The sequence below is a fragment of the Mytilus trossulus genome, chromosome 10 (genome assembly GCF_036588685.1).
Source record: "Mytilus trossulus isolate FHL-02 chromosome 10, PNRI_Mtr1.1.1.hap1, whole genome shotgun sequence".
NCBI classification, from domain to species: domain Eukaryota; kingdom Metazoa; phylum Mollusca; class Bivalvia; order Mytilida; family Mytilidae; genus Mytilus; species Mytilus trossulus.
Genome location: NC_086382.1, coordinates 17,792,338 through 17,864,426, shown reverse-complemented (window position 1 = coordinate 17,864,426; position 72,089 = coordinate 17,792,338). Strand labels below are relative to the sequence as shown.

Here is a 72,089-nt window from a genome sequence, read left to right as displayed (position 1 = left end):
TAGAAGTAAATATTTGTGGTATTTTATTCTATTGTCAACTGTCATCCACCCAAGTTTTTTAAATAAAGGGGCTGAGGGGGATAAAGGATCTGCATCTAGAATTAATCTTGCTGCTCTTTTTTGGAGTTTCAAAATTCTTGTTTTCCCTTCATTTTTACATTCACCCCAAATAATACAGCAGTAGTCAATTAAGGGAAGAATATACCCATTGTAATATGTTTTCCTTGCATTTATATCTAAAAATTTCTTTATTTTAGAAAGAAGGTATATTCTGGATGATATATAAGCACAAACTTGGTCAATTTGATTTTTCCAGTTAAGTGTGTTGTCAATTTTAACACCTAATAATTTTTCACATGAAGAATTTTGTAAAACTTTTGAATTTATTATCAAGTTTGGTTGATAAGTCTGAATTGATAGTTTCTGTTTTGTTCCAGTAACCAAACATTTTGTTTTATTTGCATTAATGAACATGTTGTTCATTTTACACCACTCTTCAACCCTGTATAAATCTTCTTGAACATCATCATGTATGTTTTCTATGTTTTTCCCAGATTTATGAAGAGTGGTGTCATCAGCATACAGGTCTGTTTCACAATTTTCAATGCATAAGGGAAGGTCGTTTATAAATATTACAAACAATAGGGGACCAAGTATAGAACCTTGGGGGACACCAAATTTTACATGTTGTTGTTCAGAATAAACATTACAAATGTTAACCTGCTGTTTTCTGTTATTGAGGTATGACTTGAAAAAACTAACAGTAGCCTGGCTAAATCCATAAATTTCAAGCTTTAAACAAAGAATATATCATGATCTACCAAATCAAAAGCTTTTTTAAAATCTAATAAAATTGCTAGATTTAAATTGCCATCATTCATTTCTTGCAACCATTTGTCAATGATATTGATAACTGCAGTTTGGCAAGAATGCTGCGGCCTGAAACCAGATTGTGTAGGGTGTAATAGTTGAAGTTTAGATAAATATATGTGTACATTTTATTAGAAACATGTCTTTCTATTAATTTTGATAAAGTTTGTAATAAGTTTCAAGAAAGAAAATAAGAAATGAGCAAAAATTTTCCAATTCATACTCAGAATTTACTGTCTTAAACAAATTCTACTGAAATCTGAAGGAGGCAGTACAAGTTCTTCAAGTCTTTAAACATGTCAAATATATACACATGTTTGCCACAGCCAATTATTTGCCTTGTAAGTCTTCATATGAAAAATACCACATTTGGGTCATACAAATGCTAGTCCAGATAAAATCCATGTAGTCTTTGAATTATTTGATAAATGTCTCATTTCTGTTTAGGCTTGACTTCTAATACAACTGACTTTATTCAAAGATGACGTACTGACAACTCCTCTTCAAACATAATAGCTTGTTCTGAACTTCTCTCATCATACTGAAAAGTAAAAATAACATTTATTATTCCTAAAGTATGCTTGACCTAAAATGGTTTACTTTTATAAATTGTTATTTGGATGGAGAGTTGTCTCATTGGCACTCATACCACACCTTCCTATACCTTTTGTTTGAGTTTAATCAGCCATTCATATGAAAAGTTTAATTTGATAAATTTTGAATTGGTAATTTTTTATAAAAAAAAGATGTGGTATGATTGCCAATGAGACAACTCTCAACAAGAGACCAAATGACCAGAAATTAAAAACTGCAGTATTAGTCACTGTGAGTATGGCCTTCAACAATAAGCAAAGCCCATACGACATGGTCAGCTATAAAAGGATCACAAATTTCCATTGTAAAATAATTAAAACAAGAAAAACTAATGCCCTAATAAAAGTACAAAATAAGGAACAATGACTGAAGGTACACGGCTAATAAAAGTACAAAATAAGGAACAATGACTGAAGGTACACGGCTAAACAATCTCCATGGAATGAGATGTGCCACTGCTAATACAACTGCATACCAATTAGCATTGACTCATTATAAGTCCTCCCTTTAAACAAACCTAAACACAAACATTAACTTGTAAACTATGTTAAAGTTTCAAAGTCAATGAACCATGATCAGGGGGGGGGGGGGGGCTATATATCTCCATGGAAATGATACTTTCAAATGCTAATACATTTGCATACCAAATATCATTGACTTAACATTAGCAGTTCATCTTAAACTAATCTAATCACAAACTAATACATGTAAACTAAGCAAAAGTTTCAAAGTCAATAGACCATGACTGAGGGGGCGGGCCAAATATTCTCCATGGAAATGAGATGTGCTAATGCTTATACAACTGAACACCAATTAACATTGGCCTACCACTAATGGTTCCCCTTGAACTAACCTAATCACAAACAAATACATGTTAATTTTCAAAGTCTATAGACCATGACTGAGGGGGCAGAGTAAAAAAATCTCCATGAAAATGAAATATGCCAATTGCCTATACAACTGCATACCAAATATCATTGACCTACCACTAGTGGTTCCCCATAAATTGACCTAATCACAACCTAATACAAGCCGGAAACAGCATACCTATGTCTCGCTTTTTGACTCAGTCAAGGCGAGACAAAAAAACAAATATGTGAGACAGCCAAAAATAACTACCACTGAATTACAGTCTCCTGACTTGGGACAGACACATTCATACATATTGTGGTGGGGTTAGACATGTTAGTGAGAAGCACCTAACAGTCCCCAATCTGGGAAAGTTGGGTCAATGTCAGATAAATCCAAAAGGGGATTAAGAGGAGGGGGAAGGGGGACCAAAAGGTAAAAATGTGTGTACACAGAGGTGGATTAAAAGGGGCCCTCTTTTCTGGGGAGATTTTTGTTGATTATATAGAGAATCACTGAAGCTTGACAGGAGCGGGTCCCCTCTTAGGCATTCAATGGGCCCCCACTGATGAAAATTTCTGGATCTACCACTCGTACATAGGAACTAGACAAAATGAAAAAGTAATAATAAAATACAGTGTCTTGCCTACTTTTGCTGTTAGTCCCAGGTTCAACAAAGTACGTTAGGTAAAAATCCAAGCTCAGTTATGTTAAAAACTTGAACTGCAGACTATATGTAATGTTATCTAGAAGAACAAGAGTGCACACGCTGAAATGTCTCGCCTTTACTTATCATTGATATTATGTTGATAGTCCTAAGTATAAAGCTTTATTAAAAGCTGTCACATAAACTTAACATTAACCAAGATAACTAAACAAAGACCAATGAACCATGAAAATGAGGTCAATGTCAGATGAACCATGCCAGGCAGACATGAACAGCTAACAATGCTTCCATACAACAAATATAGTTGACCTATTCCCTATCATATTTTAAGAAAAATATGCCTAATTACATAACCTTAACATTGAGCAATGAACCATGAAAATGAGGTTGAGGTCAAATAAAACCTGTGCGACTGACACATAGATCATAAAATATTTCCATACACCAAATATAGTTGACCTATGGCATATAGTATTAGATAACAAGACCAAAACTCAAAAACTTAACTTTGACCACAACCATGAAAATGAGGTCAAGGTCAGATGCCCGCTAGACATGTAAACCTTACAATCATTCCATACAACAAATATAGTAGATCTATTGCATAAAGTATGAGAAAAACAGACCAAAACACAAAAACTTAACAATAACCACTGAACCATGAAAATGAGGTCAAGGTCAGATGACACCTGCCAGTTGGACATGTACACCTTACAGTCCTTCCACACACGGAAGCCCTATTGCTTATAGTATCTGAGATATGAACTTGACCACCAAAACTTAACCTTGTTCACTGATCCATGAAATGAGGTCGAGGTCAAGTGAAAACTCTCTGACCAGCATGAGGATCTTGCAAGGTATGCACATACCAAATATGATTATCCTATTACTTATCATAAGAGAGAATTCAACATTACAAAATATCTGAACTTTTTTTTCAAGTGGTCACTGAACCATGAAAGTGAGGACAAGGACATTGGACATGTGACTGACAGAAAGTTCGTAACATGAGGCATATATAGACAAAGCATGAAGCATCCAGGTCTTCCACATTCTAAACTATAAAGCTTTTAAAAATTTAGCTAACATCGCCACCCTTAGGCGGATCCAGGGGGGAGGGGGGTCTGGGCCCCCCTTTTCGTGGGAAAAATTTGGTTGAATAATGATTATATAGGGAATCACTGAAGCATGACTGGAGTGGCCCCCCCCCTTAGGTCAGTCAGCAGGCCCCCCCCTTAATAGGAAAAGTTCTGGATCCGCCACTGCTTCCCCCATAGCCGCTGGATCACTATCCCTAAGTCAGACTTTCTGCTCAACAAAAACTAAGTCTATTTATAAATAATGTTTGGAAAAACACAAAATTTCCTTCTAGATACTAGTCTTTGATTATAAACAAGCTTCTGTCCAAGTTTGGTAGACATCCAGGATATTTTAAGAAAGTTATTTAAATTTTAAAAACTTTAACCACAGAGTTAATGTCCATAATGTTAACTGGCAGAAAAAACTAAGACCATTTATAAGTATAAATTACATGAATTACGGTTACACAGATTTTTTTTTTTAACAAAATTTAAGTTGTCAAAATTTCATTAGCTTTGACCACAGAGTGAATATTTGTGGAAGAAGCTGATGACACAATGTAGGAACACTATGTCTACCTATTGCGTCAAAAGTCACAGGCCTGGACAAAAGTTTATTACATTGCAATCAGAATAGTAGGTATGTGATGTGCCAGATAAATGAAGACAGGTTAATATCCCTGTCCTGTGCATTGGAAGTCATTTTCATATCGTTCAATTTTTAAGATATCCTATCAATTTAAAATATATGTTGTATTTTCAATGAGATATCTTATTTAATTTGAAATTAATAACATATTAGATATATCATACATTTAAATATATTTTTTAAAGTAAATATTTGCATACTTTGTAAACCTCAAATTAAAATAAGATATGACATAACATAACAAGAATGTGTGTCAAAAACTACCTAGACCAAAAACTTTAACCTGAAATTTGCACTATCATTTTCTATTTTCAGTGGACTGTGAAATTAAGGTAAAAGCTTTAATTTGGTAATAAAACTAGAAAGATCATACCATGGGGAACATGTGTACTAAGTTTCAAGTAGATTAGACTTCAACTTCATCAAAAATTTGTAAGGGATCCGCAGAACCCAGTGTCTCGCCTACTTTCGCTGTAAATGGCAGGCTCAACAAAATTGAGGGAAAAAATCAATAAAAATGTTCCTCTTGATACTATCTTTTGAATGTTTTAAAGAAGCTTCTGTCCAAGTTTGGTAAAAATTTGTAAGGTTTCCACGGAACCCAGTGTCTCGCCTACTTTTGCTGTAAATCGCAGGCTCAACAAAAATGAGGAAAACAATCAATAAAAATATTCCTCTTGATACTATCTTATGATTGTAAAAAGCTTCTGTCCAAGTTGGTAAAAATCAAGGATAGTTAATGAATCTAATAAATGTTTTGCAAACTTTAACTGCTGACTGCATGTAATGTTAACTGGAAGAAAATCAAAGTCCATTTAAAAGTAAAATACAGAAAAAATGGAGTTATCTTTTTACAAAATTTACTTCTGGATACTATCTTATGATCAGAAATAAGCTTCTGTCCACGTTTGGTAGAAATCCAGTATAGTTTAAGAAAGTTATTAAAATTTCAAAAACTTTAACCACAGAGTGAATATTTGTGGACGCCGCCGTCGACGACGACACCGACGGAATGTAGGATCAATTAGTCTCCCTTTTTCAACTAAAGTCGAAGGCTCGAAAAAAATCAAGGATAGTTAATGAATCTAATAAACGTTTTGAAAACTTAAACTGCAGACTGTATGTAATGTTAACTGGAAGAAAATCTAAGTCCATTTAAAAGTAAAATACAGAAAAATGGAGTTATCTTTTTACAAAATTTACTTCTGGATACTATCTTATGATTATAAATAAGCTTCTGTCCAAGTTTGGTACAAACCCAGGATACTTAAAGAAAGTTATTAAAATTTTAAAAACTTTAACCACAGAGTGAATGTAATGTTTCCCCGCAGAAAAATTAAGTCCATTTAAAAGTCAAAATGAAAGTAAAATACGGAAAAAATGGATTTATTTTTTTACAAAATTTACTTCTGGATACTATCTTATGATCATAAACAAGTTTCTGTCCAAAGTTTGATTCAAACCAAGGATATTTTAAGAAAGTTATTAAAATTCCAAAAGCTTTAACCACAGAGTCAGAGTGAATGTAATGTTTCCCTGCAGAAAAAAACTCAGTTCATTAAATAAAATACGGAAAAAATGGAATTTTATTTTTACAAAATTAACTTCTGGATACTATCTTATGATCATAAACAAGATTCTGTCCAAGTTTGGTAGAAATCCAGTATAGTTTAAGAAAGTTATTAAAATTTCAAAAACTTTAACCACAGAGTGAATATTTGTGGACGCCACCGACAACGACGGAATGTAGGATGCTTAGTCTCGCTTTTTCGATTAAAGTCAAAGGCTCGACAAAAAGTACCTCGACCAAAAACTTAAGTAACCTGTCAGAAAGCGGGACGGACGGACGAATGAACAGTCGAATGGACGGATAAACAAATGGATACACAGACCAGAAAACATAATGCCCCTCTACTATCCTATGTGGGGCATAAAAAACATAATGCTCCTCTACTAGCATGGGTGGGGCATAAAAAAAATACATTTTTTTATTTAAATTGCAAGTCACAATTTATAAAAGTAAACCAGTCATAGGCGAATCAAGGGGGGAGTGTTCCGTGTTTTGGGAAAAATTTGGTTGATTATATAGGGAACCACTGAAGCATTCTATGTTATGTGTGGCGTCATATCATTTTCATATTGACCATCAATATATGAATTAAAAGAAACATAGCGTGACGTCAGTACTATTGATTTATATTATTTTCAAGTCGAGACAATAAACAGAATGAAAACCTACCTTGTATGAGGTACAAATGTCCTGTATAAACAAAACTCTGGAACCCTTGTGGTACTACATGTACATCATGTATAATCTTAGTCTGGTTCAATATCTGCAATAAAAACATAATCATGACTGTTGCTGCTAAAAGTTAAATTTGTTTATACACTTTTAAACCGAGATATATTATGTAATTTGTCTAACAAAATGATTGTTTTTACTGTGCTAATATTTTTTTTAATGATTACGATGTTTAAAGTTTTTATCCCCCTACCCCCCCCCCCCCCCCCAAAAAAAAAAAATGGGCGAACGAACTCAGGGTGAATGGACCCGATACCAGAAATATTTGAACATGACTTTAAACATTTCTCCACAATTAATGTAATTGATTCACAAAACTTGGCAAATTGATAATTATTCCTGACATGTTTAACCTTCAAAATATCTAGAATCTTTCATTTTGACCATTTTATGCAATAAAATCATATAAGTTATAAATGTTGAAATATGACATATTACAAATGTATAACATGTTATAGAAAACTTACCTTTTTTATTTATAAAATCAAAGATGTCCATTAAATATGAGTACAAACTATATCAGCACCCCTCAGTTCAAGATATAAGCAAATTCTAACCAAGACAATAGAATTTCCCTCCAAAAATGACATGTGACTTAATGAACCAATCATTATAAAGAAGAGAGAGTTGTCATACCCAAAAACTTGTAAAACCTAAACGGTTATAACAAACCTAACTCATTGGTCCATGAAGACAATCACTAGTGCATGACTTGAAACTACTCACTAAGCAACTTAGAATTAAAAATATTAACTCATCAGATATACTATTTAGCATGTTTAGAATGATGTTATTAAAAGAATTAATAATTAATTAAGTCTATAAGTTTATTCACTGGAAGTTTTGCCAGTTTCATGTAATATAATAATCATTATCTGTTCAATTTTTTTTTATCTGTATCTGTATCTGCAGAAATATTGCATACAAGTGTTATGTAATACCAAAAGATTACATCCCAGCTCCTTTGTTCTAACAGGGGTGATCTGAGACGGATCACCCCTACCAGATCACCCCAGTTTGAGTTTCTTTGTTGTGCATGCTTTCCTTTGTTCTGTAACATTTTGGCAGGAATGTCAAATCCACTATAAAACTTAATTAATTATACGGAGAAGAATATCTATCAAATTCATGTAGAAAAAATCCAGTGTATATGCTGGGATTCGAACTCATGCAAGACCTTTGGCATATCAAGCCACGACACATATACCACTACACGGTACCAGGACGACTGGATATGAACTAATAGTTATTAAACATACTTAGGACACATGTAGGAGGCTCGCGGGTATAAGATTTTCAGAAAAAAAATAAACATTAATTTTTCAATACAAATTTTATTTACAACCTTTAATAGTTGTAACTTTATCATTTGGTACAAAAATCGTTCCAAAAAATCAATTTGTGTTGACCCCAGGTGACTTTTAAAATGTAGATATCATGTAATAAGCTCCAAATTATCCCCCTTTGGTGCAAAAATGCCATTTTTTGGCATTAAAATTGAAATATCTTTTTTAACTTATCAGTGACCTATATTTTTTATTGTTGTTTTCAAATAAGCTGTACATAAACTAAATAATTGTAAAATTTGAGCGATTTCTGTAATTTAGTTCTTTTTTTATTTCGATATTACCGTTTTTTCTCCTATTAGTTCAACAGAAAAAAAGGACATCAACAAAAATGTATGCTTCTTTCGAAGGCAGATTGTGAGCGTAAATGAACGGTGACTCCATTTTTTTATTTCATTTTTCTATTAAGTATAAGATAAAGTTCATTTATAGAAAAATAAAGAGAAATCCTATATTAAATAAAAAAAATCATTTAGACCCGCGAGCCCCCTTAAGGGTACCCAAATTGCACCGAGTACCCAAATTGCACCTATTTAGAAAAAAATAGTTCCAGAAATCTTACAAGATTTCCTAGAGACTTAACAATTTGTATTTTTATGATTTGATACTATGCACGTCTTTTAACATAGGTAAACATATTTAGATATACACAAAACGTTCACAGTATTTATCAACAGTTTAATGAAAAAACAAAATGTACGAAAACGTCATCATGCGACGTAATCAAAACGTCATCATGCGACGTAATCAAAACGTCATCTTTTTAAAATTAGCAAATACAATATATTATAAGTATCCATTTCGTAAAATATGATGAGTAAGCATGGACTAGCTAATTTCCAATTGTTCAAAATATTTGAAGAAATTAAACAAAAGCTCTGTTATTAGACTTTTGACGATGTGAATTTAAGCATGGATGCAATTTGGGTCCTCCTCATTACAGAATCGTGGACAGTTTGGAGGTTGATTCAAACCCATTTTTTTATGACTCAAAATGGGATTAAAAACTAAATTGGTGTACCTATACAACAAAGAAGGATAGGGCTACAAAATAGACTCATTAATGACATTTATTTCTTAATCATAAAAAAAATCGTAGGTGAAAAAACTGTCAAAATAGGTGCAATTTGGATACTGTTACGTTAGGAAAAAATATTAAAATTTGCTCTCATAAATTTTACCATCCCCTTTTTATACACCTTATCGCTATTTGTCCGCCATTACTAGATATCACATAGGTTCCCTTAAAATTTTGACGTCATAAAACAAAATATCTGACGCCACAATGGAAAAGTGATTGTTGTATGCGTCAAAAGTTCAAGCGCCCGGGTCAGATGGGATTAGGTGCAGTGCTTTCTTGCAATACTAATCTTACTGATTGTGTCATATATGTGCATATATCTGCTAATTGATATTTTATCGTATGTTTTTATATGTTGTGATGTTATGCTATTGTTTCAGAAAAAGGGAGAAGGTTTGGGCCCATTAAAACGTTTAATCCCGCTGCAAATGTTTGCACCTGTCCTAAGTCAGGAATCTGATGTACAGTAGTTGTCGTTTGTCTATGTAATATATACGTGTTTCTCGTTTCTCGTTTTGTTTATATAGATTAGACCGTTGGTTTTCCCGTTTGAATGGTTTTACACTAGTAATTTTGGGGCCCTTTATAGCTTGTTGTTCGGTGTGAGCCAAGGCTCCGTGTTGAAGGCCGTACTTTAACCTATAATGGTTTAATTTTTAAATTGTTATTTGGATGGAGAGTTGTCTCATTGGCACTCACACCACATCTTCCTATATCTATATATGTATGTAATCAGAACCTCCCATAGATTTTATATCCAGTATATAAAATGGTAAAATATAATTTCTTGTGGGTGTATCCATGGCAACAATCTGCACTTATTTGCTATAAAATATTGCAAAAAGGGGGGAAAAGATGTCACATATTTCCACAGGTACTTGTTTCTGTCAATGTGGGGTTTAGGCACTTGTTTCTGTCAATGTGGGGTTTAGGCACTTGTTTCTGTCAATGTGGGGTTTATAGTAAACCCCACATTGACAGAAACAAGTGCTTGTGCATATTTCCCCAAAATATGGCTAAAAGTAGAATACACCTTATTGCTATTCCCGCTTGACCCGAGAATCTGTCCCGCATGAACTTTTGACGTCATACAACAATCTCTTTTCCATTGTGGCGTCAGATATTTTCTTTTATGACGTCAAAATTTTACGGGAACTTGTGTGATGTCCAGTAATGGCGGACAAATAGCGATAAGGTGTATTTCAATCGCTTGAAGTTATACCTTTTATGAAACTGTGTACATATATCATTCAGTAGATCCAATGAAAATCGTATGTCTTTCATCTCAGTTTTTTTGTAAAATTGCGTCAAAAACTTCGTGTAGAAAAAAAGTGTTTGTAAACATTACATTAATTTCTGGTCCAATGACCGGTCAAGCTATGAAAATACGGATTGTCAAACAGGAAATAGCCCATAAAACATGTTAAAAACAATCTTGATGCTCTTATAAACCATCTTGAAGGCTAAATTAGTACTCAGCTGTCTAAAAATAAATTTTATTACACAATAACTTTCCTATTTGAAAAATCCAAACGGTAGTATTTAATTTTCCCAGCATTAGGTTGGCCTTTTGTGTACCCACCCAAGACAGGTGAAGGAAGTCAAATTAGGAGCGCTGTGATTGGATGTAAGGGTACACTATTTTTTTTATGTATCCATGAATAACTGCAGTGTGTCAATTTATAATATAAATTTAAAAACCTGTTGAAATATTTTCTAGAGAATTATTCGAAAAGGCTTCCAAAATTTCGTAAATTTGGTGCAAAATGACGGTGGGCATGGATAACATAAACAAGCTCCGTTGGAAATTGGTCATGACTCATGATACTATTCAAGTATTTGGCTTCAATTTTTAGAATACACTAATAAAGTTCTAACAACACACATAACTGTTTTATCCAGGTTTTAATTATAAAAACTGGTAAATTTAGAAAATGTTAGTATGGTCGCCTATGGCAGAATAAATAGTACCGTTTTCCCTCTAAGCGTGACGCAGGATTGCCGATTTTTTGTAAGCGTGACACATGAAAGTCAAATTATTGTTGCGTGAAAACGGGAAATGAGTTCTTGCAGGACCCGGGAAATGACAAAAAAAATGAGAATTGCTTACGTTCATAGTCAATCTCCGGCGCAGAGATCACATATCCGTTCCGTTCAATACTTTGTAAGGGTCTCACTAATTAGCGACAACAAGCGTCAACAAGCGACAACAAGAATTATTTTAGCGACAACAAGCGACAAGAAGACTATTTAGCGACAAGAAAATATTTTTTTTATTAGATATAAAGAAATTTGTATGTAATGGGTTTTTTTAAATTTACGAGCAGATATGTCTAATTAAAATGTGTTATTATAAACTCAAGATTGTCATTAATTTCCTTTCATCTTCAATCAATATGCATAAACATGACAAATATCGTTTTTTAATAAGGCAATAAACAAATAAAAATATAAAAAAACATTCACATTTCAATTTTCTATTCCTCTTGTTTGATTTCAGTTCTTTGTATTTCACAATTTGTGTCAATATTTTCAGGACAATGATACACAATAATTCATTTTGCGAGCTAAGTATATATTGCACGAAAAGAGTTTTAAAAAAAAAATTATAAGATAAATAATATGTTCTAAAACACAAGGAAAAGTAATCTCATAATACATTAATTAAACGTAATACTGGCTGTTATACATAATGGATGATAAAATAAATTAATGTTTCATTTTTTTCTGTCAATTTTAACTTTCTTGTCGCTAAAATTGTTTTCTTTTGCATATTCTTTTAATATTTATTGCAATAGTTAATCTTAATTAAAAAAAAAATGTTGTCTTGTCGCTGAATAGTTTCTTGTCGCTTGTGGTCGCTAAAGTAATTCTTGTTGTCGCTTGTTGACGCTTGTTGTCGCTAAAATTCTTGTTGTCGCTAATTAGTGAGACTGCTTTGTAACACTCAATATAAGCAACAGTGGTCAACAGCCTAATGATGAATGAATACTTTATTGCAAAAAGCATATATATGCTATAGCAACGAAAAACATATTTACAACATGACAAATGATAAACAGCAGAGAACAATACATATAAATCATTACAAGAAAGCAAATAACATTAAGTAACAATATGTGATCTGATTGACCACGCAGATTTTATGTAGTTACACAATTTTTTAATATGTAAAATAGACTTTGATTTAAATAGATACTGTAATTTAGTAAGGTTTGGCCAAGAACAATAGAATTTTGGCAAATATATAGGCCTAATTGATCTATAGGCAGGGCATACTAGTAAAAAGTGGTATTCGTTTTCAACACACTGCATATTACAACATTTACATAAACGTAATTCTCTAGCCATGCCAGTATATCTTCCTGTTTCAATATTCAGTTTAAATGTACCACTTCGCAATTTAGTTAAAAAGTGTGAATTATAACAAAAATCTAAGTAATCCTCAAACCTAAATTCTAACTTTATATCCTTATAAATACTAAGTTTTTCGCTCTTTTCTACATATGATAACCAGCTTTGTATATACTGATCTATAATTCTATTTTTAATTACATAAAAAATTTCAGTAGTATGTAGTTCAGATTGTTGATACCATATATAATTGAGACCACTATCAAATAGTAAGTCACGTACATTAGAAGCCCAGTTTGTTTTGCCATTATTGGCATCATCAAGTAACAATTTATAAACATCATAAACAATAGGTGTTTTGTTACATAAGATATTCAACCAATATTTCAAAATTCTAAATTTTCTCATAATGTACATAGGAAAATGGCCCAATTCTCCATATAAAAAACAATTTGGGACAGATTTGCCAACTTTTAAAATATATCGACAGAAACGATTGTGAATAATCTCAACATCTTTACCTCGATTGAAACCCCATATTTCCGAAGCGTAATTAAGAACAGAGGCCACCATACTGTCAAATAGATCAAGTTGTTTCTTCTTTGACAAGAACAAATCTTTCACTGAGTTTAACAATGACGATAGAGCTCGTGATCCCTGTTGAGACACACGTTTCTGAGTCTGTAAGAATTTTCCATTAAAATAAAACATCATGCCAAGATATATACAGGAATTTACAATTTCTAGCTCTTTATTGTCGTAGAAGAATCTGGCACTTACTGGTTGCCATCCATTTCTAAATACTATAACTTTTGTTTTTTCAGTATTAACTTCAATGTTCCACTTATGACAGTATTTCAATAATTTATCTAAAAGTTCTTGCAATAATTCTGGTGATTTTCCAAACAACACAGTGTCATCCGCAAAAAGAATAAGATATATAAGAATATTATTCACAGTAACGGCATCATCCCGCATATCAATATGAATGTCCTCAATCAAGTCATTGATGAAGAATAAAAACAAAAGAGGCGACAAGGGCTCCCCTTGTTTTACTCCCATTAAATTATCGAACGAATCCGATAAAATACCACCAGATCTAACACGCATTTTAACAGAAGAATAGACAGATTTTACAATAGTAACAAATTTGGAGCTTATTCCACTTTTAATGAGTTTATACATTAGTATTCTTCGGTCCAGCTTGTCAAACGCTTTACGGAAATCTACGAATGAACAGTACAGTTTTTGCTTTTGTTGAAGAGTATTAGTTATAATTCCATGTAATACAAATATTGCATCTATAGTAGATCGTCCGGGTCTGAAGCCAAATTGATTGTTGATTAGTTTTTCTTCTTCCTCTGACCACGACAATAAACGATTGGTTAAAATAGTAGTGAATAGTTTGGATAAAACACTAACTAAAACTATTGGTCTATAGTTGTTTGGATCTGATAAATCACCAGTTTTAGGAACCGCTATGACTAAACATTCTGTCCAGTGATCAGGATATATTCCAGATGAAAAAATAAAGTTAAACAAAATTTTCAAAATTGGTGCAAATAAGATTGGACAACAAGATACCATTTCGCTAATTATGCCATCATTTCCCGCACTCTTTCTTGACTTCATTTTATGTATCGCGGCTTTAATTTCATCCTCAGATATTTCAGTGTCTAGATCATTTATATTCAAAATTTCAAAAACAGAGTTGTTCATAAGGTTTAAAACTTCGTCACATAAATCCGGTGGGTTATCTCCAAGGATAGATTCAAAGTGTTTTAACATTAATGCATTATCTATTTTGCAACCAGAGTTTCTTTTATTTTTACGAACCTCGGTCCAGAATTTCCTAGGGTCTGTTTTCGCCATATTACACAAAATTTCGCCTTTTCGCCGCTTGTAATTGAATTTTGCCTTTCGTTTAACCTTATTAAAATTGTTCCTTTCAGTTACATACAATTGTCTATTTGTTTCTGTGGGGTGTCTAAAGAAGAAATTGCGAGCACGATGGAACTGATCACGGGCAGTTGTACACTTTACATCAAACCATACATTATCCGGTCTATCTGTAGTTGCTTTATCTCGTATAAGAATCGAACGACCAAAGACTTTAAAAGCATTGTTATACAAAATGTTTGATAGATCCCTAACTGCACTATTCATATTATCCGCGTTCGAAATATTACTCACTAATGATGTTAAATTTTCTGTTTGTTGATGCATACTTTCAACAAAATCGTTTGTTTTACTATCGTTCCATTTCAAAATATTATGAGTCTTAGGGTATACGTTTTTTGGGCTTGCATCTTCTAAAACGAGTTCAAAAAATAACGGTGCATGGTCGGAATGTTCGTTGAATTCTAAAACATTAAAATCCGACAATAGTTTGTAATCGTCTGGTGATAAGAGAAGATAGTCATTTACACTTCTACCTTTCGATGTGCAAAATGTAAATTTCCCGTCCTGGTCTTTTCCTAATCTTCCGTTCGCCGCCGTTAGACCTGTATTGAAGCACAATTGTAGTAGCTTTCGACCGTACGCATTGGTTGTACTATCTAGCGAATGGCGTTTCGGAATTATGGGGTTTTCAATGTGTTCGAAACTAGAAACATATCTATCTAAATTATCATTTTCTAAAATGTCATCAATAATGCCTATGCGGCTATTTAAATCACCACAAACAAAAACTGAACTATTGTGATTGTACTCTAAAATAACATTTTCAATAATCTCATGAAAATCAATATCATTAATTACATAAAAATTTGACCTCTCATGAGGTATATAAGAGAAACATACAATAATATCATACAGCATATTGAAAAAATCATGTTTAAATTTTAAAACAACAATTCCACAACTCAGTTCTTTTTCTATTGAAATACCATCTATTAAATAACTTCTACAAAAAATAGCTAAACCTCCCTCATTCCTTGTACCAATGTTATTATCTCTATTTAGACTCAATAATTTAACGAAGCCATCGATTTCTATAGAATTGTCATCTTTCAACCAAGTTTCACATAAAAACAAAATGTCATATTTGTTCACTAGGTTCAAAAAAGTGTTATCTTCAAATACCGAATTCAGTCCATGAATGTTCCATGAAAGACATTTTAAGTTCTTAAACTTTTCCCTGCTTTGTTCCTATAGTGTATACTCTTTGCCCCCGACATAGATCTGATCTCTAACAAAATACGCTTTGATGTTTTTCTGTCTTAGCTCTTTTAGTAGTGGAAGTTTTTCTCGACGACGGTTTTGTATTTCAACAGGAAGTTGTTCAGAAATTCCAAAATTTGTGTCTTTCAGTTGTTTGGCATTCTTTTTTACTAGATCACGCATATACGTTGTCTGAAATTTAACGAGAATTGGTCTTACTTTTTCACTCTTTTTCCCTATACGATATGCTTCGGTTAATCTTAAGTTCGTTTCGGGTTCAGCGATTTTCAAAAATTCTGCGCAAAATCGTAAAGCAACATCTGAGCAATTTTCGCCATCAACTTCATGAATGTTATAAAATATCAGATTGTTTCTCATCGAATTCAAATGCACATCAACGAGTTTCTCTTTTAATTGTTCATCGACAGTACCGCTGATTTTTTTTTCGATCGAATCCATACTGACTTTGTTCAAATTTAGTTGTTTTGTCAGTTTATCAACTTCGCGTTTAAATTCAGAAAGAGATTTTTTCTGGGAATCGAATTCGTCACTCATCAACTGTGTGCTTTTTTCAACTTGATCAAAATGATGGTGATTCGCGTTTGAAGTATTCGTACAGATCTCAGCTCAACACAACTCACTCACTTTTTGGACAATCATTATGGACATAAAATGAGGAGATAGATATACAAATTGAGGTGATAGATATATAGAGTGAGGTGATAGATACATAAAGTGCAGTGATACATGTTTAAAGTGAGGTGATACATGTTTAAAGTGAGGTGATAGATGAATAAAGTGATGTGATTGATATGTATGTACATGTATATAGTGAAGTGATAAATATATAAAGTGAGATGATAAATGTAACAAGTGAGGTAATAGATATATAGTAAGAATAGAGAAATAAATAGTTTGGTAATAGATAAATAGTGCGGTAATAGATATAAATAGTTTGGTCATAGATAAGTGTCTGGTGGAAAGAACATTTACAATGATGTCATCAAGATATTTTCAGAGAGGTGACAGATTCATATGAGGAGGGACTACATATATAAAGTGAGAAAGAAGAAAAATATTGACAGTCAGGCCAATAAGATATTAGCAATGAGGTGATACATCAATAAAATGAGGACATTGATATATAAAGTGAGGTAATATATATATATATAAAGGTTGGTTTTAAATTATAGTTATGACCAGTTAGGTGATAGATGTATAATGAGGTGAAAGATATATAAAGTGTGTTGATAGATATATAAAGTGTGATGATAGATATATAAAGTAAAGGGGTAGCTTCTGTATAATGCGGAGATATACATGGAAACTGTTATGATATACATAGTGTTGTGACATATGATCAGATACGTGTTAGATATATAAAGTGTGGTGATAGATACATAAAGTGTGGTGATAGAAACATAAAGTGTGGTGACATATGACCAGTTAGGTAATAGATGTATATAATGAGTTGATAGATATATAAAGTGTGGTGATAGATATATAAAATGTGGTAATAGATGTATAAAGTGTGGTAATAGATACATAAAGTGTGGTGATATATGATCAGTTTTGTGAAAGATGTATGAAGTTAGGTGATAGAAATATAAAAGTGTGGTGATAGATATATAAATTGTGGTGATAGATATGTAAAGTGTGTTGATAGATATATTAAGTGTGGTGATAGATACATAAAGTGTGGTGATAGATACATAAAGTGTGGTGACATATGATCAGTTAGATGATAAATGTATATAGTGAGGTGATAGATATATAAAGTTTGGTGATAGATATATAAAGTGTGGTAATAGATGTATAAAGTGTGGTAATAGATACATAAAGTGTGGTGATATATGATCAGTTTTGTGAAAGATGTATGAAGTTAGGTGATAGAAATATAAAAGTGTGGTGATAGATATATAAATTGTGGTGATAGATATGTAAAGTGTGTTGATAGATATATTAAGTGTGGTGATAGATACATAAAGTTTGGTGATAGATACATAAAGTGTGGTGACATATGATCAGTTAGATGATAAATGTATATATTGAGGTGATAGATATATAAAGTTTGGTGATAGATATATAAAGTGTGGTGATAGATATATAAAGTGTGGTGATAGATACATAAAGTGTGGTGACATATGATTAGTTAGGTGATAGATATATAAAGTGTGGTGATAGATACATAAAGTGTGGTGACATATGATCAGATAGGTGATAGATATATAAAGTGAGGTAATAGATACATAAAGTTTGGATACATATGATGAGTTAGGTGATAGATAAATAAAGTGTGGTGATAGATATATAAAGTGTGGTAATAGATACATAAAGTGTGGTGACATATGATTAGAAAGGTGATAGAAGTATATAGTGAGGTGATAGATATACGAAGTGTGGTGATAGATACATAAAGTGTTGTGAATTATGATTATTTGGGTGATAGATGTATAAAGTGTGGTTATAGATACATAAAGTGTGGTGACACATGATCATTTAGGTGATAGATGTATAGTGAGGTGATAGATACATAAAGTGTGGTGATATATGATCAGTTAAATGAAAGATGTATAAAGTTAGGTGATAGATATATAAAGATAGGTGATAGATATATAAATTGTGGTTATAGATATATAAAGATAGGTGATAGAGATATAAATTGTGGTTATAGATATGTAAAGTGTGGTGATAGATTAATAAAAGGTAATGATAGATGTATATAGTGTGGTGATAGATACATAACATGAAGTGATAGATACATAAATTGTGGTGACATATGATCAGTTAGATGATAGATGTATATAATGAGTTGATAAATATATAAAGTGTGGTGATAGATACATAAAGTGTTGTGACATATGAATAGTAGGGTGATAGATGTATAAAGTGTGGTTATAGATACATAAAGTGTGGTGATATATGATCAGTTTTGTGAAAGATGTATAAAGTTAGGTTATAGAAATATAAAAGTGTGGTGATAGATATATAAATTGTTGTGATAGATATGTAAAGTGTGGCGATTGATATATTAAGTGTGGTGATAGATACATAAAGTGTGGTGATAGATACATAAAGTATGGAAACATATGGTCAGTTAGATGATAAATTTATATATTGAGGTGATAGATATATAAAGTGTGGTGATAGATATAAAAAGTGTGGTGATAGATATATAAAGTGTGGTGATAGATACATAAAGTGTGGTGACATATGATTAGTTAGGTGATAGATATATAAAGTGTGGTGATAGATACATAAAGTGTGGTGACATATGATCAGATAGGTGATAGATATATAAAGTGAGGTAATAGATACATAAAGTTTGGATACATATGATGAGTTAGGTGATATATATATAAAGTGTGGTGATAGATAAATAAAGTGTGGTGATAGATATATAAAGTGTGGTTATAGATACATAAAGTGTGGTGACATATGATTAGTAAGGTGATAGAAGTATATAGTGAGGTGATAGATATACAAAGTGTGGTGATAGATACATAAAGTGTTGTGAATTATGATTATTTGGGTGATAGATGTATAAAGTGTGGTCATAGATACATAAAGTGTGGTGACACATGATCAGTTAGGTGATAGATGTATAGTGAGGTGATAGATGTATAGTGAGGTGATAGATACATAAAGTGTGGTGATATATGATCAGTTAAATGAAAGATGTATAAAGTTAGGTGATAGATATATAAAGATAGGTGATAGATATATAAATTGTGGTTATAGATATATAAAGATAGGTGATAGATATATAAATTGTGGTTATAGATATATAAAGTGTGGTGATAGATTTATAAAAGGTGATGATAGATGTATATAGTGTGGTGATAGATAGATAACATGAAGTGATAGATACATAAATTGTGGTGACATATGATCAGTTAGATGATAGATGTATATAATTAGTTGATAAATATATAAAGTGTGGTGATAGATACATAAAGTGTTGTGACATATGAATAGTAGGGTAATAGATGTATATAGTGAGGTGATAGATGTATAAAGTGTGGTGATAGATATATAGAGTGTAGTGATAGATATATAAAGTGTTGTGACATATGATCAGATAGGTGATAGATATATAAAGTGTGGTAATAGATACATAAAGTGTGGTGGCATATGATTAGTTAGGTTATAGATGTATATAGTGAGGTGATAGATATATAAAGTGAGGTGATAGATACATAAAGTGTTGTGACATATGAATAGTAGGGTAATAGATGTATATAGTGAGGTGATAGATGTATAAAGTGTGGTGATAGATATATAAAGTGTGGTGATAGATATATAAAGTAAGGGAGTAGATACAAAAAGTGTTGTGACATATGAATAGTAGGGTTAAGATGTATAAAGTGTGGTGATAGATATATAAAGTGAGGTGATAGAAACATAAAATGTGGTAACATATGATTAGTAAGTTAATAGATGTATAAAGTGTGGTAATAGATACATAAAGTGTGGTGACATATGATCAGTTAGGTGATAGAAGTATAAAGGGAGGTGATAGATATACAAAGTGTGGTAATAGATACATAAAGTGTTGTGACATATGATGAGTTAGGTGATAGATACATAAAGTGTGGTAACATATGATTAGTTAGGTGATAGAAGTATATAGTGATGTGACATATATATGAATAATAGGGTGAAAGATGTATAAAGTTAGGTTATAGAAATATAAAAGTGTGGTGATAGAGAGATAAATTGTGGTGATAGATATGTAAAGTGTGGTGATAGATATATTAAGTGTGGTGATAGATACATAAAGTGTGGTGATAGATACATAAAGTGTGGTGACATATGGTAAGTTAGATGATAAATGTATATATTGAGGTGATAGATATATAAAGTGTGGTGATAGATATATAAAGTGTGGTGATAGATATATAAAGTGTGGTGATAGATACATAAAGTGTGGTGACATATGATTAGTTAGGTGATAGATATATAAAGTGTGGTGATACATACATAAAGTGTGGTGACATATGATCAGATAAATGATAGATATATAAAGTGAGGTAATAGATACATAAAGTTTGGATAAATATGATGAGTTAGGTGATATATATATAAAGTGTGGTGATAGATAAATAAAGTGTGGTGATAGATATATAAAGTGTGGTTATAGATACATAAAGTGTGGTGACATATGATTAGTAAGGTGATAGAAGTATATAGTGAGGTGATAGATATACAAAGTGTTGTGATAGATACATAAAGTGTTGTGAATTATGATTATTTGGGTGATAGATGTATAAAGTGTGGTTATAGATACATAAAGTGTGGTGACACATGATCAGTTAGGTGATAGATGTATAGTGAGGTGATAGATACATAAAGTGTGGTGATATATGATCAGTTAAATGAAAGATGTATAAAGTTAGGTGATAGATATATAAAGATAGGTGATAGATATATAAATTGTGGTTATAGATATATAAAGTGTGGTGATAGATTTATAAAAGGTGATGATAGATGTATATAGTATGGTGATAGATACATAACATGAAGTGATAGATACATAAATTGTGGTGACATATGATCAGTTAGATGATAGATGTATATAGCTATAGTGAGGTGATAGATATATAAAGTGTGATGATAGATATATAAGGTGTGGTGATAGATCTGTAATGTGGTGATAGATATATAAAGTGTTTTGATAGAAATACAAAGTGTGTTGACAGATATACAGTGTGGTGACAGATGTATAAAGTGATAAATGCATAAAGTTAGGTGATAAATACATAAAGTTATTGGATAGATATATAAAATGAGGTGAGATATATATATATATATATAGAGAGAGAGAGAGAGTTAGGACATTAATATATATAGCTATAGTGAAGTGCTAAATATATAAAGTGAGGTGATAAATGTATCAAGCAAGGTGATAAATGTATCAAGTAAGGTTATAAATGTATCAAGTAAGGTTACAGATATATAAAGAAATGTGTTAGATGTATTATTTGTTGAGTTACATATATAGTCACGTCAAAGATATATCAATAGAGGTTTACATATAAACAGTGAGATTATAAATATATTGTGTGAGGTGATTGATACATAAGGCAAGATGATGGGTATTTAAAGTAAGTAATAGGTGTATATAATGTGGTGGTATATATAGATACTGTGGGAATATATATAGAGAGTATGGTGATTATTATAGAGTGTGGTGATTGATGTATAATGTGAGGTTAAAGGTATCTTAAGTAAGTTGATAGGTGAGGCAATAAGGAGATATACATAGAGACTTTTGGGAGAGATATAGAGAGTATAGGTATAGATAAGTATATATATAGAGAGTGTGATGATTGATACATTAATTGAGGTGATAGGTATTTAAACTTAGGTGATAGGTGTATATTATGTGGTGACATACAAAGAGACTGTTGGGATAGCTATAGAGAGTATAGGTATAGATATAGGGAGTGGTGGTTGATATGTGAGGTGATAGGTATATATAATGTAGTGATACACATAGAGACTGTAGGGGTAGATAAAGACAGTATGATGATAATTATAGAGTGTGGTGATTGATATATACCATGAGCTGACAGTAAGGTGATAGGTGTTTATAATGTGGTAATATACAAATACATTCATCATAGATACCAGGACTAAATTTTGTATATATGCCAGACACATGTTTCATCTACAAAAGACTCATCAGTGACGCTCGAATCCAAAAAAGTTTAAAAGGCTGAATAAAGTAACAGACTGAAGTGATAGATATTGAGAGTATGGTAATAGATATAGAGACTGTAGCAATAGATATGCAGTGTGTGGTATGATAAAAATGAAATTTCATGTGTTAAAATAATCACTATATAAATTTGTTACTAAAGGATATATACATGTATTCAATAAGGATGTTTGACCAACATTTATTATACCATATTCCTATTTTTATTTACATAATACATGTGCATGATTACAAGAATGTAGAAAAGTCATTGATATAAATATTGTGTGATATGCTGTAGCAGTTTTCCTAATAATTATTTTCTAACAAACCCTTCACCATCACTATAAACAGAATTGCTGAGTGCTTCTTTGTTATAAATCATTAAATTATACTTGTTATTTTATCTGAAATTAAATATACCTTTTTCTTTTCTTCCATTTTCACCCATTACATCTTTGTCCTTTTAAAATCGTGTTTTGTATCTCTGTAAGAAAAATCTAAATATAAATAATAATTCCTACATGAAGTCATTATAGGTTTACAAGCTTATACAAACATATATCAATGGAAAAGCAGAATTTGTTGGAATTTCTCTACCGTTTTAAAATTTAAAAATATTAAGAAGCTATATAACCTAAGTTAAATTTTAGTTTTGTACAAGTTTTACAACTTAGTTATACGGTATTAACTGTTTTATTGTATAAATTTCAAAATTGTTATAATCTAATCAAAGAAGATTGATGTGATTCATTTTACATTATGATCATAATGATGAAGGTTAACCAAAATATTTATAAATAATTACTTCATTACTGTTTTGTTTACTTTTAAGGGTTTAATTATATATATCAAGATGAGGTGGTGAAAGATATATAGTGTGGTAATTTATAAATATAAATATAATAAAGTGGTGATACATAGATATAGAGTGGTGATAAGTGAGGACATATATATATATAGCAAATTTACAGATATAACATTGTGGGGTTGATGTTTAGACGAATATATATTGTAATTTTTGAATATAGTGCGGTGAAGAATATACAGAATAGCGATTATATATAACTTATGATATATAAGCAAAGTGGCGGTATACATATATACTGTGTGGTGACAAATATAAACAGTGTGGTGATTGGTTTAACCAGTGTAGTGGTAGACATATTAACAAAGTGGTGATGGATATATAGGGGTGACAAGTATCAATTGTGTGTTGAATGATATACATGTTAAGTGTAGTTATATGTACTATTAGTGTTGTTATATATATACAGTGTGGTTGTTGATATATATAGTGTGGGGATATCCAATATAATCAGGATAGTTGGTAGCTAATAAAAAAAACCCTGAATCAATCCATTTCTTTCCTCTAGATACACCAACTGTATTTGAAGCAGTTTTTTCATGACATAGCTTCTTCTTCTTCCAAATATGATGAATATTCTGGCAAGTTGTGCATGATTAAAATGAATAATCAAAATGAGAAGCAGTTTTCTTCTTGATGTGTACCTTTGTATTACTTCCTTTCCATCAGAATTTATCAAGGTCCATTGTAGAATAGCGATCTGAAAAAATTCATATAAAAAATAACATTACAAATTCAGTAAATCAAAAGACATTCTACCATATCAACAAACTGTTATATAAAGCCCATTCTTACTTGTTAACATATATTAAAGCTGTTTTTTAACTTTTTAACACATGGATATACGAATCTTTAATATATAAAAAAAAAATATGTAATAGATCTATATAGTACAAGGAAAGACAAATTTATTTTTTAGATTGTGGTGATAATTGCATAGTGTGAATAGTGTAAAAATAGATATACAGTATGTGGTGATAGAAATACATATAGTAATGATAGCTATTGGGAGTGTGGTGATGGATAAAGAAAGTGTGGTGATAGAAATGTAACATGTGGTGATAGATTTGAACAATGTAGATGTATTCAGTTTGGTGATAGAATAAAAAGTGTAATGATAGATAAATAGTGTGGTGATAGATAAATTTAGTACAGAGATGATATATAGTAAGGTGATATAGATTTCTATTGAGGTGATTTATATATATCAATATGGTGATATATATTTAGAGAGTTGATAGTCTATATATACAGTGAGGTCATAGATATAAACATACAGTTGTAATAAATAAAAATATAAACATCTTCTATGGTAAATATGTATAACATTGTATAAAGTCGTGATTTTATACAGAATGGTGATAAATATAAAAAAAATGTATTGATAGAAGTATAAAGAAGTAATAGATTATTAGTGTGGCGATTTATATATATATATTCATGTATTGTAGTACGCTGCTAGATTAAAACTGACGAGGAAAGGTAACACACGGCCACCGAAAGCTTTATTTTTGTGAAGCCCAGGTGGTCTAACGGGACGGCTGCAGTGCAGGCCATTTGGTGTCACGATATCTCAGTAGCATGGGTTCGAATCCTGACAAGGGAAGAACAAAAAATTTGCAAAAGCAAATTTACAGATCTAACATTGTTGGGTTGATGTTTAGCAGGTTGTATATATATATATATACAAGAACACACCCGTGATATTACGGGTCCGTGACTGATTAAAGTATATAACTATGCGCAAGCCTTATTTTAGTATTAGTATTGTCATCTGATAAAGTCATGCCGATTATAAGATACACAGTTTTTCTCTGCTTTCAAATCTTTCTGTTTGAACCCGTCGAACTGGAAGTTATCAATTATTGGTAATATTAATTATTTGGAAAACAAAAGGTCCTGGAATGGAGTATTTTTTAATCAAAAGCATTGTCCTATATTAGTTATAAATAAAGTTGAATTCTTTGATTCGCTGTTTTACGTCATGCCCTCTAACAAATTTAAGTGCATATTGTCTATTAATCCTGAATACACCGTTTGGTGGTGCGCCTGTCAGATGCGGAACGTACAGATAAGGTAATAGGTAACAGGTGAATATACTATTGGTATCGGTATCGGACTCGACCCGGAACTTCTTAATTATTGGCAATATTAATTACGTGGAAAACAAAGGGGCCTGGAGTGGTGTAATTTTTAATCTACACCTTTGTACTATATTAGTTATATATAAGGTTGAATTCTGTGATTCGTCGTTTTTACGTGATGACGGCTGACAAATTGGACCTCGTAATTTTAGTATTATAGATATAAAGAGAGGTGATAGATATATTCAATATGTTGATATAAATATAAAAAGAGATGATAGGTAAAAGTGTGATGTGATAGATAAATAAGGCGAGGTGGTAGATATATGAGGTGTGGTGACATAAGACCAGTTAGGTGATAAATGTATATAGTGAGGTGAAAGATATAAAAAGTGTGGTGATAGAAATATAAAGTGTGATGATAGATATATCAAGTGTTGTGACATATGATCAGATAGGTGTTAGATACATAAAGTGTGGTGATGGATACATAAAGTGTGGTGATAGATACATTAAGTGTGGTGATAGAAACATAAAGTGTTGTGACATATGATCAGTTAGGTAATATATGTATATAGTGTGGTGATAGATACATAAAGTGTGGTGATAGATACATAAAGTGTGGTGATAGATACATAAAGTTTTGTGACATATGATGAGTTAGGTGATAGATATTTAAAGTGTGGCGATAGATACATAAAGTGTGGTGACATATGATCAGTTAGGTGATAGATGTATATAGTGAGGTGATAGATATATAAAGTGTGGTGATAGATATATAAAGTGTTGTAACATATGATTAGTAGGGTGATAGATGTATAAAGTGTGGCTATAGATACATAAAGTGTGGTGACACATGATCAGTTAGATGATAGATGTATAGTGTAGTGATAGATACATAAAGTGTGGTGATATATGATTAGTTAAGTGAAAGATGTATAAAGTTAGGTGATAGATATATAAAGTGTGGTGATAGATGTATATAGTGTTGTGATAGATGTATATAGTGTGGTGATAATGTGGTGATAGATGTATATAGTGTGGTGGTAGATCTAACGTGTGGTGATAGATACATAAAGTGTGGTGATATAGATTTCTATTGAGGTGATTTATATTTATTAATATGGTGATATATAATTAGAGAGTTGATAGTCTATATATACAGTGAGGTCATAGATATATACATAGAGTGGTAATAAATAAAAATATAAACATCTTTTATGGTAAATATGTATAACATTGTATAAAGTCATGATTTTATACAGAATGGTGATAAATATAAAAAATGTATTGATAGAAGTATAGAGAAGTAATAGATTATTAGTGTGGCGATATATATATATATATAAAGAGAGGTGATAGATATATTCAATATGTTGATATAAATATAAAGAGAGATGACAGGTAAAACTGTGATGCGATTGATAAATAAGGTGAGGTGTTAGATATATGAGGTATGGTGACAGCTTTATAAAGAGTGGTGATGTATATATATATAGTGTGGTGAAAGAGAAAAATGTGAGGTGATTCATTTATTGGTGTATAATGTTAGGTGATGGATATATGAAGTGTGGGGATAGAAATGTGAAGCTACCTAAAAGAAATCTAGTGAGGCGATAAATATAAACAGTGAGGCCATAGACATATAAAGGGAGGCAGTTAATGACTATAGTATGGTGTAAAAGGTATTCAGAGAGATACAAATATAAACATCTTTTGGTGATAATATATACAGTATTGTACAAATTGGTATTTATACAGAACAGTGATAGTTATATATAATGCTTTTAGTTATATACAGTGTGTTGATTGAATTATAAAGCAGTAATAGATTTAAAAAGTGGTAATACATGTATATATATTCAGTGTGGTGATATTAATATAAAGTGGTGATGGATAAATATGTTGATGATACAAAAGTGTAGTGATAGATTAAGTGAGGTGATAGATGTATAGTAAAGACATAGATATATAGTTAGTGGATATCTATATCTGAAGTGGTATATATATAAAGTATGGTGATAGAGAGATAAAGTGATAAAGTGATAGATATTGTAGATGGTGATAGATATATATTGTGATAAATAATGGAAAATATATATAGAAAGATCTGAATTAAACACCTTTGGTGTTAGATATATATACAGTATTGTACAAAGTGGTGATAAATACAGAATGGTGATAAATATATACAGTGGTTTTGGATATATACAGTGTGTTAATAGATTTATAGAGTGGTGATAAACATATAGTGTGGTGATAGATATATACGAGAGTGTTGTACAAAGTGGCGATTGATACAGAATGGTGATAAATAGATAGCATGGTGATAGATATATACAGTGTTGTATAAAGTGGTGATTAATGCAGAATGGTGATAAATATATACAGTGGATTGATAGATTTATAGAGTGGTGATAAATATATAGTGTGGTGATAGATATATTTAGTGTGGAGATTTTAATATATTGGTGATAGAGTGTAGTGATAAATAAAGTGAGGTGATAGATATATAGATTGGTGAGAGATATAAAAACAGTAGGATGATAGATATATACAGTGGTGATAGATGTTTGCAATGGTGATAGATATATACAATGGTAATATATATCATGTATGTTTACATTGGTGATAAAAAATAAATATATTTTTATTATAAATATTGTTTTTATTACATGTATTATAAATATTTTTTAACTCGATATATCGCATTCCCGACCTGTTGATTATTTTCATTTAATCTAGGTGTGGTTAGTTTGATCTTACATTGTAGTTGTTCATTGGTCAATATTTGATTATGACGTAAAATTTTCATGCTTTCATCTGAAATTCCCATTGTGACGACATGAAAAGACAGAGAAATATATTTCACCTCCAAATCTTGTGCAATACTATATTTATCCACTCTTGACTGTGTCAAAAACAATTGATTTTAATATGGCCTAAAGGAATGTGTACTTTTTTATCGTCAAGGATCAAAAATTACTGTTATAAATGTCATAATAAAAATATTGTCTATTGTCTATAACGTAAGGGTACCCAAATTGCACCTAGTACCCAAATTGCACCTATTTAGCAAAAATAGCAACGGAAATCTTACAAGATTTCCTAAAGACCAAACAATTTGTATTTTTATTATTTGATACTATGCACATCTTTCAAAGTAGGTAAAACTATTTAAATATGCACAGAACGTTCACAGTATTTATCAACAAATGAAGTGTTTACTGAAAAAGCAAAATGTACTGAAACGTCGCCATGCGACGTCATCAAAACGTCATCTTTTTAAAAGGAGCAAATACAATATGTTACAAGTATCAATTCTTAAAAAATAATAATAGAAAGCATGGACTAATATCCAAATGTTCAAAATATTTAAAGAAATTAATCAAATGCTCTGTTATTAGACTTTTGACAATGCAAATTTAAGCATGGATGCAATTTGGGTACTCCTCACTTCAGAATAATTGATGGTTTGGAGGTCAGTTTAGACCAATTTTTCTGATTCCATATGGATTAAAAATCAAATTGGTGTACCTATATAATAAAGAAGGATAGGGCTACAAAATAAACACATTAAGGACATTTATTTCTTGATGATAAAAAAACGTAGGTGAAAAAACTGTCAAAATAGGTGCAATTTGGGTACCGTCACGTTATTGTCTATTGTCATTTGGCATTTTTTTTTAACGGTTATTAGTGAAGACAGGGGTACCAAGATTCCCAGGGGATTACAAGTATCACCCTCAAAATCTTCTATTTGGAGATAGATTTGTACGCATCTATTTATATTTTATCTGCGAAAGAAAATACACTTGCTCAGTTGCTGAAGTGGCTCTCTTTCTCGTCCTTAAGAGCACACATAACTTCTAAAACGTAAAAAAAAAAACATGTGAAAGGTATGAAAAATAATGCATTGTAACAATGAAAACATACATCATCTTTAAGGGGGTTCGCGGGTCTAAATCATTTATATAGGATTTCTCTATATTTTTCTATATAATGAACTTTATCTTATAGTTAATAGAAAAATAAAATAAAAAAGTGGTGTCACCGTTCATTTGCGCTCACAATCTGTCTTCGAAAGAAGCATACATTTTTGTAAAAGTGGTTTTTTTCTGTTGAAGCTGAGACTACTATAACATGTGTTATAGTAGTCTCAGGTTGAAGTAATAGGAGAAATAAAGTTAATATCGAAATAAAAAAAGAAATTTATAACAGAAATCGCTCAAATTTTTCAATAATTTAGTTTAAGTACAGCTTATATGGAAATTGTATTAAAAAATATAGGTCAACGGTGAGTTGAAAAAGATATTTCAATTTAAAAGCCAAAAAAAGGCATTTTTTCCACCAAAGGGAGATAATTTGGAACTTTTTCAATGATGTATACATTTTAAAAGTCATCTGGAGCCAACACGAATTGATTGTTTTGAATGATTTTTGTACCATATGATAAAGTAACAACTACAAAAGGTAACAAATAAAATTTGTAATGAAAAACAAATGTTTAATTTTTTCTGAAATTTTTATACCCTCGAGCCTCCTTAAATGCAAAATAACAATAAATTTGTGCTTTCTTGAACAAAAAAAAATCACCATGAACATGATGAATTAGGTTCCCCAAAATTTAGATATATATTTTTCATTATTTCTTTTGATGAACATTATTTATATAACTAAAATGGAGGAAATTAAAAACAAAGCTTATGATCCGATCTTTTAATTAATTTTCACATTTTTGTTTTTGACTTGTAGCCAACATGATGTCAATAATTTATGGATCAATAAACCTTGATACACGATATTTCACCAACCTCCTCTAGTCCTCTAATATAGGCCTTCGCATTATATAATTCATTATTTAACATTTTCATGTTGATATTTTTATTTTTTGTCTAATGCATGGCACATTGATAGTGAGAAAAAAAAATCAAAACAATAAATAGAAATAGTAAATAATTCTCCTGAGGTCATATGTTATAGGACTACACCCTCCTCCATATTTTTTATTATGATTGTAGTCCAAATAATTATGACGTCTTGAAAGAATATAATAGCCTTTCAAGACGTCATAATTATTTGGACTATTATGATTGTGGATGAATTTAGGGGAAAAAATGGTAGGAGTATGAAAAAAAGGGAATACTTGAACAACAATAAATAATGTTCACCTAAGATTTAAACTTAATTTATTAGATAAAAAAAGCTGTATTTAGTGCATTATTTCATTTGCATTTTAGAAACAGAAACAAAAGATCTCAGTGGACAAATGGTGGATCACTTAGGTGTCAGAAAGCAAATTTATATATACATGTAGGATCAGGTAAGTATAAAGTAATTAATCACTCAGGTGTCACACAGTTTATAAACACTATCTTATCTTGTAAAAACTTGAAAGATTGAATTTTATATTTAGCCTAAATATAAGAATAATAGTAAATTTACAAATCGTTTTTTATGCTTGCTTATTTTTTGTATAATAATTCCTGAAGTATTAGTTCAGGACAGGGACTAAAATCTTAGTATTTTGTATAACTTTTAAAGTAATAATGTTTTTCAGTTTTTATCAACTTTTATTGTTGCTCAATATTTATATTAAGATGATCAGATAATTCTAATTTTCAAAACTATACAATTTGTCATCTCTTTTAGAAATGGAAAATAAAGATCATGTGCCAGATACCACACCAACAAAAGAAAACCCATTTGATTGCTGTTTTTGCCTTAGTTCTGGAATTTCTGTTAAATTTAGTTTCAATGGAAAGAAATGTTCTGATTATGACTTTAGTTCTAAATTAAAATTAGTTTTTGGTTCAGATAGTTTTGATTTGATTGATGAATTATTTCAAAATGAAGCCTCAGTTTGTAGAAATTGTTTTTCCTCATTTTCTCGTTTATTTGATTTTATTTCATCTAGTAAACATTGTTTTCCCACTTTTTTGCATCAAAAAACACAGAAGAAGAGAATGGCCAATTTTTCTCCAGAAATATGCCAGGATTTGGGGTAAAAGATTAGATATAGATTTAGAATTAGAATTGATATTCTATTTTGAATAAGCTATATAATTATGTAGATTTGATGCCCCACCTAGGAGCATTACATTTGTGTCTGTGGATTAATTCCTTCATCTTTTATTCTGTCTGTTCTCTTCGAGTTTCAATAATAAGTTAAAGTAGTTATAAATGAAGTTGAAGTCCAATCAGTCCAATCAAGTGGAAACTTAGTACACATGTTCTCTATAACATGATAATATGATCTTTCTAATGTTAAAGCCAAATGACAGTTTTGACCACAATTTCATGTTCCAGTGAAAATGATACTGTGAGTGCTGAATGGGTGTTCTATGAACACATTCTTGTTAACATATGAAATATAATTGAATACATATAAAAGAAGAGGTCTGTGTCATGATGGTCTCTTAAGGATAGTTGTCTCATTGTCAATCATACCACATCTTATTTTTGATATATATATCATGTTTTCAAGATTACCCATGAGAATAATAAACACCAGAAAACAGACCAGTTACCTCCATTTAGCGGTAATGTCTGTAAAAAAAAAAGGAATAAAGTCCTAAATTCTTCAAGATGACAATTTTTTTCTGTACTTTTATTAAGAATGAATATTGGATTGAGGATAAAATAAATAGGAATTAATTATTTAAGAAACACTTTTACTTGTATTTTTACTGAGTATGACAGAAGAACAAGTTTTTTTTACAATTTGTTGTTTAGAAAGGCTTATTTCTTTTTTAGAGCAACATCAGTAACAGATGAAGTACCAGTCCCTGATGATACTTTAATATTTAGTCAGTAAGTTTTTTTGTAGACTTTTTGTCTTACGTATTCCTAAAAAGAAAGGAATCCAAAAAGTACCTGTACAAAATGTTTGGTCTATTTACACAAAAATATTACAGAAACACCTGGGCTAATCTAACTGTTATATATTGTTTTGCTTAAAATATGATATTGCATTAGGAAATGCAAATAACCACATACAATTATTCGATATAAATACAGCTGGAATTTACAATATATACAACCTTGCAATAGCATGTAAAAACATTTATTTATTGAGAAGAGACTGCCAGATATTTTAGCTTGCAGAGAAACTGTTTTTCCTTTTTGAAAAAATTATGTTTAAAAATTAATAAAGAAAAATCTGGCTAGGATTCAAACTCATGCTTCTGAGATATCATGACATATATAATATATATATATAGAAGTCTATAAAAAGGAGCAACCAGCAATTTTACTAGGTACCAGATTGTCTAGGAGAGATGATACTGTGCAGATAAGGAGAAAGGGAAATTTGCAAAAATATGTATATTTCAGTTTAGATGCAACTACTGTACATCATGGAAATGCAAAGGTGAAAAAGACTGTAGGGTTAAGCAAGTAAGTTTCATAAGTTTACAAACAAATTTTCTTGAAAGTTTTGAATAATTAATTGAGAAAAAAAGAGATGTGTTTAACTGATTATGATCTTGTATGCTTATATAAAATTAGATATATTTATAAAATAATATTTTGTTACTGCTTGAATTTTTTAAACAAAATTAATACTTTTCCTACATGAACAACCATGTTCACTGCGAATTATTTATATCATTTATGAAATCTATTTTACTTCTTCACTCTTCACACTTAATCACAAGTCCTACGGCCATGGCTTGTAAATTGTTTTCGACCTTGTGAATTTCTTCTCTACAAGCCAACAGATTCCAACTATAATGTTCCAAAAATTAATTTGAAGACTGTCTACTTAATGTGTCTTAAAACTGCTTCAAATATAACTATAAATGTTTTAATGCTATAGTTACTGATTGAAAGTTAAACATATGCTTAACATTCTTCTGCTTTTTTTGTTGTTGATTGTTTTTTCCAAGTGTGACAGCAACATAAATAAAATCTACTTATAAATCAACAGAGAACATGGTTACAGCAAGACACCAAATATCAGAAGATCAACTGCTAGTATCAGTGCAAATGAGTAAGTTACCTCTTCCATTTGATACTGCCACTCTTATGAGTTTAAAATATATAGTTACAAAATTTGAAATTGAATTATCTCATCTGCCATGATTTGTTTAAAAAGGGGATGTTAATAATTTAAATTTTCAATAAAGACAAACAGCACCATAACCATTACATTTTGTATTAGAGCTATTTTCCTAAAGTATGTAGTTTAAAGGTTTGGTTTGCTTGTGTGTTTGCTAATTTGTTTGTATAAATTTTGCTGAAGCATCCTATGGCATTATATAACTTTAGCCCGAACTATCTTTTGATTGAAATTTTAAATTTATTGATAATACTCAAGGAAACAGTTATCAAAAAAGAAAACCAAACCTTTGAACTACTTGCATTAGGAAAATAGCTTTAAAGGGTATTAATTAAAAAATCAATTCTTGTTAAAATTTTATATGAACTTTATTTTGGTTGTATTTAACTAGTGAAATAGAAGAACATGCATACAGCAGGCCCAAACCCCCCTCTTGTAGGGAACTATTTCAATTTTGAAAGTGTGTTGGACTCTTTTGTTGAAAACATCAGAACAAATGACAAAAAACAGACAGTACCAGGTATTTTGACTCTTAACCTAGTGGATAGCATATGAATTAAGAACATCTTACATATACAGGATTTGTTTTTAATATTTTTTTGGTCAACATAAGAAATTTTATACTTCATTTTATAATGCCATATTTTGACTGGCTTACACAAGGGTGTTTATTTACTCTATCACATGGCTGAGCGGGCAAAATTTTTATAAATGTCACCCTCTCGTCGGGACCAATCAAAATTGATAATTTAAAGGACAATGAACTGAATTACATCAAATAATTAAACACAATGCTTTAGTTCTGTGTGTTAGCTCAGATTTTAGTATTTGGCAAAATGAAAAAAAAAATCTTGCCTCACTTTTTTTTTTTTTTTAATACCTTGGCTTCGCTGCGATTGACAATGTTTTCTCAAGGTAACAATCTGCTCTATCACCCTCTCTGCTATGTTTTGTTTATATAATGTTGTACCTCAAATATTATGTCAAGATTACATTTACAATATACAACTGCCTGCATGATATTTTTTCCCTGTTGACCTTCTAATAATAAATGAAATAAAACTGGTAACACAAAAATAGGTACATTAATTGAAACAATTTGTAAATTGGACAAAAATTTGAATGCTTTCATTTGCAATGATTGAATTTTAGATGACATAAGAGTGAGTGATGTATTTATAAGGCAAAGAGCAAGATCATTGATAAATCAGGAAGTTAAAAATGTGAGTACTAAAAGAATTGGAGAACAAAGTCTGCTTCTAACCAGGAAAAAAATGGAGCATTTATCAGAAGATACCAGTAAATTGTGTGATTCCATTATAGAAGAAATGAAAAACAGGTAACAATATAAATAACATTATCCTGATTTAGTGTAACTTCTCACAATTTGATTGGTCGATATTGCCCTATTAAATAAATTTCTGCAGATTTTTTTTCTTCCGTCAATTGGAATTATCTCCCTTATACCATTGACCTAATAAAAACAATTGAGTTGCTTTACAGGCCTAATATTTTTAATTTTATAGAGATTTAGTTTAAATATGTAACATATATTTTGTTGATAGGTTTGGCTTCCCCTCGCCTGATATAAATTTTATTGACCCGATAAATACTTGTACTAGGACAATTGAACACGGTGTAACTAATAATATAGCAGGTATCCTGCTCTGAGCATTCCTGTTAAAAAACTTTTTGTTTGAAACATTTTTCCAAGTATCATTCAGCCTACAATTTAAAAATTCCAATCTTCTTCACAGTGCTGTATTAAATTATTGATTTTTTTTCCAGAAAAAAACTTCCATTACCAAGGGGAGATTACTTTATTGAATTTAAAAAGACACAATTTGTGTTTCCTGATTTTTTTTAGAATATATAAATCATACGTTTAAATTAACAGTGCTCAATATTGTAATCAATTATCAATATAATCATGTTCATGTTTTAACTACTGATTAATTTAGGACACCATTTCTATTGGAAATAATGCTTTCTGCATTTGATGAAAAACATCTACAAGGGCAAAAAAGCAGAATAACTGGATCATTGGCCATAGTATACAGCATTCTTATGTTTGCAAGAAATGCAGAAATGAGTGCATTTCAAAGAATGATGACAGCAATTTGTATAAGGGGACGAGCAGAAGATATGGTATTCATAAAAAAAAAATGTTCAGATACTCTGACAGTTAATTTTTTATTTTGAAAAATTTATAAATAAATTTTATATTTAATGTAATACATGTACATGCAACTGAAAAATTCTGAATTCTTAGTTTGGAATGTAATGATTGATAACAAGTAATAGTTAAATACAGAACTATTTATACTGAAATGTATTTCTACGCACATTTTAATCATTTTAGATTGTGTTTGATTAATTTATTACTTTGAGCACTTATATATCATTTCAATGAAAGATGTACATTTTGTTTTGTTTCATAGCTTATTACTAGATTGAACAGAGTAGGTGTTACATTGTCACCAACCAGTAAGCAGAGATTGATAAAAGAAGCAGGAGAAATCAGCCATAAAGCTCTGTGTGATTATTTAAAGGAAAAGCCACTGCTAAAAATAACTGGGGACAATCTGGACATATACATTAAAAGTCGATGTGTTTCAATAGATAAAGGAAATACAGATTTACATTTATTTGCCTCGAATGCCTTAACTAGCAGGTTATCTTCTGTAGACATGGACAACAGAACCCCCGTAGTTCCTGAAGTTAATGGAGATGTTTTAAAACTAACAGAGGCAGAAATTGACAACATGAAATATTCATATTCAATATTGGTAATAATTTAAGTAGATGAATATAAAGTAATTGATGAATGATGTTGAAATTGTTTTGTAAATTTCATCCTACTTTAATTTTAGAAAGAAAAAAAAACTTATTTGCTTTTATTTATACACAACTTTGTTTCGAATATACTTCTTTTATCTCATTGTGGTGATAAGCAGTTTGAAATGGTAAGTATATAAACACATGCATGCCTTTTTGCTTTTAAAAAATGCTTAGATGTATATCAGTTTTCAACTAACTTTTAACATGCTTACAATAATGGTGGTGGCTTTTTGTCTTTATCCTTCTTTTCAGCTTAATTGCACTTACAAATTATATGTAAATTCAGAGCTTTAAATTACTTACCTTAATAGAAAATTTATTTTTGTATTCCTTAAATGTGAATGCCAAAGGATATTTTATTCAAAACTGTAATGATGTTCCAATTTTTAATTTAAGTTTTAATAACACCATCAATATCTGAATTTACAGAAGTTTGGTCAGTTTTATAGAAATAGTAAAACTCAACTAGCTTACAATTGCTGCTTAACATTTCCACTGCATTGCCTTTCCAAGCTTTAGCACTAACATGAAAATTGTACAAACAGAGTCTTTATCAGGAGAATACACGTGTTAGTGTTAGTTGGATCGAACCCAAAGGGAGACCAGAATAAGTACAATGCTACTTTACATAACATTTAGCAGTTACTAATAGAAATTAACCTTCTGGAATATTATGACATCATTCTCTCAATATTTCATATATATTTTATGTTTAATATAAAGAGCTAAATATTACCTTTACAAATTTCCAAAAGGTTGAATTCTATGTAATAATAGCTTATGCTTGAATATTGCATGAAAACATCTCAGCTTTGCTTATAGCTTCGCAACTTGTGAAACAGAAAACTGTTAAATAATCTAGGAATCAGGTTCATTGTGACTTTGAGAATATAAATTAACATTAAAAAAAAGAACACTGTTCATTTGCATTTTGAGTGTGGTCTAACAGAGTCTTTGTAATTATGTTTATCAACTCCGAGAAAATGACTTATTAAAATTTGGTAAAGGTTTGTTTTACTAAAACAGGATTCTTACAAATTTTGAAAATAGAAAATTTTGTTTGGAAATTTTGGTTCCATCTTTGTATACCACAAAGTATTGACTGACTGACATTATCATTTGATATAAGTTATTAATTCTTCATTGACTAGTAATTCTAATGCTACAACACTTTCTTACATGGCATCAATTGACAATTGATGCTATGGGACGTATGCGCAAGCGCAGACTGCATATGACAGATTTTAAATACATGTTTCAACGATGTTTTCTGTCAGTTTCATTAGAATGGAGATAACAATATTATATTTTAAGCTCTGACGGCATCAATTGGGGATTTGATGGTCGCAAATACCCGTTTACTATCTCCCCTAACGCTTCACCAGTAAACTTAATTTGCGACCATCAAATCCCCAATTGATGCTGTCGGAGCTTTAAATACAATACAGTTATCTCCCAAATAGATGGTATTAAATGTATAATGAATTTCTTGTTTATCTTGTAAACTGTTCTTAATTAATATAATTTATTCAAGAATTAATTTTGAAGTTTTTAGTTGTGTGGAAAAGTTGAGGAGAAAGCTATTTACTTTCAGATTGCAAGAATTTTGAGTACGTTGGATCAATTTAAATGGATGTCAACAGTAGTACCAGTACACATAAACCATGGCTATAGTGCTGGAATGTCCCAAAAAAGCCAAGTGTTCCAGTTACCGATCCAACACAAAAATGAGGCCAAATATGAAGATATTCTTGATATCATGGATTCTTATGAGAAATTGCTGCAAAAAACATTTCAGGAATCCCATGGTTTGTTGTTGTCAGTTGTAATAATCTCCTTTATGGACACTACCATTAACTCACTTAATTACTGTTAGTGTTTATTTAAATTAATGTTATGTTATTTTGACTGAATGTAATGCTGTTATATACAGAATAATAGGTAGTTTCATTTTTGATACTGACTGTATCATGTGGAATATCAAGACGAGTCCATTAGGGCGAGTTAAGATATTTCACATGATATAGTCAGTATCAAAAACGAAACTACCTATTATTCTGTTTATCGGTAATTATGATGTCACACAATGTATTGCCTAATATTTAATACAGCCAGTAAGTTGATACTCGAAAATATTATTCAGTAAGATTAAAGGGAAACTATACGAATTACCGATAAATCGAAAGTAACGCTATTATATTGATTGTAATGCTATTATTTTAAATGTAATGCTATTTTGATTCCCTAAATTTTAAAATTGTTCATTTTCAAAACTGAAATTGTTCCAATATTAACAAAATTCTAGATATTTTGATGTTTTTCAAACATGGACATCTTTTTTCTTGTCGTCACAATAGGAACTTCAATGGAAATTAAGAGAACGTCTTTTTTAAATTTCTATCACTTATTTGCTGAAAATTGATATTTCACTGGTGAGTAGAAATATTTTCCTCGCACCACTCAGGATATGTGAAAAAGCACCAAAATTGAGGAACAGAAAGTAAACAATTTAATTATCGTATTGACTTCCAACAATGAAAGCAATGAGAAAGCACACACCACATATCCAGTAGTAAAAGGCAGCAAAAAAATTATTATGTAATATATGGCCTGATTTTATCATTTATGGGCCAAAAAAACAACCAAATATGTAAAGTTCTTATATTTTTATATTCAGGAACAGTTGAATTGTTAGATGAATTTGGAGTTATTGCATCTGGTGACCAACTGACCAAAGTCAGATTTGAAGGCGCAAAAAGACTACGTCTCATGTCTCCAACAACATCGGGAAGACTTGATCATTTGAGACCAGTTGTTATTGAGCTGTGGCATCTTAAACAAGATTACTTAGAAGTTTGTATGAATAAAATATCATTTTAATTATAGAATGCAGCCACAATTAGTGATGGTTTGGCCAAATATGACCTGAAATAATGGAGTCAGATTTTGTCTTGTCAATGTATATTATAATTCAGTGCTAAATCATTAAGTTTGACAGATAATTTTGGTTGTTAAGAAATTGCTCTGATTAAATTAACATATGAATAAAAGGAGACTTGGATTATCCAGGGATCTGACAGCAACCCATTGGTAAAAAATAAAATTATACTTGAAGTTTCATGTTTTCTGTCTAATATGTTCTGTGTACTATTTTTTGTGATTTTGTCTGTTGATCTTTTAAATTTTTTAGACATGGCTTTCTAAGTTCATTTTCAACTAATAACTAAATATCCACTAACAAAATTATTGCTACTAGAAATCCATGTCATATAACAATCCTCTCACTATCAAGTAAGAATTACAAAATATGACAGTTCAAGTGGAAAAGTATGTTGATTTTTTTTTAAATTTCCATATCTTTAGTATTGAATGAACACATGGGTACATAGTCCTCAAACATGATAACATCTTTATTATATATATCTATAGACAAAGGCTTTGTTGAGGCATGTATATCAGATGTGGACTTTTGACGAGGTCAATGCCTTTTTCTGCTTATATATGGATCTGCATTTTTTAACTGTATTATGCAATGAATTAAACATGTAAATGAAAATTCAATTTGTTTTAACAACTGCATAGTTTGTTGCATTACCATTCTTGTATTATTTTCATCTGTATTAAACATAACATTCTTGAAATCTCATGATAAACTTGCAAATTTTCTTTTCTGATGTCGCACGTCCTCTGTGTTAGTTATGTGTCTCATGATGTCTCAAATCTAAATTTAGCAAGATTTTTTTTACATTGATCAATAATATACATATAATATGTAACATGGGATCAATATATGAAGAAATAGAAACAAGGCGTCAGATTTGTAAAATAACAGTTGAATCATGTGATTGTCATATCCAATGAAAATAGTATAATGCTACTCAATCTCAGAATAATTATATGTTTCAAATTCTATTTGACAGAAAACTTTTAAAGCACTTTACAAGATGGATTCCATGGACAAGTTCGGTACCTTGGCATTTTGTAGAAACAATTTAAAGAAGACTGACGTTAATGGCAAGGTCAAGGGTCATTTCAATTCCCACAGCGAATTTTTCAAACTTATAGTAAGGGAGCTTATTCGAGAACAGGCATTTGAACTCTTTAACCTTGATATCGAAAACACTGCAGCATATCCACAAAATATCAGCAAGGCAAGCAGACTTAACAAAGAAAACAAAATGATGGAATTATCAGGTCAAATACTTCATAAATTTGATGTTATGCGTACCGGGGTGCCTTCAGAAAGCAATGACGAATTATTCAATTACAGTACAAATTTAACAATTAGGGGATTACACTACCTACAAATGGAGGACACTGTTAAAGAAGGTGACATTTCTAGAATCATTCCAAACCTGAAAGTGTGCATCCCAATTTTTTATGCACATTCTTGCCTTTCAAAATACTTATTTGAATGTATCGATTACATTACTAAAGTAACCTGTTTTCTTTCTCCTTTGGAAAAACTTAGAGTGTTGGAAGGCAGTATGGTGAATTAAGAGGTGGACCTGGCAATAACATCGAGGCTGACTTGGTACAGGAGCATTCTGTAAGGAATCAAAAAGAGTTGATCAGGGGTCTGGGCGCCAATAAAGCTGAAACAGCTATTTCTGCTGTTACTGCAGCAGCACCAGTAATTTCACAAATATGCAGGAATTTTGATGCTGAACACAACATTGCAAAAAAAGCTTCAAGACATAGTAGAATTATTTCTACAGAGGATATCAAAGTAATCAGTGAAAGTTTGAGAAAAATGAGACCATTCTCAAATACTAATGGTAGAAAATGTTCTTTCCCTAATTTACCATGTCAGCCTTCTGCTAATGTAGATAAGATCAAAATGGACATTGACTTAGATGTGATGCTAGGTAGGGTGGGCAGAGGATACATATCTGTAGTAAACGAGGAAGATGAAAATCGAACAGCAGACATTGGTACTACTGATGATGAAGGGGATGATGAGGAAATTCCAGATATTCCTCTTTGATTCAGGTAAATTCAACTTAATGTATGGTATTGATGATATAAAATCACCATACATTATTGGTGAGCTTCTGCTGTTCTGTGGTTGGGTTGTTGTCCCTTTGACACATTCCTCATTTTAATTTTATTGTCTTGAATTTTATATTACTAGTAACATGGCTTAGAAACAGGTAGAAAAGGAGGTTGGTCCAACATTTCTATCCTGTTAAACAAAAAACAAAATCTACTGCAATAATCAAAACTGTTATAACTAAAATAAATAATATTTTTTTTGGATGCAAAAAAGATAACATTTGAGCAAACTTATATTCTTTATTGACCTCAATCATCAAATTTCATGAAAACACCAAGTCATCCACAAAAAACAAGGTGCTATACAGTCAATGCAATGTAACTGCACAAAAATCACAGTGTAATATCTAGATATGTAATGAAGTCATTATAGAAGAGATAATGGAATTGCTAAGACATGGTTTCAGTGTACATTTTTACTCATGATTACTTAGATCTTCAACATAACTTTTCATTAAAAACAATTCAAGCTGTTACTCTTTTATTTAAGGAAATAACATAAAAAATGTGGTGCACACTGAATAACGCGTGTAGTGGGTTATTTAACAGTGTGCACCACATTTTTTATGTTATTTTGAATAGACATAAAAAATATTACAGTCATTTCTTATAATTAAATTCTAAATTCCATTTTAAACCATTTTAAACGATGAAAAACATGATGACGTCACGGTCACATGACTAAATTATGTGTATGGGCTCATAACAAACTAACGTAAGCCAATCAGAAGACACATTACATCACAAATTAAATTATTCAAAGATATCTTTATTTCATTGAATACATCCCTGTACAATCAGTGTAGTTAATTATCCCTTCATGTCTTGTTTAAACTATAGAACATTGTAGTTATTACTAGATTTTTTATTTTCTTACTTATATAGAACATTGATAGATTACTTATTGAATTTTTTATCTGTTACTATTAGACTTATAATGTTATATGTTATATCAGACATTGATACAATGCAAACGTAATAATTAGATGTAGATAACTTATTTCCCTTGCCAATTATCTCCCCTTTCCTCCAAGATATGAATTCTCAAAACAAATGTGAAAAAATGTATTCTATATTTAGTAAAACTATTTAATGTGTATTTCAGGTTTTTTGTAAATTTGTAACAAAATGTTACAAATTTGGAATGATTCTAGAAATGTCACCTCTTTTTTTTTGTCATTTTTTTTTAAGCATCTATTAATTTACCACTATTGTTTCAATACAATGAGCAGTACTCTTAGAGTTACCATTTGATTTTCAAGCAGGCCACATTCTTTAAAAGTTTTTAACAGTTAAAGTGATTTATACTTCTGATTTATCAATGTAATATCCCCTAGTCACCTTAAATTGATCACAACCAAAATGTATTTACAAGTTCAATTCATCAACTACTCTTACCAAGTTACAGTTTTCACACCTACATTGTAATGAACAAAAACTACAACACAAACAACCTTCAGGACTATTACTTGATTTTTTGTATCCAAATATTTCCAAGAGACATTCTCGGTAGCAAGCTTTATGCCTACAATAAGATATAATGTCATCTTGAATACCTGGTAGGTTTTTTGCTAAGTCCATATTTGTATAGTATAAAGTGGCAGTGGACATTTGACCTCTCCTTCCAGCTCTTCCAATTTCTTGAAGGTAATTTGTTACACTTCTTGGTGGTTTGCAGTGTATAACCTGGGTCACTGAGGGAGGGTCAAAACCCATACCAACTACAGTTGTAGTAAAAACAAGCCTAAAACGAGGTTGCACACTCTGGAGATCAGTGATAATACAATTCAAAACTTCAGGATCTTGATTCGAGTATAGGCAACCAAAAACTGCATTATTTACTGTAATTTTGCTTACTCCACCAAAAGTATAATAAGCATAGCTCATAGCATGAGCAATGTATTCCATTGGCATAAACATTAAAGTTACAGGAAAATTATTTCCTTCAACAAGTAACTGGTCAATTTGACTCTTATAAATGTTTTCTATTTTTTTATAAGAGCTGCCTTTAATCTTTTCACATACAATGAGTTTTAAATTAGTTTTTTCAGGACTTACAGAAATGACTTTAAAATTGCTTATAAGCAACTGCTTGGATAAAGCATTTATATGTTTTCCTGTTAGTGTTCCACTTAAACATGCTATAGGGACATTGTTGAAGAAAGATTTCAGAACTACTAATTCTGAAAAACTTTTTCTGAATTCTCTTCCCCTGAAAAATAAAAACATGTTTGTTTTATATAATGGGTGAAGTAAATAATAAGATAAAAACTAAATAACTTATGTCTTTTATATGTTGTTTGTGATATTAGTATATTTAGAACATACTGTGAACAGTCTAACCTTAAAATCAAATTCTATGTGTGTGTTACACAAATTATGTCACATTACCAGTATATATTGTATAATCAAAAGCATTTATACTGCTGATGGCAGGTACTGGTTTGTACTGATGATTCCAACTAACTGAATGTGATTCTATATAAATTGAGTGTGATAGTATTTTACTGATGGTATGTTACTTAGATTGAATGTAATACTATTTTCCTGAATGTGATGATATTAAGATTTGTTGATACTTCTTTTTAACTTAATGTGATGCTATTTAGATTAAATGTAATACTACTTTTGTATCTAAATGAATGTGATGGTATTTAGAATTAGTTTAAGAATATTCTACAGAATGTGATGATATTAAGCTTGAATGTAATACTATTCTACAGAATGTGAAGATATTTTAATTGAATGTAATACTATTTCATGAATGTGATGGTATTGGGATTTTTTTTTCAGCCCATGATTTTTATATGGATCTGACAACTAACTGTTGGGTTGCTGTCAATAAATTTTAACTGAATATGATGCTCTTAACTCACTTAAGTGTTATGTTTTTTGGATTCAATGTTATTCAGTGTTAATTGAATATGATGTTATTTTGATAGAGTGTGATTCTATTTTGAATGAATATGCTATTTTGATTGTGTGAGTTTGATGCAATTTGAAATAATGTAATGTTAATTTGATTGAATGTAATGCTATTATATTTAATGTAATGCTGTATTGATTGAACGTAATGCTGTTATATTGAATTTAAAGCTGTTTTAATTGAATGTAATGCTGTTATATTAAATTTAATTTTGTTATATTGAATTTAATGCTTTTTTGATTGAATACAATGCTGTTGTATTGAATGTAATGCTATTTTTATTGAAAATAATGCTATTTTGATTGAATGCAATGTTTTTTTGATTCATTGAATGCAATGTTGTTAGATTGAATGTTATACTTTTTTTAATAATGATTACAACTACATATTACAAAAAAAAAATAATCAATATTTAACAACAATTTACCTAAATTATTAAGTTCTTTCACATTATGAACTGATAACAACTGCATAAGTATAAAATTGGATGGATATTGCCAATAATATTTCTTAATGTATAGTTCTTTACATCACTATATCTATTACATTCTAGAATAACATGGTATTCATCTTCTACAATATTGTTAGTGCACATAGTACATACTCTATATTCTCTATCTACATTGTAATATAATGTTATGCTTTTTAAATTGATTGTGATGCTATATTGATTGATTATGCAGCTATTTTGATGGAATGTTATACTATTATAACTGAATGTGTTGATTTTTTTTGTTGTTGAATGTGGTGAAGTAGTGGGTTAAGTGATGATATTTTAATTTAATGAGATACCATTTTGACTGAATATGCTAATAAACTAATGTACATTTATTGATTTATTGTTGAAGTTAATATAGGTATAATATAAAGAATTTTACAATCTGTTTATCATGTTTAAACATGCTATATTAACTTTATCTAAGAAACTATGTAAATAAATATTGCCCTCATTCATATAAAATGGTATGTGATATAGTGATTAAATGAATTAGAAAAAAAGATTTTCTGTGATTCTGATTATTTCTATGTGGTGCATTTATGAATAGATTGGTTTCTATCTGTGACACTATTTATTTTGATGTTAGTTCAAATATGAATTAATAATATTTGTACTTGTATAAAATGGTGAATAAACAATAATTGTGTACTCAATTCCCCATGTAATTTGTATGATTTAAGGTATTTTACCTATAGATACTGTAACAAGTTATATATCTTTTAAAAAAAAAAAAAAACTTTTGCAAATACATATGATTAAAATAGGGTGGTTGGAAAACCTCTTGTTTACAACATTGACAAGTTAACTTTCAAAACCAAAAACCAAAGTTCCAAAAAACTAATAAAATTGTTATCCTTGTTCAAAGAGAAGTTATAAAAGGCTCAAGTTAACGACTTTCTGATATTATAACAAAAAAAATCACATTTTGACAATTCAAATTGAGTTATTTCCCTTAGTCCATAATGTTATCTTAAAATTTTTTCAGTGTTAACATGCCAAACAGGTTATAAATTAGGAGATAACTGTATTGTATTTTAAGCTTGGCCTTCGTAAAACGTAGATTTTACTGTCGCAAATTGAGTTTACCTAGCGACGCGGAGCGGAGATAGGTAAACGGATATTTGCGACAGTAAAATCAAGTTTTACGAAGGCCAAAATTAAAATACAATACAGTTATCTCCATTCTAATGCCGCATCTTAAAATAAATGTTATTTTTTGGCTTAAAAATGACATTAATGAAAAAGTCCGCGAAACTGTCGCATTGTTTTTAGCATCTTAACAGTGTGACGTCATGTGTTTAATCTGGATGTCAAACATGAATTCTAAACGTATTTTTACTTTTCGTACGCTTCATAATGGTTTCAATATAGACAAAAAGAAGATTTTGAGGCTCAAAATGAGAATATCTTGTTAATTTTTTGAGAAATTACATATCCAAAAAAAAATCGGAATTCAAAATGGTGGCTTTCTTAGTTACGGACTGGTAGAACGTGGAATCTAACCCCTCAAAATATTTATCAACGTCCAATGAAAATTATCGTTACACACTAATTGCATTAGAATCAGTATTAAATCGTAAAAGAATAATGTATTCCACTTGAAAATGAATTAAATTAATTTTGTTTAATTATCAGAATTCTGATAAGAGTGATTTTATGGCTACTGGTAATCTGTACTGCAATAGTGTGCATAAAACTTCAAAGTAACTAACAAAGAACATTTTAACTGTAACAATTTAAATAAAAATTATACAAAATATAAAAGCCTTCAAAAAATCTAATGTTCAACAATGGAAACTTCTGAATTACCAGTCATCAATTTTGTGACATTCATCAATGACAATTGCGCCAACTTTTCCCTCCAATGCTCGTAACAATTTAACACCACTTTCTGCAACTAACAGTCCCTCAGGGTGTGTCAGAATGATACTGGCATTAAGTGATTCCTGTATGACTTTATTATATACATAGATAAGTAATTTGTTCAGTTTGAGAAGAGAGGGCTTGACCTCAAAGGGATTCGATCCCATGCATCACGCAACCCTTCAATGTACATCAATGCCAATATCCATTTAAAAATGAAGATAAAGGCACCAATATGAGGAGAATCTTTTTCACTTTTGAATATTTAATATTTCTAAATAATGCAGTAATAAATGTGAAAATTTTCTTAGTTTCTTAGACAGTTGATTTGTCATTAATCAAGTTAATCTTTCATTTCCGCAGAAAAAGATAAACCTCAATTAAAATAAAGAGGTCTTTCCCATACTGAACTAATTACAGAAAATAAACATTCAGAATTGCTAATAATGAAAACATTATAAAATACTTCTTCTTATTCAGAATCTGGTATTGTTTAGAAACGAATGCAAAAAAAGTATATGTTTACTTCTTGATGTTATTGTTTTATGCTACATTTTGTATATTGTTTGGTTGTTATTACATATTGATAATACCATGAATACATACCATTTTCACAGCTGTCTTTGTTGTTCTCAATGATCTGGCACTTCTGGCTAAGCTGAACAACCTTAACATTAATCTTGTTCAATTTTTTACATTGATCTTCCATAATGGCATTTAGAGGAGACACCACCAATACCTTATTCTGCACTCTTCCAAGGTCTTCAAATATTTCTTTAAAAGATATAAACATTCAGAGATATACAACAACAAATAATATTTTATTTGCTTTAGTTTCAAGATGTCCAGAAAATTGCTTAGTCTTGTATAAGAGACGTTGGCTGAATTGCTAAAATACCAAAGAGATACTCAAATTCCAACAATTCAAAAATGAACTGAAAATACCATGGCTAAAAACATGAAATGCAAAATTGACCAACAGCAGTTACATGTATATATATTCAAACACTAGATAGAACCTACACAGAACACTAGCCTAACAAAAACTGTTGCTGATCTAAGGTCCCAAGGACAGACAAGCAAATCCTGCTCCACATGTGGCATTATGTGGTTATACTTGGATACAAATAAAAATATGGAAACAATTATTCAGTATCTTTCAAATCTGTTACAGGAAGCACTCTACAGCTAGGTGTGTATTTTCTGATTTTGGAGCCTGTGGATTTTTGAAATGAGAGAGAAAGTGTGAAATAAAATTCTTGTTTGGATAGCTGAGGATTAATTTATATGAACATCAAGATTATGTAATGTTTGTTATAGAGGCTGTTTCCTGTTTGTCAGACAGTATTTGCATATCCATACCAAACATTGGTCCAGCATATATTGTAACATTTGTTTTCCAATTTTTTTTGGGAACAAACTTTGTTATTAAATATTAAGCAAAAATGAGGCGAAATAGACCCATTTCTTATCTAATCATGTCATAAGGTGGATTACTGTCAACAGTTTCTGAAAAGGAATTACTCAAAGGCATCGAAATTCTAGTTTGGTTCAAAATTGAAATTATGGGGGATACATGTATGTGACATTTTCATCCCCTTTTAACAATAAATATATTCAATGGTAAATAAATGCAGAATGTTGCCATGAATACACATAACAGGAATATTTTTCACCCTGGCCTTTTAACTTTTGAAAATCAAATCTTATCTATGGAAAATACTGATTACATACATATGCACATCACAAACAGCTAGGTTGATGTAAAAGAAAGCCAGGAATCCTGGGAATAGAGAATGATAACATTTTTTGGTTCAATTTTAATGTTATGTTCTTACTGTGGACAGTTGAGTGCTACAATTACTAAACCACAAATTTACAGGTTAGAAACAACCCTTCATAATTTAGGGGTACATTTCAATCTTTGTAAAAAGATATAGGAAGATGTGGTGTGAGTGCCAATGAGACAACTCTCCATCCAAATAACAATTTAAAAATTAAACCATTATAGGTTAAAGTACGGCCTTCAACACGGAGCCTTGGCTCACACCAAATAACAAGCTATAAAGGGCCCCAAAATTACTAGTGTAAAACCATTCAAACGGGAAAACCAACGGTCTAATCTATATAAACAAAACGAGAAACGAGAAACACGTATATATTACATAAACAAACGACAACTACTGTACATCAGAAAAACCCATTTGTGTTACATAATGACACAAATCTGAATTTTGAAGATAAAATATCCTTGCCAGACCTCACACATATTTGAACTCATCTACAATGAATGTTCTCACATTTAAGTTATGTTTTTTTAACATATTATAAATGATCACTTGCATACTTGCTAACTTGGCCCTTGTTTAAGCCGTGGGACTGTTACTGATTTCAGCCCATAGGCGGATCCAGGGGGCCCCTTTTCGTTGGGAAAAAATGGTTGATTATATAGGGAATCACTGAAGCATGACTGGAGTGCCCCCCCCCCCCCCCCCCCCCCCCCTTTAGGTCAGTCAGCCGACTAGGCTATAATAAAAGTTATAGTGTACAAAAATATATATTTTCACGATCTTTCATTCTTTGATTATAAAAAATTATGGCAATTACTCACTGGGCAACATATGGAATATTATACTCTTTCCAAACCCAACAGGCAAATTGACTATAATATTATTTCCCTGGAGAATGTTTTCTATGGAGGAAATTTGTTCATGTTTCAGCGTCAACTGTGGATACAGCTGACACTGAACATTCCGTATCGTCTCTGTAACATCCATGTTGGATTTGACAAGGGTCAACTAAGTATACATACACCAAAAATATATCTCCAGTTTAAAATATCATTTTCTAATAATTACTGGTAGCTTATATTTTAGTCTTTAAAATCTTTATTCAATTATTTATGTAGTATAAAATTCCATACAAATAAAATAAATTTGGATATATTTTTTTTTTTTTCAAGAATGTTGAAAAAAACCTACGCTAGCGTTAGGAGTTGGTGGCAGTGGTTAGTCAACGTAGCGTAGAAAGAGGACGTAACCGCGGAACGGATATATGTGATCTCTGCGCCGGAGATTGAATCTGGACGTGCTACTCATATAGAGTTATCTCCCATTAGTTCATCAAATGGCACTTTGGACAGAGAACAAACAGAACACAAAGCCGACACAACGCGAACAGAAGTTTGGATAAACAAGGCACGAAAAGAAATTTATACAGAGAGAGCTTGCTAGTACTGGCTAGTATTTGCATTTGTATGTTTATGCTACTATAAAAGAAAACAAAATGAATAGAAACACAATTTCTGAGTGAGCTCTATTTTAACTTGCCCAATTTATAAGCAGCTGCAGTGTTTTTAAGATACATGTACTAATAATTTAATTTTGGATGTAAGATGTCTTTTGATTGGCTGACGTTATTTTTAATCAGCCCATATACATAATTTAGTCATGTGACCGTGACATCATCAACATGTTTCATGGTTTTCTACGTTATAATTAAAAGAAATGATTGTAATATTTTTTCTGTCTATTCAAAATGAAATAAAAAATGTGCACACTGTTAAATAACTCGCTACGTGCATTATTCAGTGAGCACCAAATTTTTTATTTTATTTCTTCATAGAAAGAAAAAATATGACAGTCATTCCTTAAATAACCTATTCTAAAAACAATCATAATAACCATAATTAATAGTTATCCCACAAGGATGCGGTGTGTCAGTGTAAGACAGAGACCTAACACTGACACACCAATTCCAAATGGGATAACTATTTTACATTCCAGCTCATTCAGATTAGAGAAAAAAAACATTTTCATTTACAATTCATATTAAAGATCTAGTTTAGAATGCCACACAACCATTAAAATATACTTTATATATTACTATATGATGTATACCCTTTATGACCCCCGAACAAGATGAATAGATATCAAACAATGTCAACTTGCCCCACTTGCCAATTGGCCCATACTATATCGCCACTTTACAAAAAAAATTGCCCTATTCTTGTTTACCGACTCCCCCCACTTTTGAAGTGTAAAAATCAAATTGAAGAATAACTCTGAAAACTCACTTATTAACGAAAATGGTTTAAACCCCAATGAATAAAGGCTAGTATTTGCATTTGATTTTTATGGGGGGGGGGGGGGGGGGGGGGGGGGGGGCTAGGATGAAATTTTAAAAAATAGGCAGGACAGGAGTTTTGAGTAAAAAAAAGGCAGGATGAGACACTTGCAAAAAAAAATTTAGGTAAAAAAAGTCAAGATAATTTTAAACTTTAAAAAAAAGGCAGGACCCAAACAGACATTGACAGAGTGAAAAATTAAAAGGCAGGACAGAGATTACAACAACAAAAAAATGCAGGACAAAATTTTTCATCCTAGCCCCCCATAAAAATCAAATGGTAGCTCCCTAAGGTCTGCCAACTCACCCCACTTTAAAAAATCTTGCTTCCTTAAGTATGTTAAATAACTATTAGTTCTTATCCAGTCGTCCTGGTACCGTGTAGTGGTATATGTGTTGTGGCTTGATGGTAAAGGTCTTGCATGAGCTGGAATCCCAGCATATACACTGGATTTTTTCTACGTGAATTTTGATAGATATTCTTCTCCGTATATTAATTAAGTTTTATAGTGGATTTGACATTCCTGCCAAAATGTTACAGAACAAAGGAAAGCATGCACAACAAAGAAACTCAAACTGGGGTGATCTGGTAGGGGTGATCCGTCTCAGATCACCCCTGTTAGAACAAAGGAGCTGGGATGTAATCTTTTGGTATTACATACATGTAACACTTGTATGCAATATTTCTGCAGATACAGATACAGATAAAAAACAATTGAATCAGATAATGATTGCCCCATATTGCATGAAACTGGCAAAACTTCCAGTGAATAAACTTATAGACAGACTAGCTGAGGTTAACAATTATTAATTATTAATTCTTTTAATAACAATATTCTAAACATGCTAAATAGTATATCTGATGAGTTAATAGTTTTAATTCTAAGTTGCTTAGTGAGTAGTTTCAAGTCATGCACTAGTGATTGTCTTCATGGACCAATGAGTTAGGTTTGTTATAACCGTTTAGGTTTTACAAGTTTGGGGTATGACAACTCTCTCTTCTTTATAATGATTGGTTCATTAAGTCACATGTCTTTTTTGGAGGGAAATTCTATTGTCTTGGTTATAATTTGCTTATATCTTGAACTGAGGGGTGCTGATATAGTTTGTACTCGTATTTAATGGACATCTTTGATTTTATAAATAAAAAAGGTAAGTTTTCTATAACATGTTAAACATTTGTAATATGTCATAATAATAAAACTTTAAACATGGTAATCATTAAAAAAAATATTAGCACAGTAAAAACAATCATTTTGTTAGACAAATTACATAATACCGGTATATCTCGGTTTAAAAGTGTATAAACAAAACTTTTAGCAGCAACAGTCATGATTATGTTTTTATTGCAGATATTGAACCAGACTAAGAGTGTACATGATGTTGTACCACAAGGGTTCCAGAGTTTTGTTTATACAGGACATTTGAACCTCATACAAGGTAGGTTTGCATTCTGTTTATTGTCTCGACTTGAAAATTATATAAATCAATAGTACTGACGTTTCTTTTAATTCATATATTGATGGTCAATATGAAAATGATATGACGCCACACATAACACAGAATGCTTCAGTGGTTCCCTATATAATCAACCAAATTTTTCCCAAAACACAGAACCCTCCCCCCCTTGATTCGCCTGGTTTACTTTTATAAATTGTGACTTGCAATTTAAAAAAAAAAAAAAGTTTTTTATGCCCCACCTATGCTAGTAGAGGGGCATTATGTTTTTTATGCCCCACGTAGGATAGTAGAGGGGCATTATGTTTTCTGGTCTGTGTATCCATTTGTTCATCCGTCCATTCGACTGTTCATTCATTTGTCCGTCCGTCCCGCTTTCTGACAGGTAACTTAAGTTTTTGGTCGAGGTACTTTTTGTCGAACCTTCGACTTTAGTCGAAAAAGCGAGACTAAGCATCCTACATTCCTTCGTTGTCGGCGGCGTCCACAAATATTCACTCTGTGGTTAAAGTTTTTGAAATTTTAATAACTTTCTTAAACTATACTGGATTTCTACCAAACTTGGACAGAATCTTGTTTATGATCATAAGATAGTATCCAGAAGTAAATTTTGTAAAAATAAAATTCCATTTTTTCCGTATTTTACTTATAAATGAACTGAGTTTTTTTCTGCAGGGAAACATTACATTCACTCTGGTTAAAGTTTTTTGAATTTTAATAACTTTCTTAAAATATCCTTGGTTTGTACCAAACTTGGACAGAAGCTTATTTATGATCATAAGATAGTATCCAGAAGTAAATTTTGTAAAAAGATAACTCCATTTTTTCTGTATTTTACTTTTAAATGGACTTAGATTTTCTTCCAGTTAACATTACATACAGTTTGCAGTTAAAGTTTTCAAAACGTTTATTAGATTCATTAACTATCCTTGATTTTTACAAAACTTGGACAGAAGCTTCTCACATAGTATCAAGAGGAATATTTTTATTGATTTTTTCCCTCATTTTTGTTGCCATTTACAGCAAAAGTAGGCGAGACACTGGTTTCCGCGGAACCCTTACAAATTTTTGATGAAGTTGAAGTCTAATCAACTTGAAACTTAGTACACATGTTCCCCATGGTATGATCTTTCTAGTTTTATTACCAAATTAAAGTTTTGACCTTAATTTCACAGTCCACTGAAAATAGAAAATGATAGTGCAAAGTTCAGGTTAAAGTTTTTGGTCTAGGTACTTTTTGACACACATTCTTGTTATGTTATGTCATATCTTATTTTAATTTGAGGTTTACAAAGTATGCAAATATTTACTTTAAAAAATATATATTGAATGTATGATATATCTAATATATTATTAATTTCAAATTAAATAAGATATCTCATTGAAAATACAACAGATATTTTAAATTGATAGGATATCTTAAAAATTGAACGATATGAAAATGACTTCCAATGCACAGGACAGGGATATTAACCTGTCTTCTTTTATCTGGCACATCACATACCTACTATTCTGATTGCAATGTAATAAACTTTTGTCCAGGCCTGTGACTTTTGATGCAATAGGTAGACATAGTGTTCCTACATTGTGTCATCAGCTTCGTCCACAAATATTCACTCTGTGGTCAAAGCTAATGAAATTTTGACAACTTAAATTTTTGTTAAAAAAAAAATCTGTTTAACAGTAATTCATTATGTAATTTATACTTATAAATGGTCTTAGTTTTTTCTGCCAGTTAACATTATGGACATTAACTCTGTGGTTAAAGTTTTTTTAATTTAAATAACTTTCTTAAAATACCCTTGATAAAATTGAGAATGGAAATGGGGAATGTGTCAAAGATTCAACAACCCGACCAAAATAAAAAAAACACAACAGCAGAAGGTCACCAACAGGTCTTCAATTTAGCGAGAAATTCCCGCACCCGGAGGCGTCCTTCAGCTGGCCCCTAAACAAATATATACTAGTTCAGTGATAATGAACGCCATACTAATTTCCAAATTGTACACAAGAAACTAAAATTTAAATAATACAAGACTAACAAAGGCCAGAGGCTCCTGACTTGGGACAGGCGCAAAAATGCGGCAGGGTTAAACATGTTTGTGAGATCTCAACCCTCCCTCTATACCTCTAACCAGTGTAGAAAAGTAAAAGCATAACAATACGCACATTAAAATTCAGTTCAAGAGAAGTCTGAGTCTGATGTCAGAAGATGTAACCAAAGAAAATAAACAAAATGACAATAATACATAAATAACAACAGACTACTAGCAGTTAACTGACATGCCAGCTCCAGACTTCAATTAAACTGACTGAAAGATTATGATTTCATCATATGAACATCAGGCACAATCCTTCCCGTAAGGGGTTTAGTATCATACCATCATAACATATATGAGAAGAACATAACCCGTGTCATGCCAACAAATGTTTTTAGAATAAATGTGTTTAGTTCCGACGCAAAGACCTTATCAGTGACTCAATATTAACGCCAAAATATGCAATCTTTAATGACTTGACAACAGTATCGTAATTATATCCCTTCTTAATAAGTCTACCAAACTTGGACAGAAGCTTGTTTATAATCAAAGACTAGTATCTAGAAGGAAATTTTTTGTTTTTCCAAACATTATTTATAAATGGACTTAGTTTTTGTCGAGCAGAAAGTCTGACATAGGGATAGTGATCCAGCGGCTACGGGGGAAGCAGTGGCGGATCCAGAACTTTTCCTAAGGGGTGGCCTGCTGACAGACCTAAGGGGGGGCCCACAGTGGCACTCCAGTCATGCTTCAGTGATTCCCGATATAATCAACCAAATTTTTCCCACGAAAAGGGGGGCCCAGACACCCCCCCCCCCCTGGATCCGCCTATGGGCGGCGATGTTAGCTTACTTTTTAAAAGCTTTATAGTTTAGAATGTGGAAGACCTGGATGCTTCATGCTTTGTATATATATGCCTCATGTTACGAGCTTTCTGTCAGTCACATGTCCAATGTCCTTGACCTCACTTTCATTGTTCAGTTACCACTTGAAAAAAAAATTATAAATTTTTATACGACCGCAAAATTTGAAAAAAATTTCGTCGTTTTTGCTATCACGTTGGCGACGTCGTCGTCCGAATTCTTTTAGTTTTCACACTCTAACTTTAGTAAAAGTGAATAGAAATCCATATAATTTTAACACAAGGTTTATAACCACAAAAGGAAGGTTGGGATTGATTTTGGGAGTTTTGATCCCAACATTTTAGGAATTAAGGGCCAAAAAGGGCCCAAATAAGCATTTTCTTGGTTTTCGCACAGTAACTTTAGTTTAAGTAAATAGAAATCTATGAAATTTTGACACAAGGTTTATGACCACAAAAGGAAGGTTGGGATTGATTTTGGGAGTTTTGCTTCTAACAGTTTAGGAATTAGGGGCCAAAAAAGGGCCAAAATAAGCATTATTCTTGGTTTTTGCACAATAACTTTAGTTTAAGTAAATAGAAATCTTTGAAATTTAAACACAAGGTTTATGACCACAAAAGGAAGGTTGGTATTGATTTGGGGAGTTGAGATCCCAACAGTCAAGGAATTTGGGGCCAAAAAGGGGCCCAAATAAACATTTTTCTTGGTTTTCACATTATAACTTTAGTATAAGTGAATAGAAATCTATGAAATTTAAACACAATGTTTATGACCATAAAAAGAAGGTTGGTATTGATTTTGGGAGTTTTGTTCCCAACAGTTTAGGAATTTGGGGCCCAAAGGGTCCAAAATTAAACTTTGTTTGATTTCATCAAAATTGAATAATTGGGGTTCTTTGATATACCGAATCTAACTGTGTATATAGATTCTTAATTCTTGGTCCTGTTTTCAAATTGGTTTACATTAAGGTCCAAAGGGTCCAAACTTAAACTTTGTTTGATTTTGACAAAAATTGAATCCTTGGGGTTCTTTGATATGCTGAATCTAAAAATGTTCTTAGATTTTTAATTATTGGCCCAGTTTTCAAGTTGGTCCAAATCGGGGTCTAAAATTAAACTTTGTTTGATTTCATAAAAAATTGAATAAATGGGGTTCTTTCCTAATCTAACTGTGTATGTAGATTCTTAATTTTTGGTCCAGTTTTCAAATTGGTCTACATTAAGGTCCAAAAGGTCCAAAATTAAACCAAGTTTGATTTTAACAAAAATTAAATTCTTGGGCTTCTTTGATATGCTTTATCTAAACATGTACTTTGATTTTTGATTATGGGCCCAGTTTTCAAGTTGGTTCAAATCAGGATTTCAAATTATCATATTAAGTATTGTGCAATAGCAAGAAATTTTCAATTGCACAGTATTGCACAATAGCAAGAAATATCTAATTTCAGAATATTGTTCTTTCCTAATCTAACTGTGTATGTAGATTCCTAATTTTTGGTCCAGTTTTCAAATTGGTCTACATTAAGGTCCAAAAGGTCCAAAATTAAACCAAGTTTGATTTAAACAAAAATTAAATTCTTGGGCTTCTTTGATATGCTTATCTAAACATGTACTTTGATTTTTGATTATGGGCCCAGTTTTCAAGTTGGTTCAAATCAGGATTTCAAATTATCATATTAAGTATTGTGCAATAGCAAGAAATTTTCAATTGCACAGTATTGCACAATAGCAAGAAATATCTAATTTCAGAATATTGTGCAATAGCATTTTTTTTTCAATTGGAGTTATCTTTCTTTGTATAGAATAGTAGTTGAATCAACTTTAATCATAGTTTTATACAATATACAATGTATTTTCATTTTTACTACCAACTGATAAATTAAAACAATCTTTACCATTCAGTGATAACAAGCACTTTTTATTACATTTTAATATTGTATGATGTATTTAAATGAGCAGTTATTGTTGCAAACTTCATTAGAAATTTGAATTGAAATCAGTACATTATAACTTTAGTATAAGTGAATAGAAATCTATGAAATTTAAACACAAGGTTTATGACCATAAAAGGAAGGTTGGTATTGATTTTGGGAGTTTTGGTCCCAACAGTTTAGGAATTTGGGGCCCAAAGGGTCCAAAATTAAACTTTGTTTGATTTCATCAAAAAATGAATAATTGGGGTTCTTTGATATGCCAAATCTAACTGTGTATGTAGATTCTAAATTTTTGGTCCTGTTTTCAAATTGGTTTACATTAAGGTCCAAAGGGTCCAAACTTAAACTTTGTTTGATTTTGACAAAAATTGAATCCTTGGGGTTCTTTGATATGCTGAATCTAAAAATGTACTTAGATTTTTAATTATTGGCCCAGTTTTCAAGTTGGTCCAAATCGGGGTCCAAAATTAAACTTTGTTTGATTTCATCAAAAATTGAATAAATGGGGTTCTTTGATATTCCAAATCTAACTGTGTATGTAGATTCTTAATTTTTGGTCCAGTTTTCAAATTGGTCTACATTTAGGTCCAAAGGGTCCAAATCATAATGTGACACAAACCTATGTTGTGTCAACTATTTAATCACAATCCACATTTAAAGCTGTATCAAACTTAAAAGTTGTGTCCATACTTGTCCCATCTGTTCAGGGTTCTACATCTGAGGTCGTATAATGCTGCGCCCTGCGAAGCAACTGGTTGTAATGTTAAATTCTCTCTTATTATAAGTAATTGGATAACTATATTTGGTATGTGCGTACCTTGCAAGGTCCTCATGTCTGTCAGACAGTTTTCACTTGACCTTGACCTCATTTCATGGATCAGTGAACAAGGTTAAGTTTTCATGGTCAAGTCCATATCTCAAATACTATAAGCAATAGGTCTAGTATATTTGGTGTATGGAAGGACTAAGGTGTACATGTCCAACTGGCAGGTGTCATCTGACCTTGACCTCATTTTCATGGTTCAGTGGTTATAGTTAAGTTTTGTGTTTTGGTCTGTTTTTCTTATACTATATGCAATAGGTCTACTATAATTGGTGTATGGAATGATTGTAAGGTGTACATGTCTAGCTGAAAGGTGTCATCTGACCTTGACCTCATTTTCATGGTTCAGTGGTCAAAGTTAAGTTTTAGTGTTTTGGTCTATTTTTCTAATACTTTATGCATTAGGTCAACTATATTTGGTGTATGGAAATATTTTATGATCTGTATGTCTGTTACGCAGGTTTTATTTGACCTTGACCTCATTTTCACGGTCCATTGCTAAGTTTTAAGAGTTTGTGTTTTGGTATGTTTTTCTTTATTTATTAGCAATAAGTCAAGTGTATTTGTTGTATTGAAGAATTGTTAGCTGTACATGTCTGCCTGGCATGGTTCATCTGACCTTGACCTCATTTTCATGGTTCATTGATCAATGTTTCATTTTCTTGGTTAATGTTGAGTTTATGTGACAGTTGTAATAAAGCTTTATATTTAGGTCTATGAAGATAGTATCAAGGATTAGGAAAGAAGGCGAGACATTTCAGTGTGTGCACTCTTGTTAATAAAGCTTTATACTTAGGACTATCAACATAATATCAATGATTAGTAAAGAAGGCGAGACATTTCAGCGTGTGCACTCTTGTTCTTCGAGATAACATTACATATAGTCTGTAGTTCAAGTTTTTAACATAACTGAGCTTGGATTTTTACCTAACGTACTTTGTTGAACCTGGGACTAACAGCAAAAGTTGGCGAGACACTGTTTTTTTAATTACTTTTTCATTTTGTCTAGTTCCTATGTACGAGTGGTAGATCCAGAAATTTTCATCAGTGGGTAAAAATCCAAGCTCAGTTATGTTAAAAACTTGAACTACAGACTATTGAATGCCTAAGAGGGGACCCGCTCCTGTCAAGCTTCAGTGATTCCCTATATAATCAACAAAAATCTCCCCAGAAAAGAGGGCCCCTTTTGTTGTATAAGCATTAGCACATCTCATTTCCATGGAGAATATTTGGCCCGCCCCCTCAGTCATGGTCTATTGATTTTGAAACTTTTGCTTAGTTTACATGTATTAGTTTGTGATTAGATTAGTTTAAGATAAACTGCTAATGTTAAGTCAATGATATTTGGTATGCAAATGTATTAGCATTTGAAAGTATCATTTCCATGGAGATTATATAGCCCCACCCCTGATCATGGTTCATTGACTTTGAAACTTTAACATAGTTTACAAGTTATGTTTCTGTTTAGGTTTGTTTAAAGGGAACGACTTATAATGAGTCAATGGTAATTGGTATGCAGTTCTATTAGCAGTGGCACATCTCATTCCATGGAGATTGTTTAGCCGTGAACCTTCAGTCATTGTTCCTTATTTTGTACTTTTATTAGGGCATTAGTTTTTCTCGTTTGAATTATTTTACAATGGAAATTTGTGATCCTTTTATAGCTGACCATGTCGTATGGGCTTTGCTTATTGTTGAAGGCCATACTGTGACTAATACTACAGTTGTTAATTTCTGGTCATTTGGTCTCTTGTTGAGAGTTGTCTCATTGGCAATCATACCACATCTTTTTTTTTATAAAAAATTACCAATTCAAAATGTATCAAATTAAACTTTTCATATGAATGGCTGATTAAACTCAAACAAAAGGTATAGGAAGGTGTGGTATGAGTGCCAATGAGACGACTCTCCATCCAAATAACAATTTATAAAAGTAAACCATTTTAGGTCAAGCATACTTTAGGAATAATAAATGTTATTTTTACTTTTCAGTATGTTGAGAGAAGTTCAGAACAAGCTATTATGTTTGAAGAGGAGTTGTCAGCACGTCATCTTTGAATAAAGTCAGTTGTATTAGAAGTGAAGCATAAACAGAAATGAGACATTTAACAAATAATTCAAAGACTACATGGATTATTTCTGGACTAGCATTTGTATGACCCAATGGTATTTTTCATATGAAGACTTACAAGGCAAATAATTGGCTGTGGCAAACATGTGTATATATTTGACATGTTTAAAGACTTGAAGAACTTGTTCTGCCTCCTTCAGATTTCAGTAGAATTGGTTTAAGACAGTAAATTCTGAGTATGAATTGGAAAATTTTTGCTCATTTCTTATTTTCTTTCTTGAAACTTATTACAAAATAAATTCTTATATACTAATTCTTGAAATTTACAAGTTTATTTTTAGCCTGAACATACAACTCAATGCACTGGTTATTCACACAGAAAACTACATTTATCTCTCAGCCATATTAAAAGAAAATGATAAATGGTAGGATTTCAAATGAGACAACTATCCTTAAAATAAATGCCAATGATCAAAGATAATGAATACCTTATAGTGTATCATGGATTCCATACGAAAGAGAGATTACTATATAAACATATTTTATATAAGGTCTCTTATATACTTTATAAGATATCTTATAAATTATATATGATATCTCCTATAATATATAAGATGTCTTATACAATTTATAAGATATCTATGATATCTTCTATATTATAAAAGATATCTTATATAATTTATAAGATATCTAATAAAGAAAAGCATTAACTTTATAAGATATTTTATATAGTTTATAAGATATCTCAAATAGTTTAAAAAGATATCTTATATAGTTTATTAGATATCTTATATAATTCATTAGATATGTTATATAGTTCATGCAATATCATACATAGTTTATGAGATATCACATATAGCTTATGAGATATCATATAAAGTTTATAAGATATCTTATATAAAATATGTTTATAAGATATATAATAAACTTAAGAAGATAAAGTATATGTACATTTTTTACTATATCTTATATACTACATAGGATATCTTATAAACTATATAAGATATCTAATATCTTCTATATTATATAAGATATCTTAGAAAAACAGATTATATAAGATATTGTATTTGCTATATGAGATATCTTATTTATTTTATGAGTACATTATATTTAAGATATCTTATTAATTATATGAGATATCTTGAAATTGAAATAAATAGTAAAACAGCTTGCCATATAATAAACTTATAACAATTCATTGTTAGATAGATATGAGTATGTGGTACGAGTGTCAATGAGGCAATTCACCATCCAAGTCATAATTTGTAAAGATAATGATTAAATAAAATTGAGAATGGAAATGGGGAATGTGTCAGAGACAACAACCTGACCATAGAAAAAAACAACAGCAGAAGGTCACCAACTGGTCTTCAATGCAGCGAGAAATTCCAGCACCCAGAGGCATCCTTCAGCTAGCCCCTAAACAAATATATACTAGTTCAGTGATAATGAACGCCATACTAATTTCCAAATTGTACACAAGAAACTAAAATTAAAATGATACAAGACTAACAAAGGCCAGAGGCTCCTGACTTAAGACAGGCGCAAAAATGATGTTTGTGAGATCTCAACCCTCCCCTGTATTTTGAAACTTTCTTGTTTTACTCTATAGTTGAGTTGCTGTCACACTGTGTTTACCAGAATGCAACATCTTCTTATTCAATCCTAAAATTAGATATCTTGTATAGAAAAGTTATTTCACTTCTTAACACAGGCAACTTGGAATCAAGGTTTTTGTTATTATTTCAGTTGTTACATTTAAAAAATATTTTCAGTGTCTGACATGAAAAACATGACAACATTATGTATCAGTTAGCATTGGATACTTGTGTACACGTATGGGAAGTTAAGTCGCCTTCTGTGTTTAGGGTTCACAGATACTATACCTCTGCTGTAGGTATAGTAACGTCCCCTACCATACGTATCAAGTATCCATTCTTACTGATACAAACTGAGAGTGAGGAGGCTCAGTTCGACTGATGTGCGGAGGCTCAGTCTGACTGATGTGCGGAGGCTCAGTCAAAACATTTTTGCTTTTACGGTACAAACTGAGAGCGAGGAGGCTCAGTCTGCATGTGAAGCTCTGTAACATGCTTTTAAGGGGAAATGGGTATTTTAATTGTTTTTATCCAAATTTTAATTTGGGGTATTTTACTGTTTTTACTGATACAAACTGAGAGTGAGGGGGCTCAGTCTGCATGTGAAGCTCTGTAACATGCTTTTAAGGGGGAATGGGTATTTTAATTGTTTTTATCCAAATTTTAATTTGGGGTATTTTACTGTTTTTACTGATACAAACTGAGAGTGAGGGGGCTCAGTCTGCATGTGAAGCTCTGTAACATGCTTTTAAGGGGGAATGGGTATTTTAATTGTTTTTATCCAAATTTTAATTTGGGGTATTTTACTGTTTTTACTGATACAAACTGAGAGTGAGGGGGCTCAGTCTGCATGTGAAGCTCTGTAACATGCTTTTAAGGGGAAATGGGTATTTTAATTGTTTTTATCCAAATTTTAATTTGGGGTATTTTACTGTTTTTACTGATACAAACTGAGAGTGAGGGGGCTCAGTCTGCATGTGAAGCTCTGTAACATGCTTTTAAGGGGAAATGGGTATTTTAATTGTTTTTATCCAAATTTTAATTTGGGGTATTTTACTGTTTTAACTGATACAAACTGAGAGTGAGGGGGCTCAGTCTGCATGTGAAGCTCTGTAACATGCTTTTAAGGGGGAATGGGTATTTTAATTGTTTTTATCCAAATTTTAATTTGGGGTATTTTTCTGTTTTTACTGATACAAACTGAGAGTGAGGGGGCTCAGTCTGCATGTGAAGCTCTGTAACATGCTTTTAAGGGGAAATGGGTATTTTAATTGTTTTTATCCAAATTTTAATTTGGGGTATTTTACTGTTTTAACTGATACAAACTGAGAGTGAGGGGCTCAGTCTGCATGTGAAGCTCTGTAACATGCTTTTAAGGGGAAATGGGTATTTTAATTGTTTTTATCCAAATTTTAATTTGGGGTATTTTACTGTTTTTACTGATACAAACTGAGAGTGAGGGGGCTCAGTCTGCATGTGAAGCTCTGTAACATGCTTTTAAGGGGAAATGGGTATTTTAATTGTTTTTATCCAAATTTTAAATTGGGGTATTTTACTGTTTTTACTGATACAAACTGAGAGTGAGGGGGCTCAGTCTGCATGTGAAGCTCTGTAACATGCTTTTAAGGGGGAATGGGTATTTTAATTGTTTTTATCCAAATTTTAATTTGGGGTATTTTACTGTTTTTACTGATACAAACTGAGAGTGAGGGGGCTCAGTCTGCATGTGAAGCTCTGTAACATGCTTTTAAGGGGAAATGGGTATTTTAATTGTTTTTATCCAAATTTTAATTTGGGGTATTTTACTGTTTTTACTGATACAAACTGAGAGTGAGGGGGCTCAGTCTGCATGTGAAGCTCTGTAACATGCTTTTAAGGTATTTTAATTGTTTTTATCAAATTTTAAATTTGAGATATTCTGTTTTTATCTAAATTTTAATTGGAAATATCTTATTGTTTTAAAAGGGACTGGGTATTTTATTTGATTTTATCAAATTCTAATTGGGAATGTTTTTTCCAAATAGGGGATGTTTTACTGTTTTCAGCATGTGAAAGCTCTGTAACATGCTTTTAAGGGGGAAAGGGTATTTTTTTTTATTTTATCAATCCATTTTGGGAATGGGGGACAAAGGGAATATTTTACTTTTAAGACTTAAAATTTAACTTGTACAAGAGACTTGGTTTTTTTTTTGGTTTTTTTATTTAGTAAAAATGTTATGCCCCCAAGTCAAATCAAAGACTTAAAAACTGGTACTCCAAAAGGAAAAGATAAGTGAACTAACTGTGGGCATTTGTCTTGGTGAACTAGCACCTTAAAGTCCAGCTAACCCACAGGCCAGCTGGCTAGTACAAGCAGACAGGTTTTTAATACCATTTGGCATTTTTAAACTTTGGCATTTTTCATTTGGCTTTTTGCTTTATGTGTTTTGAACTATTTGGATTTTTATACCATTTGGCATTTTTCATGTATGTTTTTTTTCAACATATTTTTTCATCAACACACCCAAACACTTAAAAATGAAAGTTAAGTATACACTTTTGGCATTCATAATGTTTATCAATCAAGGTAGCATTCTATTTTTAAAATTTACATTACACAATTTGGCTTTCTGTAACTTTGGCTGTTAATCTTTTGTATGAATGCTATGATAACCATTATGTGTAGAAAATAAGACTACATTTCTAAAAGTGGCTCAGGATCATATTTTTATGTTTGGTATCAAAATTTCCTTCATATTTCTAAAATTAAAGTTCTTCCATATCTGGTACATCTTATAATATCATATTCATCTACTAACCAAATTTTCTCATAGGGACTTAACACGAGGCATAAGGGGTATTATAGGTGGTTGGTGGTTAAGGGTGTCATGAAAGTGTGAACGAGCGAGAAAGAGAGGGAGAAAAAGAAAAAGATGGGGAGGGTGAGGGTATATGAATGTAATTGGAATTTAGAGAGGGAGGACATCTGTGAGAGAATGTGATTTCATAGTAAGGGTAGGATGTACTAGTCTAATGGAAGTGCACTTTTTCTGTTTTGTCTCATGTAGTTTGTGTTTCCTTCATCAATCTGATAACTTTAAATATTGAAATTGCTGCCGTCTAAAATTTAACAAGTTAACAGCCTTTCTTGTTACTGTTTATGTGCTGCTTATTTATAACTATTGTAGCATTTCTCAGTTACTAGATAGAGTTGTAGCTTTTCATCAGTTTTAGCAGCAGCTAAGTGTATCCTGTCTATTTCGGATTGACCAGGTTGTGAGACTCAAACGTGTTTTCTTTGATTATGGAGACATTTTCTTTTCTTCCCATAAGCTGATAAGTTTCTATTTTAATCATTTACAGGCTGACCAAACATGATTTTGCACAAATTTAATAACAGCTAGGATAGTTATATAACTGTTGTTCAACTACTGAGTCTGTTTTTGATATGCTCTCTAAATAAATGCATGTGGCATATTTATATATAGTATGCTAAACTGTTGGTAGGTTGGGATTGATTTTTGGGAAATTAGGGCCCCAAAAAGCATTTTTATTGTATCCAGACAATAACTTGTGGAACGTTGTATGGGTCTCTCTGAAATTATACCACAATTTTCCATACCACAAAGGGATGGTTAGGACTGGCTTTAGAGGGTAAAGACTCAAACTAGTTAGGATTTAGAGGGAAAACAAGTTCTTAATGTTATGTTTGAATTACCTCCCTCAAACTGCTTTTAAATCAGTATAAAGAAATGTTGTACTGTCTTGAGGTAATACATGTAAGCTGTCAATTTATTTTTAGAAAAAAGTACAAATTTACTGAACTCAGAGGAAAATTCAAAACGGAAAGTCCTTAATCAAATGGCAATGGTGGATTGAATCTTGTTTTATAGCTAGCTAAACCTCTCACTCATATGATAGTCAAATCAAATTCCATTATATTGACAAGGATTTGTGAACAAAACAAACGGGCATAAAAGGTAAAAATGTCAAAAATACAGCAGTCAATACAGAACTTATTCATTCAAACTGTAAACAGCAATAATTTCCATTAAAGTAAGATCTACAAATAAGTCAACATGACCAAAATGGTCAGTTGACCCCTTAAGGAGTTATTGCCCTTTATAATAAATTGTTAACAATATTTTGTAAATTTATATCTTTTACAAAAATCGTATCCTCTGAAATTACTAAAACAACTTTAACTAAACTTGACCACAATCATCATTAGGGTATCTAGTAAAAAAATGTGTCTGATGACCCCACCCGCAAACCAAGATGGCTGACATGATTAAAAATAGTACATAGGATGAAATGCAGTTTTTGGCTCATATCTCTGATATGAACAAAACTGTTCATTAGGTAAGATCTATCTGCCCTGAAATTTTCATAAATTTTGTAAGTTATTTCAAAATATTTCCCACTGTCACTCCTGGGCCAAGTTCATTTTAGATAGAGATACTTGTAAGCAGTAAGATTGTTCAGTAAAGTAAAATCTACAAACACATCACCAAAACACAATTTTGTCATGAATCCATATGCGTCCTTTGTTTAATATGCATATAGACCAAGGTGAGCGACACAGGCTCTTTAAGGCCTCTAGTTCTATTTAGTTGTTTGAGTCTCTCTTGTTTTTTGCTTTATTATGCATGACATGAAACCATAACTCCATGTTCTCAAACCTAAATCATGTGCATTGTGTTTCAATATGAAAATATCAAGGGGTGAACGTCAATGATATAGCCATTTTGTGACAGAAATAAGCAAAAGACATGTCCTCGGTTTGATGGTAAACCAACCAATGTGATATTCCCTCACGGGAATTCAATTTATGTGGGGCATGCTATGCCTTAAAAAAAAATTCTAATTCTAGATGCACAGGTTTGTCTGTACTTTGCGTTAATTTTGGGGTGAAAATATCTTAGACATTTCCCACACAGATCATAATTATGTTAAATACATGAATCTATTTATTTGAAATTTAATCATAATGGTACTGTACATGTATATAATACCGTGGTTGTATGAATCGCATGCTGGAAATGAAAAAGCTTACCTCTGATAATTTTCAATAACTAGAAGAAAAGATGAATTTTAAAGCAGAATTATTTAAAGATGTAACCAATTTAAGGGAAAACTTAAAGCTCTACGGGACTTTCTACATCTTATTATAGAAAGTCCCTGCCAGAAGTAATAACAATGTAGGTTTGTAAGCATCCTATATTTTAGTTGTGAAAAACACATATTGATAGAGTCAGAACTTTACATTTTTTATGCATTCAAAACTTAACAATTTCTCAGAGTCATTTCCAGTACTACAGATTTTGGTACAGAAATAGTACTTATGCAAAAGAAGTGGTGTACCAGAACTTTGGTCAATAAAAAAAAATCATTTACCTTTCCCACCTTGGTGTGTGGATCCAAACCACCTTAACCAATTGCCTATCATTTGTACCTAGTATGGTTAAAAGCTGTTTCGTATGGAATTTTTTATGAGTTAAAAAAGGGAGATGTTAGGGTCACACTACCCCAATTTTGGACCTCAATAAAAAAAAATCTGTAAATCAACCAACCTATATCTTTGGGTCCAGGCAACCTTAAGCAATTGCCTATTATTTGTATCTAAAGTGGAAAAAAGATTAGCCATAGGGAAAATTTTATGAATTAAAGAATGGGGGATATTAGGGCCACCCTACCTAACCTTTGGGCTCGATGAAAAAAATCCGTAACTTTACCCACTTGGGTCTTTGGATCCAGTCAACCTTAGTCTATCGTTTGTTTCTAGTGTTGACAAAGGCTGGAGGTGGTTAGTTATACGTCCTTGATGCGGTGTAGGAAAATTGGGGGCATACGGATGGTCCAACTCTAAATTCCGACAAAATGTCCGTCTGAGTTGCCCTTTTCTGATAGCTTGAAGTTTCATTTTGTTCCTTGCCGAATTAAACCCAGACTTGAGCTTCCCCATTCTTAAAACTATATGAAATCAAGTATGTAAAAAAGTTAAAAAACGTGTATAAAAGATAGAAAAAGTATCGAAACGCTATAGAAAGTACGATAGTCCTATAATATAAGACTCTGGAGGTTCATATCATTTACATTCAACGTTTTTTATCGGATATTTTTTTTTTACTATCAATGTTGAACCCCACTCTACATATAATTTATTAGCTACTCCTTTTTTTATATATAAATTCTTGTATTAGTTCAGTCCCATTAATGTATTTTTACGTAAATTTTAGTTTGAAGTTGAATTTATTAATAATGCTTTTACACACAAGATAGGCTTCCAAACAACATTTTTTTCTAAATCATTTTCTCATATGTTCTCCATTTTGACCGGACTTTTTATATTTTTGTGAATTTTAATTAAAAGTTGAAAATTTCGCTTCTATATTTGTGTACAATGGGGCCTTCCGGTCAACATTTTGCCCTTTTATAGTAATATATTTATTTTGTTCTTTATATCATATTATTTGTCATTTAAATATCGTTAAGAGTCAATTTACAGACTTTGACCGGGAATATGCTTTTTGTGAATTTTAGTTTTAATGTTCAAAAATGTGTTGGCAGAGTCACACTAAGAAAGTCTTCCGGTCAACTTTTCGATAAAAGAACATATTCAAACATGTATTTTTTTTAATCTTATCTTATAGACCATTATGTTAGCTTTCAAAATCAGTTTTATTTATTAATTTAGCTTTAGCGGTTCCAAAGATATCAGTTATAATACACTCATTTTTCTCTTCCGCGTTTTCCATTTCCGCGTTTTAGATCTCCCCCAAAACCGTGACTAGCTCCTTAAGGTGGTATGGGAGTCTAAAATAAAAATGATGGAATTTGTTCATACTTTGCCAAAATGTAGTATCTATTGATACATGTTGAAAAATATTATAAAAATGATAGGTCACCGTGCATTTTTTCAAGCTACGGGTCGTGACAAAATGACACATTTTGTATGGATTATACAGGAAAAAACACCATTTTGTGAATAGAAACTAAACGAAATAATAGAATTGTAAGATAAATTAGGAAAATATAGCTTTCAAACAATGCTTTGATAATATCAAAAGAAAAGATAGGGTCACCGAGCGTTTTTTCCGGCTAAAATACAAAGTAGGAAAATTCCATGAACAATCCAACAGAAAATGCACTATTTTAGAGTTACCTCCCCTTAAAATTACAATTTCAAAATATTTAAAAACAACCAAAAGTAATATACACTTGTACATATATTTATATTTATAAGTTATATTCTTATAAATTGGATCTTTTAAATGTAAAAACACATGAAAAATCTGCATACTTGCATCAAATTTTGCTAATTTGATAGAAAATATGGACCTTAGATTCTCTGTTTTTTACAATCCAAGATGGCGAAAGACACCCATACCACCTTTTAAAGGGCATACGATACAGTTACAGGGAAGGTAATGACGTTGCTAACGTAAAATGTTATTTTCGCGACGTCAAACTTTGACATATCGGGAAAAGATACATTTTTCGACTGATTTTGATCATTCAAGCTGATTTAATTTGAAAACGAGTTCATGGACCCCTACTTTTCAAAACAGCATTTTGTTTCATTTTGCAGGGAGATTATGTGACCCAAATTTTATGAAACTGTAAATAGAGGATTTTTTTTTAATTTTGATAAATTTGCAGTAAAAAATTACGTTTTTTCCTCAATTCATGAACATTTGATAAATATGAGTTATTTCTGAATAAAAAAATGCATATTTTTTGAGGATATTTATGAAATACAGAAATTACCGATTATTTAACAAAAAACAATTTGTGTTTATCTTTTATAATAAAAAAGTTATCGTATGTCTTTCTTTCGAAAAAGAAATTACGGCCACAAATCTGAATTTTGAGCAAATATACAAAATTTCGACCTCATTTTACTCAAAAAGTAGCACATGAAGGTATATTTTTTATTACATATCTGATTTAATCAGGTAAAAAATAGCATATATGCAAATTTTCATGAAGTTGAATACAGGATCAAAACTGTATCGTATGCCCTTAAACCGGTTGTTGTTGTATTTTATCAGTCAGGGGAAACGACTCTATTACTCTAATGGAAGCGCCATCTTGATGCTAAGAAATGTCTTTTTTCTGTTTACGAAAAGGTTGATTTAGCGGATCGTACATATCAGAATGACAAGTAAGTCAGCCACATAATATTTTGTGAACATGAGCTTTCGATCTATCTATATGACAATAATAATCGCACCGAAATAACTATCTAAATCAGACCATCAAAAAGTTGTGCTATAGAAAATAATTGAAAGGAAATCGCAAGGTACTTGCGATTTCAACTTTTCTGTATCTGTATCTGTATGGGTACGTCGTAGCTACCAATTCTGGCTTTTATACAACGGGAGTGAAGGCGCCGTCGATTTATTGACGTTTCGCGAGAGCAGATTTAAAGCTCTCTATACTAGTTGCGCGTACAATAGTGTCTTCTAGATGGTTCCAATTTACTATTACTACTTTTTTCAAGAAAATGGCACATAAAGTTTAACTATTCATTTTATTTACATAATATCATGTACACATAGTGTTTAAAGTTGTACTTCTCGATATTGGAAGACGAAAATGAAATCAAACACCAAAATAACGAGTTTGCAGTTGCATGCTTACTTTGTTGTTGTTCTATTGTTATGCTAATCAAACACCACGTCAGAAAATATTTACCACACAGTCATGACGAATCCAAGATATAGTTCCTACTTCAAGTGTTGGCAGAATGTAAGTGAACAACATCCTAAAATTTTATATAATTTACATTGGTTGATATACATAATATAAACATGTATTTTTTTTCACAAAAAAGTACCATGTTTGTACTCTCAGTCATTGTTTAATTACTAGCCTAGATCATTTTTAAATTGTTGTATTGCACATGGTAAGCATTTTTGCTAATTTTATAAAGGCAACCAAAGATGTGGTAGCTAGGATTGCCAATGAGACACCTCTCTACAATGACACAGAATCATTTCTATATCTCAATATACATGTAGTATTGTACATCCTACAACATGACAACATGACAAAAGCCCATACAACATTCAGCTATAAAAGGCATAAAAAATGACATATGTATAACAATTCAATAGAGAAAACTAACTAATTTATGTAACATAAAAAGCAAACAAACAAATATACATGTATGTAACACATCAACAAACGACATCCAATGAATTGCAGACTCCTGACTTGGGAAAGGCACATATATACATACAGAATATGGCGGGTTAAACATGTTAGCTAGATACCAACCCTTTTATGGGAAAATTTTGGTTGATTTTATAGCGAATCACTGAAGCTGAAGCATTACTGGTGTGCCCCCCCCCCCCCCCTAAAGGAAAAGTTCTGGCTCCGCCACAGCTTGTTCTCTAATATGAACCAATTCAAGTACATCTTCTAATTGTGCACTCTACTTGAGTGACTCACCAGGTTTTTTAGAATGTTAAGGTTATTCAGTATATATAAAAAAAAAAAAAAGGGAAGATGTGGTACATGTATGATTGCCAAGAAGACAACTCTCAACAAGAGACCAAAATTACACAGAAATTAACAACTATACATTGTAGGTCACTGTACAGCCTCCAACAATGAGCAAAGCCCATACGGCATAGTCAGCTATAAAAGGCCCTGAAATGACAATGTAAAAAAATCAAAGAAAAAACTAATGGCCTTATTTATTCTAAAAAATGAACGAAAAACAAATAAATGTATGTAACACATAAACAAACGACAACCACTGAATTACAGGCTCCTGGCTTAATTGGGACAGACACTGTGGCACATACATGCATATAGTGGCTGGGTCAAACATGTTAGCAGGATCCCCCCCTAACCTGGGACAATGGTATAAAAAACCATTGCGTCTCATTATCACTATTTTGTATTTCATGCAATAAAACATTAAATAATATAGCTGCTTTGAAAGGAGTTTCCTCTTGGGTTACATGATCTTACATATATGTGTGCAAAATGAAACATCTCTTATATTAATCATCTTTGCTGTTTTGACATACATGTTTGATATCATTGCACTAAGAAAATTCCCCCTTTTTTTTCTTCAAACTTTAGATTTTGAGTGTTGCAGATGATGTTCAGTTTGCAGAGGTATTTGAAATGGAAAGAAAGAGAAATATGAACATACATTGACTGCTTTGAATATAAGGTGTAAGTATATTGTATATGTACATGATATAATTATTAGAAATGATCAGCTTATCAGTGAGTATAAAAACATTTATTAGAGTTCAATATTTCAGTTAAAGTAATTTGGGTATAAAGCAAGGCAAATGTAAAAGATGGTTTGTTAATAGTCA

General features: G+C 31.2%; 2 protein-coding genes and 2 long non-coding RNA genes across 4 annotated transcripts in view; 2 read left to right on the top strand and 2 right to left on the bottom strand.

Annotated features, from left to right (window-relative positions):
• The window catches only part of LOC134686973 (uncharacterized), a 9,612-nt gene extending 506 nt beyond the window's left edge, over positions 1-9,106 (bottom strand). Inside the window, exons 1-3 of the long non-coding RNA XR_010101712.1 lie at positions 7,478-9,106; positions 6,948-7,041; positions 1-1,411 (exon numbers count right to left, since the gene is read on the bottom strand). The exon at positions 1-1,411 is cut by the window's left edge and continues 506 nt beyond it. This is a non-coding gene — a long non-coding RNA (uncharacterized LOC134686973). The remainder of the gene's footprint in view (positions 1,412-6,947; positions 7,042-7,477) is intronic.
• A 19,531-nt stretch (positions 9,107-28,637) lies between these two features.
• Positions 28,638-60,504, top strand: LOC134686972 (uncharacterized). Its single transcript, XM_063546869.1, has 14 exons — positions 28,638-29,507; positions 30,849-30,931; positions 31,566-31,612; positions 32,365-32,421; positions 32,944-33,006; positions 33,539-33,601; positions 34,823-35,009; positions 35,632-35,818; positions 36,112-36,459; positions 38,106-38,319; positions 39,189-39,364; positions 40,432-41,503; positions 52,332-52,419; positions 60,088-60,504. The coding sequence occupies exons 6-12, from the start codon at positions 33,544-33,546 to the stop codon at positions 41,008-41,010; spliced, it is 1,749 nt and encodes a 582-aa protein (XP_063402939.1). The 5' UTR covers positions 28,638-29,507; positions 30,849-30,931; positions 31,566-31,612; positions 32,365-32,421; positions 32,944-33,006; positions 33,539-33,543; the 3' UTR covers positions 41,011-41,503; positions 52,332-52,419; positions 60,088-60,504.
• LOC134687732 (uncharacterized) lies at positions 42,935-49,631 on the bottom strand. Its single transcript, XM_063548187.1, has 4 exons — positions 49,466-49,631; positions 47,461-47,628; positions 46,801-46,945; positions 42,935-43,778 (listed from the first exon to the last, which is right to left on the bottom strand). Exons 1-4 carry the CDS (start codon positions 49,629-49,631, stop codon positions 42,935-42,937), a joined length of 1,323 nt encoding a protein of 440 aa, XP_063404257.1.
• A 9,264-nt stretch (positions 60,505-69,768) lies between the features above and the next one.
• LOC134686971 (uncharacterized) overlaps positions 69,769-72,089 on the top strand; it is a 5,827-nt gene continuing 3,506 nt past the window's right edge. The window contains exons 1-2 of the long non-coding RNA XR_010101711.1: positions 69,769-69,910; positions 71,845-71,940. This is a non-coding gene — a long non-coding RNA (uncharacterized LOC134686971). The remainder of the gene's footprint in view (positions 69,911-71,844; positions 71,941-72,089) is intronic.

Coding starts and splice junctions, on each gene's coding strand:
- LOC134686972 (XM_063546869.1), top strand. CDS start 33,544: ATGGTTACAGCAAGACACCAAATATCAGAAGATCAACTGCTAGTATCA. Junction 35,010..35,631: donor ATAGAAGAAATGAAAAACAG/GTAACAATATAA, acceptor TGATTAATTTAG/GACACCATTTCTATTGGAAA. Junction 38,320..39,188: donor AACATTTCAGGAATCCCATG/GTTTGTTGTTGT, acceptor TTTTATATTCAG/GAACAGTTGAATTGTTAGAT.
- LOC134687732 (XM_063548187.1), bottom strand. CDS start 49,631: ATGGATGTTACAGAGACGATACGGAATGTTCAGTGTCAGCTGTATCCA. Junction 47,629..49,465: donor AATATTCCATATGTTGCCCA/GTGAGTAATTGC, acceptor TATCTTTTAAAG/AAATATTTGAAGACCTTGGA. Junction 46,946..47,460: donor CAAAGACAGCTGTGAAAATG/GTATGTATTCAT, acceptor TATATAATAAAG/TCATACAGGAATCACTTAAT.